This window comes from Rhamphochromis longiceps, linkage group LG6, assembly GCF_057381845.1.
Source record: "Rhamphochromis longiceps isolate RC_006_pf linkage group LG6, R_longiceps_female_GT1.1, whole genome shotgun sequence".
NCBI lineage: Eukaryota > Metazoa > Chordata > Actinopteri > Cichliformes > Cichlidae > Rhamphochromis > Rhamphochromis longiceps.
In genome coordinates, this window is record NC_140562.1 from 32,886,249 (window position 1) to 32,947,196 (window position 60,948).

Below are 60,948 nucleotides of genomic sequence, written 5' to 3' on the forward strand. Positions count from 1 at the left end.
TTAATTTCGGTTGTAAATGATGTCACGCTGTGCAATCACACAATATGCAAGTGGCAAACTAATAGAGTGATGGAGCTGCACTATATTTTCAGATTATGAGCACGGACTTTAGCTGATGTTTACTTGCAGTTTATAAACAGCGTAACAGTCCACATTAAGGAGTGAAAGTTGGTCAGTGACCATTCTATTTGGTGGGGGATTTGAACTAAATTAGGTCACCTGGGTTTAAAAAGCAAAAATGTACAGGACATTATTAGAATAAACCTTTTCTGTGTAGCCTGTATTGCGCAACACCAACCAAGGGGATATAAAAGAGAAAAAGAAGCATGAAGTTCGCAGCCAGACACTTACAGAACTTCTCCTCTACTGGGCTTTTTTTTTTTTTTTTTTTTAAATACAACATTATAAAAAGAAGTCAGGTTATATAGCTGCTGACGTTATGTGACACACCGAAAGGCTCTTAAATATTTGTTTTTACTTTTCTCAAAGTCACTCACGAAATGGCTGCTGTTCTGTGCAAACAGACTCGAGCACCAAGGAGTTCATATTTCAGACCGTTTTGTGCTGACATGTGGTGTATCTGAAGAACCACACTGTCATTGTTGTGTCAGCCTTGCATCCATCTTTGCACGGAGGAGGAAAGAATCCAGTTGTTTATTTACTTTTAAAATAAGTTTTCTTTGACTTGACTTTAAAGTTGTATTGTCACTCAAAAAAAAAAAAAAGATCCAGTGGTTTAAAATAGAGGCAGCTGTTGATGTGAACCTCCTGTACTTCTAGTGTTTTTTTCACTGAATGAGGCATGCAGTAACAACGTTTGGAATGCGTTAGATTTTGAGTGTGTTTGTTATATACTGCTTTATAGGTTTGTAATAAAAATTCAATCTTGAAATGCTGTGGAAAACTTATCTGGGACTGCGTTATTTAATGCAGTAAAGGTCCATCTGGACCCAGGTGGCACAACTACACAACAATTCAGAAGACAGAGAAACAGAACTCAAACAGTTTCAATAAAAACACTTTAATAGAGAAACAAATAAAAAGAAAACAAAAGAAAATAAACCTTTAAAACACAGTCAAAAATCCTTGAATCATAACCACCACCAACTGAAATGAAGAAGAGCAAAACAGATCTATCCATTGTTTTGTACCCACGAGTAAGGAACCAATGGGACTGAGAAGCTGGGAGGACCGGTGAGCCATTGATTCACTGCAGTGAGGGAAGAACAGAGGAGAGCCAACAGATAACGGGAAAAGATGGCGCTTATAGAAAGCTGAACACAGTGCTCTCTGCTGGCTGGGCAAAAAGTTGCTCCCATTCAGTGTGCCCCACACACACACACACACACACACACACACACACACACGATGGTTTCACTTTGTCCCCCCCCACTTAAATACACACCTCAGACTGTGATTTCTGGAAGGTGAAATCAAACTGTTAACCACACACACACACACACACACACACACACACACACACACACACACACACACACACACACACACACACACACACACAAGACAGTGCTTTTATTGTCTCCTTTCAAAAGAAAGACTCCTGACAGGGAGCTGTGAAAAAAGAAAAAGAAAAAAAAAGAAGAAATGAGCATTTCTTTAAAAAAAACAAACAAACAAACAAAAAGGCTTGATCTCCTCTGCTTCAAGACCAAAACTGTATCAATAGAAGTGGTGAAATATTAGTATTGCACAACTTCAGAGACCAGCCAGCGACTATTGTGTGGAAAACAGATCACCTAAACACAGTATTTTAAATTTAATACACACGAGGGAGCAACCTCAGCTTCACATCTGCCAACTAACTGCAGAAAGAAAAAAAAACAAACTAAACCAAAAAACCTAACATGACCATTACATATTTGATTCACACATTAGTAAAATAGTATAATAGATTTGTTGATAATGTCACAAGTTATTGTACACATCAAATAATATACCAAAATCTGACTCTGTAGGTTAAACAAAAAGCTTTTTTTTTTTTCTCTTCTTTTTTTTCCTCCATCGATAAATCAATACAAACTGGTAAAAACAGGGATAAAAACCAGCCAGATCATCTCAACATGCAAGAAAAGAAAAAGACTTCACATTTAAAAACAAATCCATTTTGATTGTTGTACAGCTTGGGAAGTGGTGAGAAAACAGGGAAGGACTAATCCAGCAACATGTACTTAAAAATACACATTGTACAGTGAAAGAAGTTGTAACAGCTGCAACACAATGTTTCCTCTGCCTAATAAGCCAGACACCATCTTTAAGAGAAAAACAAAAACAAACAAAACAACAACAAAAAAAACCAAACAAACAAAAAAAAAAGTTCCAAGATGTTGCAACTACCAACCGGGTTGTTGTTGTCCATTTCTAGAATTCTTTGTTTTGTGAATTTGCATAATTAAAAAGGGCATACCTCTTCTTTGAACAGCTTCTACAAAATTGAGGCGTTCCCAAAGTTCTTGTTTGTAAATACCTAGAAAATGCATATTTACAAGTATGTGTTCTCTGCAAAGTCAAAAAATCTGGACCTTTGAGCTAGAATGTGACAAAAATGAAACCATACCGTGTATGAAGCTCTCTGCTGAAAACAAAGTTATTAGCAGTGGGGTTCTGAGGAAGTGACCTTTAGAGAGATTTATGAGGGATTAACTACCATGTGGAAGCCAAGAAACAGCAGAACGATTTATTATTTTTAGCAAATTGCAGATGGGGCAGTGATGTGTTAACAATTCATGAATTACATGACAGGACTGAGCACTGGACCACTGTTGTCACTATTGCTTTGTCGCTTTTTTTTTTTTTTTTTTTGTTAAATAAAATAGGCAGATACAGTGTGCGAGCATCTTTTTATACTTCATTTCCACATGTCTCAAATCAGCTGGGTTTCAAGTAAAATTCATGTGCACGTACGTGTGTCTTCCTGTTGTGTGTCAACTCCTTTTGAGTAACTCAGCGGCATGATTCATCCTGTAATTTATTAAGGTGTTACAAATATAGAAAAATGTTGTCGTAGTGAAATGCAAAGCACGAGCAGAGCAATTTCAGTTAGATTAAAGAGAATGAAACGTGTCTACTGCAGTAGCGTTAATATATCTAATCTGAATAAAAAGGTTCTGTGAACCACGAGGAGCAAACCCAATATTTCCGATTCATTCTTTATATTCACACCCTACAAGCAAAACAGTCAAAGGTTTCTGAACAGCGAGTTCTATGTTACTCTTCATTCAGCAGTTTTAAAAGGTTGATATTACATACTCTGAATTTCCAAAATACCCAGCTCATGGAAAAGCTGCTGACTTTGAGCAGGACTGGAAATGATCAATGACCAATGTTTGCGACAAAACAACAAAAGATGTAAGTAATATTTATTCCTAAGGACTTCAAAACCTTTGGACATTCTGGCCTAAAACTAAGTGGCAAGAAACTGGCAAATCATCTGAGATCAGGTTAACATAACGGGTCTATCATCAACTTTGGGCAATTTTCTATTCATTGTTATTATAAAGAAAATAAAGAAGCATATATATATATATATATTAAAAAAAAGTTGTCACACCTACAACATTTCAGGGTGTTTACTCTTAAGTTCCAACATACGTAAGACCAATAATTTAGTGTGTTCAAAAACATCTGACTGCAATTCTAGATCTTCTCAGTTTGCCTGTTAGACACACTACTCTGACCTCACTGTCCTTTCTTCACTTACACAAGCCTTCAGAGTACTGCAACCTTTTCAAACAAAACAACACAATAAAAACAGAACTCTGCCCAATAGCAAAACACAAACAAACAAACCATTTCACTCCAGTAATTATACTGAAACAATGTCATACTGTTGGACAAGAGTTGCAAAGTAAGTCCACGATGCAATGACGGTCTTAAACAAAGAATAAAATAAAATAAAACCAACAACAACAAAGAATTCATGTAACTGCGTGTCAGCCACAAGCAAAGCAGTCTAGGATAATCTTATCACTGAAAAGGATGGTGTTCTCTGATCTTTAACGCAAAGAGAGGAGGAATGAAACAGTTGTTGCTGCTTTGATGTTGAAGCTGGTAAAAGCTAAAATATGCAATCGATATTTGTAATTTTCCCCCCATAAATAATCACATTTTCTACTAAAAATGACTGAAGATGATTCCCAGGTAAGGATGTCTAAGAATTAAAGATCAGAAGCTAAAAACAGGAAAAACAAAACGTTAAAACTCATATTGCAAATCTAGCATGATGCAGGAATTTAAGGACATGTCTGTGGCATACGATTCAGTCTTTTATTTTTTCTTTATATGTACATATTAGAGCAAAATTTATCTACTTCTATACACTGTTCCATGTAGTTTCTGTGTCAGTTGACCACTTAGCTTATGTCCATTACATCTACAGTAGTATGAAAATCAATAAGTAATGTCCACTCGAAACTGAGGAATAAAAAAATAATAAAAACATACTTATTTCGCAAAACAACTTCAATAAGGAAAAATACAAGCGGGAGCTAAGTGGTCAACCAACAGACACCATTGTTTTTGAGCTTTTTTTGTTTTTTTATGTTTGTTTTTTGCTTTTTTTTTTTTTTTTAGCATTACGTACATATACAAGTGTAGATAATATAAGTATATATTCATATATACATAATGAGTATGTATATATACCAGTAATGCATTCATTATATATACTTATTTTCTTCACAGATATGTGAAATAGGAGGGAAAAAATGACTGTTAAAAATAAAAAGTTTAAATGAAACAAAATGCATAAAACCAACCTACTGATAGAAACAACTTGTAAATGCACTTTGCACAATTTTTGTGTTTTTAGAAATGATTTTACCTTTTTTATAATTTTCTTTTTTATTTGTTTTTTTTTTGTTTGTTTTTTTAAATTATTACTTATTCACTTATGTGGGAGAAGTGACACTCATTTAAAATAGGAATAGTACCCATTGCTACCATTTGAACTTCCTATACTCAGCTCTTGTAGGAGGGAGAGGGGGTCGCTATTCTTCTTGACCTGTTCAGGCCGAACTGCCCGGGGCTTAGGTGGAGCGCGAAGAGCGCTCGCGTAGGACATGGTAGGCTGTTTGCCTAAATTTGGAGCCCCCTCGCTGGGCTCGGTGGGAGGCTGAGGCTGCTGCTGCTGCTTGTTGTTGGGCATGAGAGGAGGAAACTGATGCTGAAGGGAGTTGAGGGAGTGTGGATGTGTCTGCTGTGTTCCTGTGGCTTCTGCCTTTGCATGCTCCTCTGCCTGACGAAGGGCCTTGGAAGCTGTCATATGGGAAGGCAGCCAAAGGTTATGAGAGGTGAATGAGACACGGACACAGAATTTAGCATATATAATAAACAACTATCTCAAAACAATCCAAATAATCAAGTGAAGAGGAAATTGGGCTTGAAAACAGAAAGATTTACCTAGAAGGTCCCGATGCTGAGCGAGCGTGCCGGCTCCGTTACATGGAATGTTCTGAAACGGACCCGGACCGCCTCCATTACTTGGCCAGAGGTGGTCATGTGAAGGATAGCTGTAGGGGGCGTGTGGGTGTTGATGATGCTGTATGTGAGGATGAGGGTGGTCCTGGGTATCTGATGCACAAGGCTGGGATTGCTGTGACAGGGTATTGTGGGTGTTGGCTGGAGATGATTCATCTGGGTAGGTGGACGAGATACGGCGCTGATAAAGAGGCCGCCCTGGACCTCTGGGTTCATACTGTAAACACAGATACAAAAACAAGGTCAGAAGGTGATATATAGTGACTACAAAGAGTATTCAATTGGTTTAAATTCCCAGTGACTGACAACAAAGTGAATGTATGCTCTCAGTGTTGTAATAAGAGAGAACAACCTTTTCCAGACCTTGCTTAGTTTAGCTACTTCTTGTAGAACAGCATTACAGTAACACATCTTCCATATTGATTTTTATTTTAATTTGTTTGTAAGTTAAAATTTGGGTGACTTAAAAACAAAACTTTAAGCCCACAATTATCCACCATTGTCTGTTGGTGTATTATAATCCGGGGCTGTTTGAAATCCCTACTTTAAGAAAGCAGCGAGCAGTAAGAGTGAAACAGCGTTTCAGTTAATAACTTGATTTGGCTGAATACTGGCTTACCATTAATATGACCATATGGTTAATTAGCATTACATAATGTTCTTACTAATTAATTTCCCAAATAGTGTTATTTATGATATTTACACCAAGCAACAACCTCTGGTACTTCAAGTTTGAGTGTATCCTTAAAGACTCCCATGTTAAAATGCTTAGAGCCTGAGGCAATACAATTTTTTTTCTTCTCTAGGCATTAACTCATTCACTGCCATTGACGTCTATAGCCGTCAATTGCAGTGAATGAGTCAATGGGTTTAACTCATTCACTGCCAATGGCTGGCAGTGAATGAGTTAATTTCCAACATTAAAACAACTGCACAGATTTTCGTTTAATAAGTCATCTATCTGGATACTAGAAGTTGGAGTAGGACTGATCTGATGACAAGTGATCTGACAGAAGCAGCTGTAGCCCCACAGCTGTCTGCTGGGCATCACTGCCCATAATTGGAGTAACTGGATGAACGGGATCTTTGTGCCTTCACTTTTAGCTGTGCCCCCTTAACTTTGTTGCTTTGGACGAATAACCTTAGCATAGAGATGCTACTTCAGGCAGTTCAGACTCATTGCTAATTTCACTGAAATATTATTGAATACCACATTAATGAAGAGCCCTTACCTCATCTACATTGTGATGTGCTGTGGCTGCTGATGTTCTGGGGGATAATGGGTGGTAGGGCTCCTGATCTGGACCTTGATTTTGTTGTTGTTGTTGCTGCTGTTGTTGCTGCTGCTGCTGTTGTTGTTGCTGCTGCTGCTGCTGGTGGTGCTGATGGTGAAGCTGCATCAGGTGAACCTGCTCCTGCCTGCTAGGGTGAGCCATGATGGGCAGTCCATAAGGAAGGCCGTGGCCCTGATTCCCCATCAGAGGGTTCTGCTGTGGTGGGCTCACTGATGTAGCTCCACCATGGGGCCACTGGGCCTCTTGCAGAAGGTATTTGACCTGGGCAGGAGGGGGGCTGGCAGATTGAGCTGGTGGCTGATGTGGAAAGCTACCAGTATTGTACAGGGGATTCCCTGGGTGCTGCTGCAGACCTTGGCTGTTAAGAAGGTTTTCATTCAGTAGATCCCGACCTGTGTCATGGGGGTAGAGTCCTGATGGAAAAGGGCCAGCTTGATTGGAAATGGCACCTAAAGAGGATGAAGGGTCACCCGAGCCACGGGGCTGGGACTGGCGATACTGGAGGAGGCGAGACTGAGGTGGGGGCTGCATCTCAACTGCTTCCCTGGGCTCTGGCTGTTCCTGTGGAGCCATCTCTCTCAAGAGACCTGGATACCTAGAAATGAAAATTGTTTACTTTTTTTTTATTTTTTTGAACTATGTATTTTGTTTTAAAACAAAAGAAAAAAAAAACTAAATTGTGCTTAACATATGATATAAAAAAAAAAGTACAAGTCCAATATTTAACCTATAATATTTCTATGAGATCAAGTTAGTAGACCATTACAGATGACTATAAAACATACTAGTGCCCAGTCTAACCTGCTGAAAGTTGGCCCGGTCGAGGCAGAAGGAACAGCTTCATCATCCAGATTGGAACTAAGGCCCCAGTTACCTGCCCGAAGCAGCTGATGGGGAAAGCGAGCCATGTTGGATTGAGCAAGGTGGGCAAGCTGTTGGGGCAGAGGAAAGGCAACACTGGCCTGGATGAAAGGGCTTGCTGCCTCCCCCCACTGGCCCAGCCTAGCTGCCTGCTGCTGCTGCTGGCTAAGGGCCTCTAGAGCCAAGGGTCCCTGAAGATCTGAAAGGGCAATGGTCTGGTTAGTTTTTGGAGTCATTCATGTATTCTGCATAATTATATGAGCTGCAGGGTTAGTATACACAGCATGGTTAAGAATACCTTTAAGTAGATTCTCTATGAATAAATATTCAATATATTAAATGTACTGCAAAATCAAATATTTACCCTTTCATATTTTTAAACATATGAAAGCTGCACATTCTAATCCAAAAAAGGAATGTGAAATTTGACTATTTGACAAACAATCTCCTAACATCTCAACCATGGAGATTGTTGCTTTAAAAGTTCAGAGAAAGTTTTCTTTGAGGAGAACAGAACCAGTCTGATTGAACGTGCAAGCACCTTTCAATCCTGAGCAGGATACTATACAAACTTCAACATCTGCATAAGCAGAACAATCTCTGAATACATGACTACCAAGTTCAGAATCTCTTGAAAAAATGTCTATATGAAAATAAAGAGATGAATTAAATCCCCCAGACTCAAATTAAATGAAAATTCTAAGTAGAAATAATAAGATGCTAATTTTCCATCATCATCAGATTCAGCTCCCTCCTTTGTAACACAATTCATTAGCTAACTAAAATTAAATTACTAGTAAATATAGTGTTTACTCACCCAAACCATCTCCTGGGTTTCCATCCTGTCCCTCATCCCCAAAGCTGCTGACCCTGTTATGCTGTGACAGGCCTGAGTGGTGGCCTCCTGGGTGGCCCATTGGAGTCCTAACAGAGCTACTCATCTCCTCTACTCCTCCAGAGTCTGGCCCATTCAAAGTCGGGGACTGGACAGGTCTGTGAGTTGGTATAGGGCCACTGAAAAAAGACGCATTATGGCTTCCACCAGTGTAGGCAGGACTGAGCTGCTGTTGCTGCTGCTGATTTTGCTGGGCCATCCCTGGGTGTTGAGGCTGGCTAACCCGATAAGGAAGCCTAGTGACTGAATACTGCTGGGGGAAGGTTCTTCCACTGATTGGATTTGAAGGAAAGGGTGTACTAGGTGGCGCAAGTTGGAAATTAAGAGGTCTTTGGGCAGCTGAGGGGTCTTTTCGGTGGAGCAGAGGATTGGGAAATCCAACTAGGCTTTCTGTCTGTGAATCCAGACTTCGACTTTGGCCTGAGTCTAAATCTCCCTAGACAAAAAAAAGGATAAACACTGGTATAAAAACACCATAAGTTGTACAAGGAATTTATCACTGCTTTTGCAAAATATGTTTTGGGTTTGGGTACAAATAAAACGGACAAATTACTTTTAACCCAAAAAAGAAACATTTAAATGTCAACAACTTGCCTGTTTTTCCTTCATGTCTGTGTTTTTTCTTTCTGGTGTCTGAAGATGATTCTGCTCTGACTTTGAACATCCTTCTAATTTACCTAAGACGTCAAAAACAAAACAAATTAAAAAGACTTACACTGCCATTTCCACATTGCTAGATGAAGGCATAAAATTGGATTAGAGTTTTTAACTGATCTCTTGATTTAGAAATAGAAAGTCAAGGCAAACCATTTCTGATGGGGTCAGAAGGCTCTTTGTCTGGGCTCGGCTGGGCTAGTCCTAGAGGAGAGGGGTGTGCTACCCCACTATAAGGAATGGGGGAGCCTCTATTTGGTGGCTGCAGCAGATTAAAGTTGTAAGCCATGGCTGCTGGATGACCCATGATGCGAGGGTCCACAGCAAAGCGATTCTGGTAACCTGGCCAGGGCAACTTAGGGAGAAGGAAAATAAATACATTTCAATAAAATGTTTTCCTGTGGTACACAGAAATCAGGCAGGGGAGCTATTGTTATTTTTAATACTATCATTGTGACCATAATAACTGATCAACTTATTTGAAATAGTAAGGACATACATTTACAGATATCTGCAGTGTGTTTTTTTGACACTTTTCTAAAAGAAGCAAACAGTTTTATAGGTTCCTTTTTAAAATACAATATTACACACACACACCACACCAGTGAACTTACATGCAGGGGCATGGGCATGACCATGTTTCCACCATATACAGCTGGAACGTAGAGGATACTGGCACCTGTATGCGGATCTATCCTCTGCACAGGACTAGGTGACTTGCCCATACCAGCTGGTGTGCCACCCAAAGGTGGTGTGAATGCCCGAATAGGGTTCCCCATCAACACTGCTGGGTTTGGTTGGACTGCAAAGAAGTAAAATTGGTAAATTACTTTACTCTTATGACATTATTGTTGTCAGATTCAAAAGTAAATCTGTAGTAATAATAATAATAATATTAAGTAAATCTGTGGGAGCATTTCTTAAATAATATTCATTTTCTAGATTCTGGTTCTAAATTATAGCTATTTAGGCTTAAACAAAGACAGTGCTTAACAAGTTTATTATATCACCTGTCACTATAACAGAAAAAATGATTTAGAAAGCTGTCAAATATGGGTTTACAATTCACATTTATATTGTTATTTAGTAGGCAAATAACAAGCATTGTTATACTTAAACTTGTGCCAGCCTTTTTTCTTTTGCGGTCCTTTGTCCCTTCACTAACCACAACTGACACAGTTAGTTTTGTGTTATTGTCTTTCTGTTTCCTTGCTGTTCTGGTAAGATAATATTTAGAAAATCAAGAGCAGAAAGGCTATACTCACCATATCCTTCAGGTGGGAGATGCTCTGTGTGGTTTGCATGTTTACCCTGCAAGACAATCAGTAACAAAGGTTAAGAGTCTGAATGTGCCAAAAGAAAATTATTCTCACATCACATTGGTAGAAAACAAACAGAATGGAGAATGAGAATTATTATTGCTATTAATGTAATCAGTAATGCAACAGAAATAGTAGATGACTGTGGGTTAGCTTACTTAAAGGAGGAAGATGCTAACAGCAATTCAGTGTGATTTGCTATGATGGTCTTAGATAGACATGATATACAAGGGAAATGACTAGTCATCATAATACAAGGAAAACACTAAAGCGAAGCACAAGCAATTTTGACAGTTATAATAAAAATAAATGTATAATTCAGAACATTACAGAAGCTACGCTGAAATAACATTGTGAAAAGAGCAAAAGTGCCAACTGAAATATGGAGTTTAGCGCACACACAGTCTGCCAAAGCCTTTTTCATTCAGTCTTGCTGTGTTAACCACAGCAAAGCCAATGTTTATGGGTATTTATGGATCTCTAAAATATGTCCACACTTGTGTTGTAGCTAGGCTGCCAGCTTGCGCAGAGAAGCAGCTAAACCAAACCATAATAAACTACAGGAGAGATATCTAATATATTTATTCCACTCAAATGGTTTAACGCGGCAATGGAATGTAAAATGCAGACTTGGCAGAACTGAGTCATATTACAACAGCACAGCAAATGTGAAAATTCTGTATAGCGTAAGCAGGATCCCTTTCTTAAAACAGACTAGAGTCTGACATGTGATAGCAAAGCAGCTTCCCCTGTCACGGTTTCATTGTGCAACATCAACTGAGCAATGCCAGACACTGGATTGAAACTGGTGCCTATAGTCTAGCAGGGCAGTTATTTGATCCAATCACAGATTCACTGCTGCAAAATGTTCTCTGGAACTAGGTGTTAAACATGATATCTTGTACAATAATTTTCCCAGATTGCAGGAGTCTGCTGAGAATGAAAAGGGACCACTGATGAACATTTACTGGCTTCATCCAGAAGACTGAAATTAGATCATGTAACCTAATGTTCTCTTAGTTCTGACAAAAGGTAAACAAAAAGTTTGTTAGCTTAAAGCTTCATTAGTGACAATAGCACAATCCATCTGTCAGTACAGGGGCAGTGTGCTGTACTGTGAAATCCTAGGTATACCGGCGGGGCATGCAAGAAAGACTGAAAAGGAGGAATTTTCCAAGAAATGTCCGACATAAACATATTTTTAGTAAGGGAATTAACATGGGGCAAATTTGAGCACAACTATCAGTCTTGCACACTTGCAGAAAAACACCATCTGCATCAGAAAACAGCAATCTGAAGTTCAGTGAAGCATACAGTATGTCTCTGGCAAAATGGATGCCCAACAATGCTTCAGTTTTAAATGATTTTAACCACAATGTACTTTACAGTTTTCTGTGTTCATTGATGCATGCTGATAAACATCAACCAAGAGTGGATTTTTTTTCCCCACACAATAATCAAACTGTGGAAATGTGCTCTGTAGCTTTCAGACTTGAATCCTAACAACACTACAACAGTCAGGAGGTTAAGTTTTAGAAAAATACTGATCATCAGCAACGGATGTTAAAATGATGCACTGAAGCAGTCGAATACAAGCCAACATCAGAATCCACTGCAGGGCATACTGTCATTATGAAATAAATTAGAACGATATGTGTAGCGTCTACACTGTGTACAAAGACACCAGAAAAAAAGATTTGACCTTTTAATGAAACTCAAACTGTGCATAAATACATATAGAATATTTAGCACATTCTGCATAATGGTGTAATTGCAAATGTTTATCTGCATATTTAGCATAGTTGTAAGTATGACTGTGCAAATAGAAGTGTGCGAGTCTGTAAAGCTGGCTGCTACTGCGGAGCTCCAGCTCATTAGGCCCAGTGGGTGATGGCAGCAGGTTGTCAGCAGTGGTGATTTCGTTAACCTTTACCTCAGTGCAGACACAGAGGCGAGGCAGACATTTCATCCTGACCTAAACAATTAACAGATCTTCTGCCAAACAGGTTATGCTAATATTCTGTTTGGAATAAAAGGACTGGTCATAAAATTATTTCCTGTGGTGAAAATGAAACTGAGTCATCTGTTCAGATATTTGATTTGCATCCACATATGGAAAGCTTTTATAAGTTTTATTCTATAAAAGTAGGTAGCACTCAATTTATTTCTGATAATTTGCTTTCTATTTTGATAAACCAGTGTGTTCTTACCTAACATGAATATTGGATTAGCATTAAAAAAAAAAAAATTCTACACCATTTAAGATTCTTCTTACGCAAATGGGTCCTAAAAACCTGTCAACACCCTAGGCCCTCTGAGACAAACAATAACACATATATAGTATAAACAATTAGCTTTCAAATATCACTATACAGTGTATTATTAATATGACAACAAATAACATAATATAAAAAATATAAATAAATAAATAAATGTGACAAAATAATAATTATTTCTGCATGCATATTAGGTTAAAAAATAGTCAGTGGAAGAAAAATCCAACTGAGCCAATTTTTTTTTTTGTAATTTTGTATTTAATTTTGTATGAGTGTTTAACTGTCTTTGTCAAAGGGTAGCTGCTTGTGGGGTCTCGCTTTAGGGCTTCGTAGGTATTGTTGTCACTGAGGAGAGTAGTGATCTTTGTATGGTAATCTGTAGTGTTTAGGACCACGGTGCATCTTCCCTTATCAGCTGGTAAAACAGTGATGTTGTGGTCTTTGCTCAGGGAAGCGACGGCCTTCTTTTCCTGTATTGTGAGGTTGGATGGAGGGACTTTGGCACTGGAGAGCGTGGCTGAGACTTTCATCCTGATTTGCTCTGCTTCTGTCTGTGATAATTTATTAATCCGTATGGCAGATTCTGTGGCTGTGATGAGGTCCACTATGGGCAACTGTTGTGGAGAAATGGCAAAATTGAGTCCTTTGGCTAATACTCTCTTTTCAGGTTCAGTGAGAATCCTGTCTGAAAAGTTCTTAACCCATTTCTCCTGACTGGCATCAGGTGTGTTTTCTTCTCTGGGTTGTGTAGGTTCGGGATGAGGAGTGTGTATTTTTGAAAGCAAGGTGTGAAATTTCCTGCGTTGTCTTTCTTTTCCTTTAGAGTGTTGGGCCCGCTGAGCCTTGTCCACAAACTTGTAAACCTCTTCTAAGATTGGAGAGGGTAGAAGGATTTCCAGTTCCTGCAGGGTCTGACTGATCTTGATCTGGAGGGCATCTATGGTGAAATGGACTTGTCTTATCCTTTCACTTAAAAGGTGATTTTGTGCTCTCTGTAGAATCAAGTCTGCTCTGTAACAACTCTGCTTTGTCTACATCTTAGGTTGAAACGGAGATGGTTCCTATAATCCGCTAGTTTCCTTGATTCCCTTTCATACTCCCGCACCAGTTGAAGGGTGTTCCTCCCAAAATGTATGGCAATATGTCTGTGAAGGTTCTCAGTCAATGACTACGATGACCTGGATGACTGAGAACCTTCACAGACATATTTAACTGTCTTTATTGCATTTTTTTTTAATCATCTTGAAGCCTACTTATGTTAAAGGTAGAGAGCCATAAATATGACAATGGGAATACACAGCAATATGCAGACAGTGATGGATGTCAATTTTCCACAAGCAAGGAAAAAAAACAAACAAAAAAACCCAAACAAACAAATTATGCTTCTCAGCTCAAATTCAGTCCTCTTAGACTTTGCTCTGTTTACCATGTCAAATGGTCACTGTGTTTCCAATGGTTGAGTTCAAAATCACTTCCAAGCAGGGAAGCGGGTTGTGTTACTATGACAATCAGCAGCTGCAGCACAAAAGTTTTATATCTCACCTCTCATCCAATGAGAGGATGACAGCAGAAACATCTTCAGGAAACTTCACAGACTACCACAGGTTTAGTTAATGTGAATTCTGACTATTTCTTTATTGATAAAGTAACTAAATTATGAACTTATTTAATTGACATGACACATTGGTGAAATTTGATAGGTGTCTGCATTTTCCTAAAGTGTTACCATTTCAGCTCTGTTTATAACAACCATCAGCATTATCATTATTATTCAAACTACTTATGAAAAAAATAGAAATGCAGTATTTTTTCTTTCCATTTTGCCCTCCACACTGAAAAACACCTTACCTTAGGAGGTGACTGTTGCTGCTGCTGGGGGCCCTGCTTGTTGGAGGCTGGCTGTGCATGCTGAGAATGTGGATGATGGTGGGGATGGAGGGCCTGTGAAGACGAATGGTGTCCTTGCATGGGCCTAAGGGCACGAGGGATGAACTCTGGAGCCAATGGGTTGAGGACATAGGTCTTTTTGAGCTCCAGGGCCTCCAGCTGAGCCTTAATCTGCTCGAAGGTGATGCCATGTAGGCTCGAGTTTTCATGGCAAATGGAAATAAAGTGCTCCCAGAATTTTCTGGAAGTGGGCAAAAACAAAAACAAAAAATGTTGAAGATTTTCTTCTAGTCTCTGGTATTGTTTCTTATTTGAATTGAGTGTTTAATGGATTATCATTTGAATTTTTTTGCCTGCCAGTGTTACAAATGACTTGGGGGATAAACATAAAATATCACAACTATTTATAGCAAAGAGGCATGTGCACAGTGCAGAAAAACTAGAGGGAAGAAGGAAAACGAGGAAAAGGAAAAATCTTTCTAAAGCATTGTGTACTTTATTTAGAACACAATGCTTTCCATTGGTATGATTAAAACAAACAACAGCTGTCTATAAAAGATGGCTAACAAACTAATAGAAAAACCCTAAACCCTTGAACTGTGAGGAACCTGGTGGCGCTGTTATACTGTCGTTGGCATTTTGCTGGCACGGCTTGAGGCAACTTCTCACTTAATGTTAAGAGTCATTGTAAACCCCCTAAAAACCTACTAAAAGCATTTTGAGCCGTTTTCTCCTTTAATTTGTCATCTGACTTTAGTTCTCTTCTGTCCTGAAATGTGCAGTCAAAAGAATGTGGCGATATAAGACATTTACATTTCAAAAACAAACTTTTGTGCTGTAGGAGTAGCTGTATCATTAGCAGTCAAGTAGGTGTCAACATTAGGATAAAATGGGAACTGCTATGAGGGAAATGTTGGGCAGGCTATCGATTGTGTCCTAATCTGATTAAATGATGAGTAAGTAACCCTTTAAAAGAAAAAATAGAAAAGGAAAATGGTACTTATTCTGCCAACTGTGCAGACTGTATTTTTTCAGCTCTCATTAGGAAGAAAGAAGTGCAGAGTTTTTGTTGCCGTTTGTGAACTGAGTGGCAATCAGAAAATATTTTTAAAACTACAACACCTTGCAGGTAGAGGCAATCATTTAACCTGTTCAGTTAATAAAAATATATAAATATTGAATAACAGCTTGGCTGGCTACTACACTGACTTAGACATTTTGTTTGCATAATAGCATAAACAAAACATAAGCAAAGACAAACTACAGCTGCTATGGAGACAGCTGCGGAGGTGGGTTAAAAAGATTCAAATAGTACAGAGAGGATCTGGCAGCTAGTAGTGACCCAATTATGGTTTATCAGAGTACGCCATTGCTCTCTCTGTGGTGAAAAATAAGCAGATATTCAAACGTGAACAAACTCGACACTTAACAACTTTTATGCACTTAATTTATCTGACTATCAAACTATCTACCAAATGATCAACTCCTAAACCATTAATATAGTAGTTTTAATTAAACCTGAAACTTTGCATTTCAATCAAACCTTGGCAGTCTGATTTAAAATGCACTGTGCTGGTGTATACAGACAAAATTATTAGTAACCAACAATATGAAAATATTAATTAGGCTATATTTACCTGCAACGCCCAACAGAACATAGCGCGATGGGATCTCCCACAACTGCAACCAAGGACTGGGCTCTGGTGATGGCTGTATTCAACAGCTTGTAGTTGGACAGGAAACCATAGTCAAGGTCCTCTGTTGAGTCCTCAACCAGCTGCTCTTTGCGCTTGATGGCCGTTTGCTTGTGCTTGCAGGTATGCCGTGTACGCACCGTACTAAGGAACAGCACCCGGAACTGTTTGCCTGCAAATATTTTTTTAAATAAAACATTTTTAAGCCCTCTTAAAAAAAAAAAAAAAAAAAAAAAAAAATGCTAAACTCAGAAATCTTAAGAACAGAGATCTTTGGAAAATTCTAAAAAGATTTATTTAAAAAGATATGTTAGCAAGACATAACAGTATGACAACAGAAAATATTACAAACAAAAAAAGTAACCCATTTGAAATCAAAATAATTATTAGAAGAAGATTTTAGGAACTTGCTATTCTCCATTTCAATTTAACTTTTCTCTTTCACTATCAAAAAAACAAAACAAAAAACCCCAACAAAACACAGAAAAGGAGAAAAAAGGCAAAACTTCATAGCTTACAAGACCTTGCCGAAGACAACCAACTATCAACAATCAACTAAAGTTGTGGCCGAATAAATTTCTCCAGTAGCTTATGTGACATTTATTATATTACTGGAACCTGAATGAATGGTAATTACCGTGTTTATAAATGTTTATTAATAAGTATACCTGTATTGCCTGTTGAAAGAAACTATTGAAAAACATTACGTAAATCTGTTAAATTCAACTACTAACCACTAACTCGAGTTTTTTTCCGTGTCCATGTGTTTCATGTATGATTAATGAGGGAGCTAATGACCTGTGGAAAGCAGCTGAATGTGATACAAATGAAAGCTGCGTGAGACCGACACAGAAAAGAGACTTGGGGAAAAAAAGACTTATTGTACAAATCATATTATGAAATCTTCTTGATTTCATAATGTGAGACACAATATGAATACATTCGAGCTACACCCAAGATTGAAGGCATTTGTTTAGTTTGTCTCCTTCATTTTAAGCAACATTTCAAAGAGAAAAATAGGAGACAACCTTCACAGAATCAAGCATTTCTGCTTAGGGATTTATGCTCTGAACTTGTTTATATTGTTTGTCTTTTCGAATGCCTTACCATAGATATCTTTAATTACGATGATGTTTTAACACTTGCTAACATAGAATACTACCAAAGCCATCCTAAAATATCAGCTCATTAATTTAAGATATTTTCTTTTTACTCATAGAGATGTATCACCTTAACACATGACACACAAAGCACAGGATGTGCTAGTAAATATTTGTTCCTCACCTTGGACATTGAGCACTCTTTCCACGCTGACCTCAGGCATTCTCTTCTTCCGTAGCTCAGCACGAATGCGGAACACCTGGTCAGCATATGGTGACACCACCCCAATGCTGCCTTCATCCAGCTTCCCCCAGGCCACTGGCCACTTTTTGCGCAACTCCTCCACCCGTTCCACGATCTCAAATACCTTTGGAGAGACAATCAAGACATTTGGATTTAGGGTCTTCTTTAAACAACTTTTTAAATAAAAATGTATCCCACTTACAAAATAAACATACATAAGTGTTATAACATAGCTGTAACTGTAAAAACTAAACACAGGCTTGCAAAACAATTAATATTCATTTAAAAATACAATTTTAACATGAAGCATCAGTCCTGACAAATAAATAAATAATAAAAAGTAAAATGTTAAATAACTGGACTGAGCTATATTCTCCAACACCTTCACGACTGATCTTTTCTACAACCACTCTAAGGTGATGCTACCTGACAATACTGATCTGGACTCATGCCTAATGAAATGCTTAAAAATCTCCTTTTTTAAGTTAGCCCAACTACCATGGCTGAGGTGTGCCTTCTTGGTAAAACTGTGATTCAGTTATATACAATCCAAACTTAAATTTTAAGGAAATGAGACTCCAAAGCAACAGAAAAGAAACCAAACATTCACGATAAAACCATAACTGTGACAGTTTGCTGTGTCTGCAGCATTTTGAAGACCCCATGAAATGTGTATTTAAAAATGTTGTTTAAAAAAAATAAACTATTGGATAGATATTGCCACATCTTTAAGTTTAAAAATTCCTACAACTGGCAAACTTTGATGGAAATAATTTTCAAGTTACAATTTTAGAATTAAGAATTCTGTTATTAAAGTTGAAGTGGTTGATTTTTCAATTTTCACTGAGCTTAGCCCTAAGGGTAGAGGCTTTGAACAGACTCTTGCACAACAGACATAAGATGTATGAGCGTGTTTTACTCAATGTATACTATTTCACCATGGGTACTATATCAAACAAACAGGAGGTAATTAATGTGGCATTGAGAACAAGAACGATCATTGCTTTAATTGCTTGGAGCATGACAATAAAGGCTTAGGGTCCACTGAAAACCTAAATAAGAACCCATCCAAAATTCGGACTCAGTAATTTATGCTTCATGTGTTTTAATGTAGTTCTAAGTTGGTATCACATTTGAGTTTATGGGTTTCATCTCAGGAATAAAAGGCAATGTGCGTGACAAATTGCAATGATTTGCCAAGGCAAAGACTGGTAACAACTTTAATTTCTATGTAATTCAAATACAGAATGTTGAGTGTATAGGTCCACATCTAACAATCATGCATAATTATGTCTCTGTAAAAATCAGACACTAGGCTAAAGTGCATTTTTTACTGCCAAAGATTACTCGACTTTTAGTTATTTTTGTATTGTATTATATTACTCTAACCAGCTAATGTGTGAAGTTGGCAACTATACTGGTAAGAAACCATTTCTTGATCTTTTATTTTAACTAATTTTTTTTTATCTCTGAATCTTAGAGTTTTTACAAAGCATCCTTTTTTGTAAACATGCTTTTGCACAAAGCTCAGTTACGGCACTCTGAGTTTAAATAGGTGGAGTTCAGGGGCCATAGTGAGTAGCAGTTTATATGTTTTAGAAGTGCATAGAGGCCAATACACAGCGAGTATAATTATACACATAAAACACAGGAAACTGGTTTAAATATGCTTTGGGTTGCATTTAGTACCAGTCCAGAGGGGGTCATTATGCCACTTATTTAACACCTTGAATTATTTAAACTGAACCACATTATTTCCATAAGATGTTAATAAGACCAAAAATATTTCTTGAAGGCTTTAGATGTACAAGTGCCCCGGCCATACCTCAGCATTGTTGTAGTAGGCAGTGCTATTCTTCTCCTGGACATCTTCTCCTCTTGCTGTGAAGAAGGTCAGAGGGTAGAAGTCCTTATGGGAGGGCTGCTTCCCACTTGCCATTAGCTTCCCATCATAGAACAATTCTGAAGTGTAGCTTTACGAAGGGAAGAAGAAAAGGAAAAATAAAAGAGTGACATGAATTTGGAGGACAATTGCTTGATCTTGGTAATTGTTTTTAATTTTTCAAATATATGTTCACAAAAACTGATATTAACGTGAACCACATGTCCCGCATATATGATTCATGCATTCCTTGAAATTAAGCTTTACTATAAGGATGGGTATTTGTTCACTTTTGTCATGATCGTCAAAACGTGTTTGGATCAAAATGGAGCAGTATTGAAACTCTACTGTGCCCAATGACAATACAAACTTGCCTTATGTACAGAGTATGCATGTTCATGGGTACAATGTGTATACTACCAGTACTAGTGACAACTTAAAGTATAAGTACCCTGAGGTACCCCTGAGCAAGGTACCGTCCCTACACACTGCTCCCCGGGCGCCTGCTTAGTGGGCTGCCCACTGCTTCACTGAGTGAATGGGTCAAATGCAGAGAAAAACAAGTAATTTCCCCATGGGGATCAATAAAGTATCCATTATTATTATTATTATTATTATTATTATTATTATTATAAAAATTAAACAAACATTTTGATGAGAGGTGATCCTTTAAGCTTCAAAGATGTACAATGAAGACAACTTAGTACTTGCTCTCTAATTGTCTGCCACTAGTATTGATTTCTAAAGTGATCCAGGGAGCATGAAGTTGGCATGAGGCTGTTTGTGATTTTATAGCAGCAACAGAGTTAAGCCCAATAGAAAGATGCCACTGCAGTGGAAACCCAAGCTCTCTATGATCAAAGAAGGATCACTGGCAGGCAAACCATGGTTAAACCAAGATTAAATTTATGTAAATGTGATCATCTACACATGTAGCTGTTTATGAGGTCCAATTTGAACAGTGAAGGAAAGCCATAATGGATGAAGACTGCTAGACCAAAGATCTGTAACTGAAAAAGGGTGGTAAAATGGACCAGGCCCAGAACATGGGAACGTGTAACTATGCTGCCCAAAATTGAGTCTCAAAAAGTGCAGGTGCAGTCTCTGTCAGTAGTTATGACTGTGTTGTAGAGCAGAAACTGACCAGTAGATCAGCTAACATAAATCTTAAGTTAAACTATTTTGGGATAATAAACAAGTACAACAAGAAGAAGTAAAGAGCTAAGTGGTCTGAAACCCAGATACACATATGTGGGCACAAGTTGGTCCTAGAATTCTTTCTACTGAATCGCTTTCAGATAAATGACGCTACCCCACTGTGCACCTGTGGAGTGATGTGACTGTGTATAGACACAGCCAAAGGGCATGGCTTAGACAGTTATTCCTTTTTTCCTTCAAACTATAATATCATGGATATCATGCTGTATTATGCTTAATAAGATGAATGAGGCACTATTCTGGCAACATACAACACTAAGCAGCAGACTTACCAATGGTAGCAAATGGTAGCAGAGCAGGTTTATTTTTCTGTAATGATGTCAGGCAGCAAGCCAATAATAAATAAATAACTGTGTACCTGTGTTGAGATGGGGGGTAGCAGTTCATTTTTAAGGTGTTACAGTAACACAACAGCAAGAAAAGACTGCAAGAATTTTGGTTATGGAGTTCCAGAAATGAGTTATTTTTCCATTTTGATGGCAGCCAAGAGTAATTAAAGTTGCAAAGGACAAATCCTTTTTACTGCAAGATGGAGCCACAGCAGGAGGACACAGCAATGGAGACAGATCACCAGCATGGCTGTGGAGAGCTTAACACTGAGCCAGCTAGCAGGTGAGTTGGTTCCCTGAGCAGCAACACAGTTAACTGTCTAGTTATCCACCTGCTGTCTAACATGGTCCCTTTGGATTGAGGAACAAACTTTTCGACTGGCCAAAGCCTTAATGTCTCAGTAATTAGCAAAAATCACCAGGTCAGTTTAACTGAGAAATTGCAGCACAAGTCAGCTTGTGTCTGACATATATTCACTCAGTAAAGCTTAAGACCCCATCCCTCTCAGCCTCTTCAGACAGTACTCAAGACAAGGTAGCAAGGGAAAGCAGGCACTTACTTGATGATAGCTTCATGAGAGCGGTAGTTCTCACAAAGGAGAATACGACAGGGGAATTCAGGGGGGTAGTGCTCATACAGTCGATCCAGCAGGGACACGTGCAGGTTGCGCTCCCGTGCAAACTCGCTGTACACAAATGGACTGAGCTGGAAATTGAAGGAGAGGACAAAAAGGAAAAAAAAAGATGTAGTAGTAGTGAAGGAAAGCTATGGTAGTTATAAAATTACACCCAAGATATTTCACACTTCCCCTTCATTATTTTTCCTCTTTAATGAAGTCCATCAAAGCTTTTCCGTGTTGACCAAATATCTAAATAAATCTTTTGTTATTGGCAAGTGACATTTTACTGCTGACAGTCAGTGAAATTGTATACAGTGTTTGATTGTAATGTAAATTAATGATGATGATAACTTTCTGTAGTGATCTATACAGGACAGGAAAGTCGACAGAAGAAAGCTGAGTGTGACTGGGAAAGAAACATATGGATGCATTGGTGGACACTGCGTCTTAATACTGTTTTTCTTTCCTCCAAGAAATAGAGAGATCAAGTAATTTAAGCACAACTCATGCTGCATCTTCATCCACTTCACTACCGGTAATCCTGTGCACCGTCTTAAAACCAGCAGACGAGGAAATTAGGTTTTAATTCCTTGTGTTGGCTTAGAAAGCTTGACTGACATGAGTTTATATTTTGTTTTTTGTGGTTGAAGTGGTCTCTAAAACCACAGAGCCACAGTAGCTGCTGCCTGTTCCTTTGTTTTCTGAAGTAGGTCAGATAAGAACCTAATAATAAGCAAAGTGCAAAATGGTATTACTATTCCTTGATGTCCCAGCTACCATCTGTAGTTTGTTCCATCTCCTTAAGTGTTTTGACTTTGGGCTAAAGAAAAACCTCTTCAAGCATTTGAGACCCCAAGACACTATAATGTAGTTGTTGTTATTATATAGCAATTCACAAAGCAGTATAGATACAGTTAGTCTTTAAAAAGGGCCACTTTTGAGGCTTCTACAAGCTCAAAGTTGAATTCTTACTGTCTTTGTTTACCTGCATGTGGTCTCCGGCCAGCACGATGCGGGTTGTCTTGCTAGCTAGAGCAAAAGGCATGATGGTTTCACACTCCATGGCCTGGGCCGCTTCATCCAATAGGATATGAGTGAACAAACCTATCAAAACAGACAAGACACAAATATCTATTCACCTGTACATATATTACAATTTCACTGCTTCAAAATTGCTCTTTATTCCCACTTATTACGATATACTTTTCTAATAAGAGCATAAAGGTGAAGAACTTGCAGCATTGACCTTTCTCGTTGAGTGGAAAAGTGGACACACATCAAGTCAACACTGTCAACAGTTCTAGGCTAATGTTGATCTTAAATAAAATGTTTATCTTTGGTTTTCTGTTGACTCCATTACTTATTAATTTAAAAAAATCTTACATCAATAAAATCTTACAAATTTGTCACACAGAAACAACAAACATTCATGCTCTACGACCAAACAGTTTTTTTGTTTGTTTGTTTTTTAAATCTCTCTCACACACTCTTCATTGGTGTCCTTTATATTTTTTTTCTCCCATTGTTTTAACCAGTCTTACAACTTAAAGGCAGGGTTCCGTGCACATACAAATGACTGAACTTTTAGTCTAACCCTGCCTTAAAAAGCTCTAACAGAGGTCGGCAGAATGAGGGGAGAGGGATAAAACAGCATGGCAAATGAGTGCTAGAACAAGGAGCAAGGAAGAGAGGCTGAAAAACAACCAGCAAACATCCTCTAAAGCTACACTATTTCCACAGAAAAGGACATGCAGATATGAAATTTGACAGTGGGAAATAAAAAAAACTGACAAAAAAGTAAACAAACAACAACAAAGAAAAAGGGCCTGGCAAGAAAAGAAGTGGAGCAGTTTAATTTGAAGCAACATTCAATCCTTAGTATCAGCCTTTGAAAATGCAAAAAGCCTGCAAAATATTTTTTGCAGGCTTTTTCCCCCCCCAACTACAAAGCCTGAAACCAGTGTTATCGCCTTTAACGCTGTATGCACTTCACTGAAGCATAGGCTGGCACTGTTCCCTGCAGTGATCCTGATAAAATGGTAAACATTTTGATACAACAGTCCATGCACTGCACACAGAAATTGAATAAGTAGGTTTATACAAAGTATAACTGAGAAATGTCCCATCAGAATTATAAAGTCTATATCTTGTAATGTTTCCCTTATTTTCAGTTAATAAAGGGAAAAATGCTTGTTGCAGAGGTTACAAATATTCTAAATAACTACATGTAACTGTGCGTTAAACAATACACATAAATAGTCTCTGGCTTGGCTTTTCAATAATTAATTTAAAATATGAATTTGGATGCATCATAGCAAAGTTTCAGTGTTTCACTATGCAGAGAGCAAAATGTTAGTGAAAACAACTTTAGAAAGTGTTGCTAAATTTTCATTTTTCCTTGAAATTTTCCTCTTATTTGCTATAAACTGACCGTGCGAGTCCTACAACATCATCTGTACATGCACTTAGAGTTTATTAAGCAGTGGAGGGAAATTTAATTATCATGGAGTGCTGATTACCATAACATGTGAAATTAAAAGCATGTATAAGACAAAAAACATTGGCTGTTTGTCCCGTTATAAAACCAAAAAAGGGACGAAAAGGCCTTAAGATGAATAATTTCCTTATTATACACTCAATATTTTGCTATGCAAAGAGCAAACATGTTAGAATAACAAATATAAAGTTATGTGCATGTCAATTGACTTATAATACTCAAAAATGAGAACATTTTCTCAGGCAGATGAGTAGAGATTAGTTGCGGTGTGAGAGGGAAGAAAAGATAGTCTTTATGAGCATCAGATGGTCAGAAGCACAAATGAATTTATATGGTGCTTACCACTGCACTTTGGAAATGCCTCAGAGAAATTATTCACAAATTCATTTGTTGCAGCCATCAGTCTCTGGGCTAATAATTGAAGTTTTTGAATTTGCACAAAACCGTAGTAAGGGAAAGAAGGAGAGTAGGGTAATAAGGAGAGGTGAAAGAGATCAGAGGCACAGAACTGCAGAAATTATTTGGTAGAGAGATTACTCTTCAATAATAAATGACAATTTCTTCTACTCACACGCCCAGTCTCGCACACTCCCCCTTTTAGTCTTTTTTTTTTTTTTTGGCTCTTTTCACACTGTAAAAGTGATTTGAAAAGTGTGCAAGTGTGAAAGGGTCTTGGAGTGCGTAACTAAACCTACAACACAAGCTTTGTAACGAAGCTCTGAAAGCTGTGTGGAACTCCCCCATCAGAAGGACAGTTTCTGATCATCTACTTGAATGTGATCTCAAGGAAGGGGAAACAGCATTTCCTGACATCCATGAACTTCAGTCAGTCATTGACTGCAAAGGCTTTTGCCACCAATTACTAAAATACCCCCTATATTTAAAATTATGCTAGATTGTCCATCGTTTCTTTGCATCTGAAACTTGAGGAATGTGTATAAATAATAGTTGTAATTGCTGAATGGTTAATGCAATACTTTTGTTGAATGTCTGCCCTTCAAGCACATCAGTGGTTTGATTTACAATCCACTTGGGTGGTGGATTTTAAATCACAGAAGGAAAGTTGCAAGAAAAAGAAATACAAATCCAACTTCAGTTAGTTATGGGCCTAACTGTATATAGAACTTTGCACAGTAGAGAAAAGTAATGCATCCAGGCAAAAACATGCTGTGAGGGCTGCACAAATTAGTAGAAGCAAAGAATGTCTGTTTTCGCTGGGAATGGGATTTTTGCATATCATAATAACAAAAATTTGTTAAGATATATAAAGGCATGCTAAACAATACATGCACAATGTCTACATGCCAAATCCCATACCTAGACCATGAAAAAAAAAGCAAAGTCATCAAGCCAAACATAAAAGCCTAAACATCATCTTTCGGGGGACCTGTGTTTTGGGTGCGAGATTTGTTATCGCTACTTAGAAGACTTGCTGGCTCCCAAGTGTCTCGTTTCCTGGAGATTTTCATCACCATCAACCAACAGGAGAACAGGACAGATGAAACGTGGGGAGGAGGGCTAATGATGTAAAGTACATTAGAAACAGGCAGATGGTGTTTCCAAGCAACCGACAAAGCCCCCTCCGCTGACACATTAGTGTCGGTTATTAGCCTGCACTGACAAATTGGTTTGTTTTCCATGTCTTTTACATAACTTAAATGAGTTCCAACCCTCTATAAATGGTGGGCCCCTACCAGCAATGGTTGTCAGAGTCAGTGGGGATGACCAAAGAACAGGAAATGAGAGTGACTGTGTTCTGTTTGCATACATTTACAAGCCTTTAAAAAAGTGTGCACACGCATGCTCACGTGCTGCAAGACATTTTAGAACATACTAGAAAACTCATTTATTAAATTGCTGAAATTATGGTTTAACCATTCTGGGAATTCGAGCAATTTTTTGTTGTTGTCGTTTTTTACCGTTTCTCAATGATGGGTTTGTATCTTGAACCCATCCGCTGGAACGTTAAGACAATATAATTACACTGCAAGCAAGACGCAAGTAGGCAAACTTCTTCATGGTACTCGTGCACGGGAGAGAACCGGACAAACGCCGTTCCTTCGCTTGGCCCCAGTTGCTCTCGTCCGTTCTCCCGATACAAATCTAACACTCAGCCTCAATTATTTAATCAGCAATGCAAAAAACAAGAACAATCCTGAGTTAAATTAAGCCCCATCTCACACACAAACCACACTTCAGCATTCATTCAGCATGTATGTCTGATATATAATGTGTCAGCTACTCTGGCTGGCAAGTTTAATCCAAGTGCAAATACTGGTATGCCAAATAAAAGCTGCTGAGAACAATGGCTGCCTCAACCAATAGGTCAGCGTGACTTAATGGTTTTTTTTGTTTGTTTGTTTTCATACGACTTACCAGGCTCCAAGTCAAGCTGGCAGAGGTACTGGGAGGTGCTGAGGGTGACCACCACCACGCGGTGCCTGAGGATGTCCTCCCTTGTGGGCATCTGGAAAGTGATGTGTGTGCTGGAGATGAGACAGTACTGCTGGACCACTGGGTGGACCGTCTTCACCCAGCGGTTCCTGAAGTATACCCTGGAGTGAGCAAAGAAAGCAGAAAGATCAAGAGTTACAATCACAAAAAGCAAATACTCAAGTCTCAGTGTGAATGAAACTGTTAATTTTCATTTAATTTTATATGTTTTGTCTCACTTAAAAGCAGATAGACTGGAAATGCTTGTAAAAATGCATGACTGCACATGATATCTGATGTGCACCTCAGACTGAGCGCAATCTTATCCACACAGAAGGCTGCCAAGAGCAGACCCTTTGGACATACTTTCTGCAGTGGTGCACTTTCAACTCTGCCCCTAAATATTCAAATAACTTCTGTATTGACTGAGTTCACTCAAAGCAGACAAGTGGACCCAAGAGGAGGAGGCTCCAATGCTTATGGAGGAATTACACTGGAAGCTCTAGAAATCAGACCGACTGCTCATGTGAAACAAGTCATTTGATTGCCCATATGGTCTCCAGGCTTGTGTGTGAAAACACAAACACACAGCCTAACCCCAGCCTGGTCAAGGAACACACTGATTCCATGTCTTTGGTGACTTCTGGCACTGCTGAAATGTGATTAGAAGTCAATGATGCAGTATAAGGAAGCTGTCAGTATCTTTGAGTGTATATCTGCTGTCTTAAGGAGTAGTTCGAAAAGCCGGAATGTTCATGAGGTCAAATCCCTCAAGTCAACAAACGTCTGCTTGTTACCACTGCAGGGCAGAAAAAAACAAAACAACCCACGTACATGGATGTATAACTCTGACTATGTGCCCAATAACATTCATCTAGTTAATGTCTAGTTGAGTTTTTATTGATGCTATCCAGCTAGAATGGTCTTTGCTGACATATAGGGCAAAAGGTAGAAATACCAGTCATTTTAGAAACACTTATCACTTCTGTAAAAAACACCCAACCCAAAGTATGTAAACTACAGAGATGTGTAATACATTACTAAAACTGTTTTTATTTATTTACCAAGAAGATGAACACCTGTACCTGACAGGTTTTTCTCAGCATCTACAAACACTAGCTTATGTGGTATTATTTTACAACATAAAATTGCAAAGAGACTTAAACACTTTAAAATCCAATATATAATGCTCCCCCCGGGGCACTACAGCACGTTTTATCTACTGTACATACTACATGCTACAAAACAAAACGAGAAGCTTGTTTTGCCCCTCAGCCATCTCTTGTTCCGTAGGCGTGTTTCTTTACCTGAGAGGTCTGGCATGCTGATTGCCTGCTTCAAAATAAGGATGAAGGTAGTCCTTAATGTAAAGGTCAGCCGCACTGTTGGAGTGGGTGCAGATCAGGACCCTGTAGAGACAAAAGACAAACAACTGTAGGCATGAATCATCATACGCAGTTGCTGAAACACTGTATCGATATCTTCCAAAACCAGCAGCAAGAATAAATTATTACCAGGGTACAGTGGCACATAAACTACCTTAAGAAATGGTTTCACTTCATAAGTTTTTTAATAAAAAGTTTATAATGAAGTTGCATGGGTTTTTTTTTTTTTTAAATAACAAAACAGTGGTTGTGAATCCTATCAGTTCATTTTGATTAATAGCACTTGGCTTTCCCAAAAACATAGTATAACATTATTTTTGTATATCTATACCTTATCTATAATATTTCATGATTAAACTGCATTCACTAATGCTATACAAATACAGAAATATAAGGAATAAAGAAAAGGGATTTATTTCATCTCTATACCATTCTATTTTCAGTAGAAACCTTAAAAAGTAAACTGATATTAGTATCCGGGACAGCAAACCCAGAGCTGTTCACCCTGACAGCAGTAACAACTCCTGTTCATAATTACACTTTTAAACATTCATGCAGCATCACAGCTAAAGATGTACAGAGAAAGCTTCCAATATTAAATACGGTAATTCACATCTTGAGCACACCTGACCAGGGTCGATATACGGTCTTGTTAACGTTTTTAAAAATATGGTGAGCCAGAAGCACTAATCCATGGGCTCACCTCCCCTTGTCATAGCTTTTAAAATATCTATAATTCATCTTAACCACAGAATATTAAATGTATTCAGAGTGAATTGAGGAATGAATATTATATTGCTACACATTTTCCAAGGCTGTTTTCTCTCTTGCATTACACATACACATCCTGGTCTTTCTTATTAAAAACCAAAATGGTAACTTTTGTTAGGGGACACTGTCCGAGATATTACATTCATTTTTTATAAAGACCAGGGAACCATTTATGTGCTTGTGCTACATCGGTTTGCTTCTAACACGGGAAATTGCAAAGTTTCCTGTGGGTATCTACACAGGGAGGGAGCTTACTAATGATGAAAAATGCCAATGGAAGAAAATCATACACTGTTTTGTTGTTATACAACACTGTGTGGGCCACTGAAGTGACATAGCTTGATTGATCACAATATAGTTGGCACGCACTTCCATTCTGGCCCTGAAAATGTGTTGCAATCAGACTAACCATGTGCATCAACCACACATTGACACAAATTCGTCCAAATGACCAGCAGAGTTTGTCTTCAAGTGATATGGCCTAGACAATACAAACCATAGACAACTACACAGCACAACACAGGCTCCAACACACGCACAGACACACACCACAGTTTGACACTTTATAGCACTGTGATTTCTCAACTTTAAGATCAAGGTTGCTGACTATATTTATATGATGGTGATTGAAACCATTTATTTGTACTATTTCACTAATGTTTATCAAGTTTGTCTTTTAACCAGTGATGAAGCAGAGGAAACTTACTCAATGACAAAAAAACAAAACAAAGATTAAACGTAAGATGTAGGGAAAAAAAGTTCTCATATTTCATTGTTAAAACATCATTTAGTTTGCAATTTTGTAAATTACACCAGTGCCTGCTTTTATAAATTGCTCTGCTGTACCGAATACAAAAAAAGATATTTTATTCATTTGTATATTCATTTAGCTGTGCCTTTAATTATGCACCATTCGTCTTAGGTTAATTTTACTGACAGATGTGATAGTATTTCTATAATTTCACAGTGAAAGTGGAGTAAAAATACAGTCCTGCTGTGTTATTCAAATTATAGCCTCCTTATCTTAGCTTTAAGTATTACAAAACTTGACTTTATATGTAAAATGCAGTACTTGGGCTTTTTACAGTTTACTACTCAATCATCAGGCGGTTACTGCTGGTATGGCAACCAATGTAATACCTTATGTTATTAGTTATGAATCATTTAGTTAATGTAAGTCAAATGTTATTGAAAACTAGCGACTATCTACTTGGCACTTCACAACTACAGTTTGAAACAAAAAAAAGTGCTCCATCTATCATTGTAAACATTACATTTAGAACTTCATAAACATTCATTCACAAATACAAAAGAAGCTGAGAGTATATCAGGGATCTGGGGTGGGCGGAATCCTATCTGTTAAAAATAATTCAATGTATCTTAAAAAATTAACATGCAAACAAACAGAGAAGAAGATCAAACGATCACAAACCACAAACAGAAAAGAAAAGAAAATGATCGCAAACCTGCTGTGGTCTTGGCGGAGGATGTGCTTTACAGCCTGTGCCAGGGTGAAGGTCTTGCCGGTACCATAGGGCCCAATGATAAGAATGGGGGGCAAAGGGATAGAGATGGGTGTGGTGATGGCCAGGATGGCCTCTTTCTGTTTGGCATTCAGACGAGGATCCAACTGCTCATCCCACTGCCTGAGGGCGGAAAGAGGATGGAGGCATTTTTTGATGACCAAATCAACTGTTATTATAAAACATTTCAAACTCAAGCATTCAAGTAAAATACTGCACTATAAACAAAGATTACTTTTGAATATAAAAAGGCAGTATGCCCATGTAATTATTTTGTCTATGTCCCACTAAAAATAATATAAAAAGATCGAATGGAAGATGAGGGGCAGATGAGAAAGGGGGTAAGAAATGTGGGTTTAAATGTTTTCAGTCTCACTGCTACAGCTGTGTCAAAACAAAAAATGAAACACCAGGCCTGCCTTTACAAACATTTGGGAAAGTATGGGTCATTCCAAAGAGCACAATGAATTTTGAGTGTGGTATTGTAATTGGATACCAGAACCTTCATGATATTTTCATGGACAAGCAGCTGCATTCAAGTCTTACATCACCAAGAACAATACAAAGCACCAAAAAGTGTAAAGCACTCCATCGCAACTTCAGCTAGCAGTCTGGGACTGTTATCTCCACATCACCTTCACCAAACTAGAAAGTTTGGCAGAGAGGGGATAATTCTATGTGGTTATGTTTTGTTGGGGGGGGGGGGGGGGGGGGGGGGCCTGGGCCCATCAGTTCCATTGAAGGGAATTGATAATGATTCATTTTATTGAAGGGTCTTTTACGTTTCATCATGACTGTGCCCTAGTGCACAAATTAAGGTCCATAAGGCACGGCTAGACCAGTCTGGTGTGAAGGAGCTTGACTGACTTGTGCAAAAAGTGCAGAACTCAACCCTACCAAACACTGTTAGGGTAAACTAGGAACAAAATTGTGAGCCTGGGCTTCTTGTCAAGCATTAGTGTCTGACTTCACAAAGGGGTTTCTGGATGAATGGTCAATAATTCACACAGACAAATTCCAAAATTTTGAGAGCCAACTCAGAAGCAGTTATTGCTGCAAATGGAGATAAATTCCATGCTAATATCTATGGATTAAGAATGGGATATCATAAAACCTCATCTAGTTGTTATGTGCAGGTGACCCAATGTTTGCCCATATCCTACTGAGAATGGAGGGAGAGAAAAAAAGTAGTATCTTTCAGTTTAACTGTTTTTGTCCACTACAGACGACATAATGAATAGGCTGGGTCTCAGGAGGACAGTTACAAGTTTAAAAAGGAAAAACTAAACACCCTGCACATTTCTCTTTTTGATCAATTTGTGTTGTGTTATGAAGTTGACTCATTAGACAAACTAAGACATGCCAATGGCCAGGTCAAATTAAGTCATATATCATGCAAGTTTCACAACTGCATGAAACTAGCTCTCCAGAGGAAACATGGTACGGAACGTGTCTGAATGCATTTCTATGAATGTGCAACAAACATAACTTTTCAAATTCCATGTAGTTTTAGGATGACCAGTAAATATTCACAACTAAGCAGTTGTAATTTGTGTGCTAAACAAGACAGAAAGGTAGGAGAAAATGATTCACATCTGATTTGATACTTGTGAATTACTGTAAATGTAGCATGCGTGCATGTCTCCATGCATCACTATCATCATTATGGTGACTGCATCGTCAAAAGCTGTGAATCCCCCAGAGTCAATTGATTGAACTCCAGCTGAGAGATGCTGTAATTGGGGGAATGAGAGAAATCTCAGCATTTGCACAAGTGTGTGTGCGTAACAAAAAGGGATGCATAACATTAAGGAATATTCTACAAGTTACAAACAGCTTCAACTCTTGAATCCCAACAAGACTTTCTATACAAGCATTTTGTTTTGTTTCCTTCATACCTTACCTTGATATAAATAATTAGGACATGCCAATCGCTGACAGTCAAAGCAGACCATTTATTATAAACCAAAACATCTGACTTATTAAAGGTAAGCAATTTGTAATGGAAAGAAATTTTAAGACCAAGTCAAGGCTCTTTCACTGAAATTCTTTGATTTGGTTCTTAAGCTCAACTGTGCAGAGAGCTTCATGGAATGGCTGATGAGCAGTGACCCTAAAATAATCAAGCACAAAGCAAAGTTTTGATGTGGTTTTATAAAACACAGCGCCATTGGACTCTAGAGAAGTGAAGACATTTTCTGGAGTGAAGAATCACACTCAACGTCTGGTAATCTAGTAAACGGGTCTGGGTTTGGCGGTTGCCAGAAGAACAGTACTTGTCTGATCGCACTTTGCCAAGTGTAAAATATGGTGTAGGGCGGTTTATGGTGTGGAGTTGTTATCAGGAATCGGGCTTAACCCCAATAGTTCCAGTAAAAGAAAGTCCTTATGCTTCAAGAATACAAAGACATTTTGGATAATTTCATGCTTCCAACTTTGTGGGATTAGTTCTAGGATGGCCCTTTCCTAGGGCTGTGCGATATGACCAAAATCTCATATCCCGATATAAGACATCTATCGTCCCGATAACGATATAAATCACAAAAATTTAACATTTTCTGTAAATTCTGTGAATCTCGGGCAGCTCGACTTGCGTGAAGTGTTTCCAGCTGGGCGTCATGTACCTGGAGTCGAATGTTTTAACCGATGCATGACACTATACATTTTTAGACATAAGTTGTACCGTTTTCTTTGAGTATTTATTACACGGCGTGCTGCGGGGAAAAGCCTGTCCTAATGTTTTAGTCTAAGGTTTAATTTTAGCTCCTGACGGCTCTTTTTGCTTCACATCCGTAAACTTATTGCCTATCATCATTTATTGGACTGATGAATGTCGGTTGGAAAAATTTTAGATATCACCCAACCTTTACTACACACCAAAGTCTGCATTTAGTCCTATAAACTCTTACCAAAACTAACTAAAGTTAGCAAGAGGTTAGGGTAAGATGCACAAACAAAAAACAAACAAACAAAAAAAACAACAAAAAAATCAGGTTTAAATGCACCACTAATACACTATTATGGGTTTATTGACACTTTGAGTTAAAAGATAAGAATCAGAACCACTTTACTTGAATGAATTTCTGGACAGATTTTTTTTTAAAAAAAACCCCCAAAAAACCAATTTGTCTAAACTGATAATACACAGTTGTATGTATCAAAATCTAAAATGAATACACCAAGTAATCCCTGTAAGTAACTGACTGAGTGAAGCCTTAAACTATCCGACTTGCAGAACCTTCTCTAGCACCTCCATTAGATGTTTTTAATAACTACTCAGAAATAAACTGTTATAGTTTCATCTTGATTGAACAGTTTGATCATGCTATAGCATCCTGTGAAGTTTCTTTGAAAGTTGTTTTTCTTGAAGGCATGGCTCACACCAATAAATCTTTTTGAATATAGTAGACTTCACCAAAATTCATACGATGCCTTCCTTAAATAAGGAAAGAGCTGCCACATCAACACATCAACGTCTAATATGAGCTCGTTAACTTAAATGCCTGGCTGCAAGTAGTGCTTAATGAACTCATTAGTACAGAGACTTCTAAATTCTAAATTACTGTTAGTTATTAGTTAAGCCAGATTGTGACTGTCTATAACGGGACTCACATAAACGTCAGGCCATACGTTTGAGTAATCAATGCAAAAATCCCGGTAATTCCACAGTTTAGGCAAATGTTTAAAACACAAATACCTACCATAAAGAAAGTGTGCTTTTAAACTAAAGCCAAATTCACCTCTTGCTCCTTCTTTAATCAAAAACCCACGTTTATCCAAATTCCAATTAAAACAAAAATCCACACGAATCCTATTATGGAGCTCAGATAAAGCAGCAGCTATGACAACCACAGGGATTATATTTGACTTTTGCTCTTGTCAATAAAGATTACTGTCTCACTTCCCTCACCTGTCACCAGAGAAATTTAAAGCTTAGGCAGCTGTGAGCATTTCCAAATTGCTAAAAGTAGGAGAAGTCTTCATTTAACTTTTGATTTGGTGTGGTGACCCCTCTGTGAGAGTATCTGTCAAACTATAAGGATGTGGACGTATTAAAAGAGTTATAATAAATGTGTTTAGGATTAGTTGCATCTGAAAGCAAAAGCTGCATGCAAATATCTTCCCTCACTTTTAAACGTAAACGTTTAAACATCTACTTTTAAAAGTAGATGCAGCCTTTACTATATCAAATATCTGCCAGTCATATCCTCAGTATAAAAGCAACATAAAGCAGCATGCCATGTGTACAAAGTAAAATTTCCTTTGATCCCAATTATTTATTATTTATATGTAACTTTTGTGTCTCTGAGTTCCCACTGATTTAATTTTAGTGCCTTAACAATCAATGCATTATCATAAAAATGAATGCATCAAGTGTGTTCTTATGTGTGTGACATTGTGTACATGGTGGAGTACACACCTGTTGGGACTCCAGGGGATAGTAGGGACAAGGCTAACATCAGGGAAAAGGATAGTATTATCTTTGATGCGATCCAGGGCATAATGCATCTCACAGAGTGGCAGTCTGTTCAGCTGGAACTGGAGCTCCACCTGGCAGACACAACACAGAGAGCTTGTTTATCAACACAATTGTCTATATCCATCCATGCCAAGAAATCATACAAAATTTTAAAACAAAAATAAAGATAATTCCATTCAATTCATTCATTCATTAAGGTATTTGTGTGCATCTTTTGGTTTAAAGCTTGTGCTCATGATTCTCTTTCATGATGTGAATTTACTTTTTTTTTTACTAAAATAATTTATTTTATGCAAGCAATGAATTGCATCACATTGCAAAGTCTGCATCTGTGAGAACATTTTAAATATTAATATACACAAGTGCTCAGATAAAATGACCATCTAAACCAACAAATCAAGCCCACAAGCTGTGCAGTTGCTATGGAGCTGGATATTCTTGTCCATTCAAAACTAAGATTTAACTAAAATTCGCTGTATCCCATTCTCTTAATCCTCTCAAAAATTGCTAAACCTTGGAAGAAAGCCACCTGCAACACTTATGACTGAGCAAGTCTAATTAACAGTCTGAAAAGACATGCTTGCGCTGCACTATATATCCACTTTTTATTAGCCAAATGAAAACATCTAAAACCATTTACAAAAAAAACAACAACCAAAAAACCCCCCAAAAAAACATGAAAGCTTAAGCATGAAATAAACAATGAGTACAAGAGTACAGAAAGTCAGAGACATTCAAGAGCTCAAAGGCTGTGTGGAATAAGAACCCACAGAGGAGACAGGGTAATAGAATTGTAGCACATGAAGGCAGGAGAAGCATATGCAGAAGAAAAGAAGATTATGCTCCCACAGTGATAGAATGAGGAGTTGTTTTGATAACCATTAACACAGTGTCTTGTTTCCCCTGACTACATTCAGGCTTGGGGGGAACAAGCAAAATAACAAGCTGAGGCTGGTGAAGATAGCATTATTGCAAAAATAAATTTCCAAAACAATTCCATCAGTGTTGACATGGATGCACAACACAGACACATTTTTCCTTGAAACCTCTGCAATCATTTGCGAAAACTATAATTAAGCAGTGAACCTTTCATTCAAATTTTCAAGGTTAGAAAATCCACATGACAAGAATGATGTTCTCAGGCTGCATGTGGGAAAAAAGTATGCTTTATAAGAGAGCATTTACCAGCCCTCACCAAACCTTATTTAATGTAGGTGATGCCACATGTCTAAGCACATGAAGTGTGGTTCACCATACCTGTAGTTCTCTGTCAGGCTGCAGCCCGAGTTCCTCACAGCAGTGCTTGCAGATCCTTAGGAAGATGTAATCCTTAGTCTTCTCCTCAATCACAGCCTCATAAACACGCTCTTTAACTCCAGGAGGCGGCTGGCTGTTGATCGCTTCACGGCCCAAAGGTAGCAGCAGAACTGAATTTACCTTGGTCATCACTAGCCGCCCAGCCAGTGTGTCCTGGTGTTCAAAACAGAAATCACTGTTCAAGATAGCTAGCTTACAGATGTTCTTGGTATATAGTGCCACTAAGTAGTACTCTGAGTGAAACGGCAAAAAAACAAGGTGGAAAGCAGTATGGTAGCTGAAATTAGAGTTAGACAACTTACCTCAGAAAGTGTTTCGTTGAGTTTGAAACGTGCAAAAAGCTGTCCATTCTGAGCATACTTTGCTCCAACAGAAATGCCAGTCAGCATAAAGCTAGTGACGAGCTGCAGGTTCACCTTGATGTTAAACCTGTGGGACAAACATAGACATGGGTTGCACACTTTTATCCTGAATAGTCCATTTAAAAAGCAAAAACAAAATAAACCCCCCAAAATGACAAAAGCCATTATACTGAAAAACATATTAATCAAATATATCATTGTCATAATGAATGCTGTGGTGAATTTAACATTTAGAGAAAACAAAACTGGAACTGTTTTGTTTCACCCGTTTTGTTTTATGAATATACAATTTTGCAATATATTCACATAATTATGTGATGTTTAAAACCATCTAAACATCAGAGTACAAGGCCAACTAAATACATCACCAAAAAACATTCAAGAAGGTTCTTGAACGAAAAACATTGGCACAAAATGTATCCATGCACATGTTTATTGAAATTCAAGGTCTTTTGGGAAAAAGAAAAAGGAAAAGAAAAAAAGTTCAGTTCTGGATTGTTTATGAGTGACTCTGACATGATGAAACAAGAACTAATATTATGTGATGAACTTGTGACAGATAATTGACACATAGTGTATTAGCAAAACAGTGATGTTACACAACCAAACGGAGTCTTAGAAGGTTATTTTTATGATTTTTACATTAGTTATTTTGCTGGATAATCAAACAGGGCAAAAACTCTGCACTGGTTCTATTTGCTCAATTTTTATTTCTAGATAATCAGCTGATGTCTTTTGCCTCCCAGGTACAAGGAATGTGCCTCTCTCAAAACTGAAGAAATGTCTCCAGATAAAACTGAATGACCCAAGCATGTGAACCTGGCAAAAAAACCCAGATTACTTCAAAGAGATTATTCATATGGAGTTTGAAAATACTGGAGATTAAAAGCCCTTTGAATATGAGCCATAACAACAGAAAGGCACCCACTATTCAAACGACACAGTCTTGAAACTCAGTGTTTTAAATGGCTATTATGTCCTGTGTGCTATGGATGGTCTACTGTACTTGTTTCACTGAATGAGGGTTTACACTGCGTTTCAACTTACCAGCAGTGTGCTTATTTCAGCTGGCAAACAAAGGGTAAACCAGTTTCTTTTCAGCTACCTCAAAGCCGTTATTAAACGGCACTAGCACTTTTAGTAAAGCTGTCTGTGAGAAACACACCCTCCCTCTCACACATGCATAGAGCAAGCATATAGTAAAGGTTAAGTCTGACACCTTGTGGTGGTTTGCCATTTAATAGCAAAAGACTTGATAGTGCCCAGAATTTAGAAAAAAGAATCTATATTGGTATATACATTTCTTTTTAATATATTTTGTACATTTAGGCAGTGCATTTGTAATATATATGGGAACATTAGTGCATAATATGGTATAAAACTTGCTGTTCTGTACTTTTAGATACTGTGTCGCATTTGATTTTATTCATGTGTAAAATAAACTTTCCAATCAAAGTTTTATGTTCAAATTTCATATAAATGTTTTTTTATTTGCACTGTACAGCAGAATTAAGAAACCTTCAATATGTATGTACTCACTTGCTAACTTCTTTGTACTGTGCAATCTCTTCTATGTAGAGCAGATCGTGCAGTCGGGCCTGGTAGTTGTCTTTGGTCAGAGTCTTGTCAAGGACTGACTGGGTGAAGAGCTGGTCAGCTGATAGAGGTATCTGATAGCGGGAAAGGAGGCTGCGCTCCAGTTCAGCCATCGTCTCATTGGGACTGAATTCAACAATGGTTTTACAGGATGAGTCCCAGCGTTTCGCAGTCATCAAGAGTTGCTGTCTGGCTGCCAACAGGTGCTCCAAGTCTAGAGAACAAAGAACAGCAAAATGGGTCAAAGCATTAATTGCTACTTTTTTGCGACTTAAAAAAAAAAAAAAAAAAAAAAAAAATCTGGAAATTTTTTATCCAGGTATCATCTTTAAACACAAAACTATCTGAAGTAAAACTTTATCAGATATACACACTAATAAGAGGCAACAGACTTTTCTATGCATTGATGCTCGTTTTAAAGCATACCTTCAATAGAGGCAGCATCCACCATGATCCGCTGCATTAGCACAGGTTCTGAACCAAAGTCAAAAACAATGGTCTGTCGGAAGGTACCAAAGATCTCTGTGCTGAAACCCACTGCAACCTTGTAGACACAGTGGTCCAGGCCATTGTCTGCTGCCACTGTGAGAAGAGGAAACGTTTAAGTACATTTGAACTAGCACTCCACTGTGCTGTAAAAAGAAAGAGCTAACCACATAAATTTAATATATACATTTAACACGAGGAATACATATTATGCACCACTGATATACAGTCTCTACCAATGTTTTAAAATATAGATATTTTTGGAGGTCAAAGCCCCCACAACAACTACATAAGTAGAACAGCATGGTAAAAGTTGCCTAAGGAGGCAGACTGAGAATCCAAGGAGTACACAAACACAGCAAAGTGATCACGCTAACAAGAACAACCAGACTTTTTGAATATTTGAATCTTCACTGTCAGAGATATCCCCCACACAATACACACAATTTTACCCGAGGTTGTCAGCTAGCAAGCCTCTGGTCTATGAAAAAAAACAACAACAAGCAAACACAAAAAACAACTCAGAGCCATACAGACCTAGGGGTGCAACCTGGCTAGTCAGCTAATGGAATTTAGCAATGCTGGGAACTTTGTTTACAATTTCTTGTACATGTACTCTTCTGATTAAGAACTTCACTATTTGTCCATTTGCACTGTTACTAAACCACAATAATTAAAAGAACAGACAGTTTGGCATATTCAAGTTTAGAAGTCAATAAAAATAAACAAAGATAAATGAAATGATTTTTGCTTGTTAATTTAGAAGTTTTGAAATATTAGAAAATCTAAATGAAACTTTTTGGACTTCTCCATGTTTAAGCTTGTCAATACCTATAAAAGGACTAATAGTTTATATAATATGGAAATCTTGTGGTAGCTCTGTCACACAAGGCATTGACTAATGTATGTACAGTGCTAGTATTTGCCCCCTTCCTTATCCTTCTATTTTTGCATATTTGTCAGAGGTTTCAGACTAAACAAATTTTGTATTGCATCCAAAAAAAAAAAAAAAAAAAAAAAAAAAAAAAAAAATGCAATTAATGACTATGTGGAAAAGTAATTGGGATCTAAAGCTAATAACTGGCTGTTGGCAATCAAGCTCTTGCGGTAACTGCAAATGAGTCTTTTATATCACACTGGAGGAATTCTGGCCCACTCAAAGATCCTTCATTAATCCTTTACAAGAAATTACATTGCCATGGCAGCTTCAACACAGCCATAAGACCACAAATCACAAACAGCAAAACAATAGTAATAATTCCTATAAGTTGACATTATACAAATAAATAAAACAGCCAATAAGTAATGCGCAAATATGCAAACGTGGATAAAAATCATATCATCATTATGCATCAAACTGCTTCATAGCAGCTGGTATAAAGGACCTCCTGAGGTGCTCAGACTTGCACTTAGGTGCAGTCAGTTTTTGAAGGTTCTACTATTGATAACCTGCAGGGCATGGAGTAAGTATGCAGGCTTGATCTTAACTGATTCCAACTTCAAAAGTCTTTTTCTCTCCACCACCTGCTGGACTGCCTAAAGTTTACACCCAACTATAGAGTCACCCTTCTTTACAGGTTTGTCAACTCTGCTCCCCAGCAGACCGCATCAAAAAAAACAGAGCACTGGCCACCACTGTAGAGTAGACACTGCGCAAGAAGGGCTGGCAGATGTTGAATGCCCTTAGCATCTTTAGGGAATAAAGCCATCTTTGTCCCTGATTACTGTACACTGCCTCCATGTAGCTCTTCCAGTCCAACTTACTGTTGAGCTGCACACCACGGTATCTGTAGCTGCACACCACTGGAGACACTGTTCTGCAGACGCATAAATTATAGTCTTCAAGACAGATAGTCCAATCACCATAAAACCACTAAGGGATTCCCCTGCACTACCTTCTCCTTCTCACCTAATAGCCAAGATTGGATTTATCCAAGACAATCCAAAAATGTGATGTCAAAAGTCTGCATGCCACTGAATGGCTGGTCAGTGTTGTCACTTGGCGATTCATGAGACTGCATCGTTCACGAAAATTACAAGCAGCATTTTTGAAACATGTCAATGAGGAAAATATATTTTTTTAAAACAACAACAGGAAAAAAAAAACCAAAAAACCCACAACATCGTTTTTTTTTTTTTTTTTGCCCTTTTCCCTGGATTCAGTCGACATGACTCGAGACTGTTGGAAAGTCATAGATGGAGCAACTGGTAGAAGAGGAGGGGGAAGAGGCAACTGAGGAAATTATATTGGTGGTTTGGTGAGAGGAGGGAGTGGGGGGGAAAAAAACAAAAAACAAAAAAAAAAAACGCAACGGGGGGTTTGGTCAGCAGTGATTTTCGCCTTGGAACTTTTCCACACAGGACCAGGTGAGTTTGGTTGGCCATTTTTACCTTAATAATTGAAACCATCATTTAAAATAATTAAAATCATCATTTAAAAAGAAAAGAAAAAAAAAAAATCAGCATTTTGTATTTACTTGGGTTATCCTTGTCTAACATTAACATTTTTTGATTATATGAAACATACAAGTTTGACACATATAATTTATACAGACAAAATGGAATCAGAAACCTTATGAAGCTGGAAAAATACATTTGAAAATAAAAATCCCCTGATAGCTCATGTTTGACCATAACACAACACAACACAACACAACATAACATAACATAACATAACATAAAATTTATGACCCACCTGCTGTCTCCTCCCCTGGAGTCCACTCTTGGCAGCCTTTGGGAACACCTTGGAGCCGCTCTCCAGCTGACACGCCTGTGATGAAGAAGTGTGGTCGGTGGGCATCATAGAGGAGAGCAATCCGGTACAGCTTTCTAGGCGGCTGTACAGAGCAATGGGAAGATAATCAGGACTTTCACAAAATTAACAGATGGTTAATATACCAAGTATCCAAGGAGCACAGACTATGGGTTTTGGGATAATTGTAACAACACAATGTGATTCTTTTGTCCTTTTAAACACACACAGAGTGAAAAAAAGAGCAGAGAGTAACCAGTGCAACTGTTAATGACATCAAATGGTGGAAGAACTGTCACATTCAACTGAAAATGAATTAATGTTGATAAATAAACAAAATGTAACTTAACATTGTGCTTAACACATCACCACATACGGCCCTCATGTTCCTCCTCCACAATGACAAATGATCAAACACTCAATGCTTCATCCTACCTTGCACAACAAGGAGAAGACCCAGGAGTGGGAGGATTTTTTGGTGGTGACGGTGACAGACAGGCTAGAGGTGGTCTCTACATTCACTCCTTCTAAACAGTCACTTAGCTAGAAGAAATAAAATACCATGGTTAGTTACATACCATCACAGCTTATTTATTCATAAACCATTTACAGGTCAACGGTTAGCCAATATTTTTGCAAGCCAAGTTAATTTACGCATCAAATATTAATGAAAGCAAAAGTTAGGTATCCCTGACTGTAAGCACACATTAATTAAGAGCTAGATACAGAGTGCCAAATAATATTAAAGGCTTGTGAGTATGTGCTCAGCACTGACACTCCTAAAGAAAACATAATCTTTGATGCATTGTTCTTCTAAAATATCTTAAATGTAGTGGAGGTATTTGAGTGTTTTCCGTAATAAAACAGACTTAAGAAGTGAACTAGAGGGTCACATATCTGTTAATAGCTGTGTTTATACCCAATGGGGGCAAAAAAAAAAAAAAAAAAAAAAAAAAAAAAACCAAACAAACAAAAAAAAAAAAACAACCCTCCATTAGGATATTCAAAGCTTTTGTGTGGATGCATATGTAAATAAGGACCTATGCTGGAAATGTGTAGTAAATTTGAGAGATTTATATTTGAGAGATTTATATAGTAGATATATATAGAAATTGCAGAGGCTTTTAATCAGAACACATGTTAGAATGGTTTCAAATAGCAGTGAACACATTCATGTTCGCACAGTGTTTTCACTTTTATCTCACTGTGCCACTTTTGAGTTTGCATGAACTACAATGTCACTTACCACTTTCTCTGGAGAAAGGGAGTTCATCCACTTCTCTATTAAGGTCTCCATGTAGTTTTCGGTGAAGTGTTTACTCTCCTGCTGTTGTTTGAGGCGGATGAGGCGTGAAGCATAGCGCTTCTGCCACTCCATAAGCTCCTCCTGCGAATGAGCTGATGTACACTGGGCCCCATACCGACACAGGCCCTGCTCCAAGTACCTAAAGGGAAATAAAAAGTATGCTCAGGTGGGTCCATGTTAGTTCAAGCAACTGTTTTACTTCATAAAATGTTTCAGAATACTCAACGGTTCTTGTTCCCAATTTATATTATGCTTTCTCGGTGTGTTTTGTGATGCTGGTTGTTTAAAAGTATAACATTTAAAAATAGTTGGTACATTGACTGTGACACAATGTAGTTAAAAATTTCATGTGCCCATCTCCTCTACCTTTTAAGTTGTGCAGACTCAAAAAGGCACATCCCATCTCATCCCACCCCTCCTGTACTTCAATGTACAATTTTGGTTAATTTTATACAAACCATTATCAACCACAAAAATCTAAAATATATTATTGTTTGTAAAGGAGACCCCTTTGGTGTAAAGGAGTTCAAAAATGAAAATTCACAGAACTAACTACAATCACAAATTCTGAAGTCTCAGTGTGATGACAGCAAATGCCCGTTAGTTGCATAAACATAAGCGTAAGTCATGGCATATTTTTCCTTGCAACATTTAGTGTGAGATACATTTGTATTTGTACTGTATCTTTATTTTGAACATGTTAAAATAGTATAACACTAAAGAGAAAAAAGAAAGCAAAATAAAATTAGAACAAAACAGTAATAATTATAAATAACTTACAACTGACGCTCAAAAAGGAGTAGGAAGAAGCATATATAATCTTATATAATCCCACCTCATTTCCACTATTTAGTAACTAATAGTCAGTACTTTTTCTTCCCATTTATGCCCTACCAATCATAAATTCTTCCTTACAATTTGTTACATGCATTTGCTTTTATAACCCCAGTAACACATCAAAAGATATACAAATTTACAGATATTCCTCACTTCTTACAAATAACCATACAATTTGCATTACCTTTTACAAAGGGTGTACTCCTCACTGCTCGTGACTCCTCTTGGAGGTGGTCGGAACCGCCAGCCATCTTGGACCTCTGTCAATATATGAGCAGGGTGGTCAATGTAAGACTGAGAAAAGTGTAACCATTAATGCTAACTAGATTATACAATTTCTAGAGAAATGATGCTGGGATTGTTGCTACTGCTGGATGTCGCCTTGTTGGCTGTTGCAGTTTAGCTTTTAAAATTTTCAATTTTTAAAAACAAGCTGGTCTTCTATTAAGAGACATTTATGTTTAATTTTAAACACTGCCAGTTCTTTTTATTTTTAAGTTTGTCTGTTGTCCTTCAGTATGTATGAGAGAGACGGACAGCTACAAATCACAGCCTACATACTTAAAACTGTGAAGAAGATCTGCCTTTAAACTCAAGCATAATCGGAGCTGGAATTTCATAATCTAAATGAAGATGTGCGTTCATATTTTCCATACAGTATTTTCATCCTTAAAAACACACTCAGGCATTTACAGTGCCACACAGGTCCATTTCAGCCAGAAGCTTATAATCATATTGCACCACCAGTCAAGATAAGCAGAGGGGAAAAAACAAAACAACATTAATGTGATTTTTTTTGTCATGGTACACATTTGCTTACCTTCATCCTGGTCATCTGTGTATTCTGGTGCCATCTCTCCTTTTACAGCCTGACAGAGAGGGGGGCAGAATGAGGAGCTTGGAGGTGGTGCGTAGATTATTTCTAATATGTCAACTAGTAACTTGAGATACATGCATGCCCTTAACTTTTCCAGGCATTACCCAATGGAGGTGCACATTTGCATGCAAATGTCACAGATTGTTGGATCCATCATTAAATGTGAGAAAGGGCAACTTTGGACAATGTTCCGATCTGACTTTCCTGAGGTTATCCTCTGTTCATGTGTAAAAACAGCTCGAGCTCCATGCAATCAGCTTAGGCATTAAACATATTGCACGGGAACAAATAAACAACAGATACTTTGGCTATAACCAAATCTTAATTATTTCCATCTACAAGCATTGAAGAATTCCCTGTAAAACCAAACACCACATGACTGGAACAAAGGAGCATGACGAACAATAGGCACGTACCTCTATTTCAGAGAAGAGCATTTTTAATCTGCTCAGGTCTTTTGCAACAATACCATTCTGTTGAGAAAGAAAACAACTACTTTAGTCCTTTTTATTAGTAGTCATTTTTTAACAATAACATGCAAAATTGATCTTCATCATCATTACAGTATGCACTACAAAGGTTTCCATATTAGATCAGTGAAATGTGAAATGTATGTGCGATGTAACCTGGAGTTTGCTGGCAACAAGTCACAAATTATAGTATCGAAAAGCGCAAATAAGCCTTTGGCTCATGCATTTATGGCTTCCTTACAGCTAGGGTACTTAGCAATTCACTTTCTTAGTGAATTATTTGCCAAATAAAACTCTTGTTTGATTCATCGCTTATTTGCACTTCCTGGTAGTGACTTTATCCACCGCTATATGAAGATTTTCCTGAATGTTTAAGGTCTCAGAAAATTTTACAGTTTAACTGCCTTTCTGCTTAACACTGCTCTATATAGACCATGAACCCCTCACAATTTCATTACACATAGAAAGTGCCTATTACATTCCTAATCCAAAATATACGGTAACATTTAAAATCCCACACCAGATCTAAATGAATATTCAAGTTTAAAATCTGTACTAACATACATGTAATTTGTTGAGAAAAAAAAATTAAACAATGTATGATCTAACAATGGCCAGTGGAAACCAAAACCATCTAACTTTTGACAGCTGCTTCAAAAACCACAATAAAAACATTGCCTGTATTATTATTATTATTATTATTATTATTATTATTATTCTAAAACTGTAGAACATTGGCAATGTTAGACACTGCACTTTAAATACCCTTCTAGCTACCAATGTGTAGTCTGACAGTACTTTTGAATGCGATTTATAGATACATTAATCATACCATTGGCTCTCCATACAAGGCTTTAGACAGGATGCTGGCCACCTCCTGCAGGCTGCCATCCAACAGCATGGAGCGCAAGTTCACCTGTAGTGAACCATCTCCCCTGGCAATTTCTTCTGCCAGGACTATCACAAGATGAAGAGGAAAGAGGAGTGGGTATGGAAAGAATAAATTCAGTTCAGTCAATTAGATATTTTTCAATGTTCTGTATGTGATAAGTCTGCATGCCTGCTCTCTAGAAAAAGAGTGAAAGGGACTGATTTGATTTTCTGAAAAGTTCAATGAAAACATGACATTTTAGGATTATCAGGGCTTGTATTTTCATACAGGCTGAAAGAGGCTACATTGTACCATATACTTTTCTATGCCGCAAGCTTCAGCAATGCCCCAGGTTTACTGCAGTAAACGACTCACTTGACAACACTGGGACACTATCTTTGACCCCAGGCATCACCTGAGTGCAGACCTAAACATTTATTTTCTTCTGTTTTTCAGCTATAACACTTACAGTAGATGCAAAATTAACATGTCAGGACATGGTGAAACTTCTACCACAGGTACAAAATTACCTATTACACTACACGAACTTACAGTATCAGTACTGTTTACAATTTGAGTTGCCACTCACCATGTTTGCAGTCTTCATCTGCTTCATCATAATTTTTCTGTTGGCAGAAATGGGGGAGAAAATTTATGACCTTTACAAATGAGAATACTTGGTGATACTTCCTCACATTATCAGACTTATAAGACTTAAGTAGTTTCCATAATCTTCAGCCTCAAGCAACAGGTCTAATTTTAGTCTTCAGCAAAGATGACCTAACAGTACCCTGGAAGAAACTTCTGTTTCCTCATTTTTAATCTTCTCTTCATTTCACAAAGGTTGATTCAAAGGACAATGGTCAGTTATTTCAATGTAATGTAATAATTTCAAGATGAGTATTAGATGATAATTTTATATTTCACATTATTATTGTTAATGAGTTCTGTCTCTACATTGTGATTTTGGGGGATGTTAAATAGTTGTAAAAATCAGCCGTGTCCTCACCAGCTGCAAGAAGGCAGCAATTCGGTAGAGCAGGGCACGGCTGCGGAGGGGTCCGGCGGCGACGACAAGAGATGGAGGGCTCAGCGGGATGGGGTTGCTGGAGGATGGGGGTTGGGGTGCAAGGACCACCAGGGCATCCGTGCTATGGCTGACTGCCGCCTCGTACTCCCGCCTGGCTAACGATCTACTGGCTTCTTCACATGACTTCTCCGCTCTCCTGTCCGCCATGACTTAGGGACAAACCGTCTACAAATAAAACACAAACGGCACAAAAATAAGAACACTTAAAAAAAAGAAAAGAAAAAAAAAAAAAAACAGGGCTAGACAAAAGATAACAATTTTCTTTTTCTCCAACCTCTCGGAAATTGTCATCCTGATTATTGTCAAACAATATGTAAAACGCAGCCAACATCAGCTGCCTAACTTTCCACTGAAAACTGAATTCAGCTATTTGGGTAAGATATAGTCTGTTGCTTCCAATGAACTCCCGATTTGATAGGTCATTTTTATTTGCTTTTACTTGTACATGTAGTTGACACAGAACATTATTTTTAAATAAAGTAAATGTTTTTTTTCCCCTCCACATAACGTCACAGTCATAAATTATTAAATTATGTTCACTTTAATAATAAATTATATATTGTGGCTTTTGATTTGGAACAAGTTTGTTTTTGTTTTGTTTTTTTAAAAACGTTTTCTACAGTAAAATGTCATTTTACAGTGGCAACAAGCAAGAGTCAAGTTCTCATGTAACTGATGTTTGCCATAAATCAACAAGAACAGAGGATAAGACTCCTTGGAGTGTTTCTAACATACCTCAACCTCTGCCTGTGCTTACACAGTGTAAATTGAAATACATGTGCAAAGAGCAGAGAAAGATGTAGTCATGTGAGATGTCTTAAGCAATATAAGAGACATTCTTCTTTATGATCAAGCTCTGAAGTCAGTAGTAGAGTCAGCTGTCTGGTGTCAACTGACTCATAATGGGCATAACTGATCATCCAGAATAAAGGGGCATTGCTGAGACAAGATAGTGGACATGCTGGACAGTATGCAGAGGAAAAGTCAATATAACCTTTATGTTGAATTTCTAGCAGTACTTTTATTTTTACAATGTTTCAGATAAAACCTCATCACAATCTGTCCTGATGAGACTTGCGTATTTTGGGACTAGGAGTGTAATGGTACTTGCCCTCAACCCATCAGTACACAGCGTTCAGTTCGATATTGCCCCGTGACAAAAAAACAGTACTGTGAGAAGTTTGCACTTATGTCTACACACTTGGATTCCCGGAACAAAAATTCCAGGCTGGGAGCCACTGGGAAAAGCACAGCAGTGCACCTTGAAAGCAGGTAAGGCATTATACGTGTACTTTATCTGACAACTCATACAATCCGCTGAGTTTTTAAATTTAACTTACTCTACCGCTGGAATCTACAACTTCCCTGCTCACATTGTGGGGTTCACTAAGGATGGATCTTGATAAAATTACAATATCACTGCCAATACAGGTTCTGGTTAGGGGTACGATCATTTCACTTTGTATATTCCTAATCAACTTTTGGAGAGAAAAAAAAAATAGGAATAGGAAGTTTTCTACATTTTCTAAATCAATGTGGATTTATTATCAATAAATATAAACATAGTATAGAATAAGGAGTTCAAAAAGCCTCATATGTGATTCCGAAGTACAAAGGCCCCTGTGTTAACTGTGAGAAAACATAATAGCACAGATAACGGAAATTCATAGGTTCAGAGACACATGATTCAAATGATCTAGACAATTTGGTAACCATCCAAAACCAATTATCAATTCCAAATCCTAAAGGTCACACTGAATGTAAAGACCAACATTGCTTTTATCTAGTGGTAATCACTGTTTCCTCAGTGTGGACAAAAAGACCAACTGTGCTTTGTACAAATATTCAAACTCAAGTGGCACCACTAGCGTTTAATTTTTAACACGATATTTTTACAAACATACATAAAAATATGTTGCAATCATATTAGCTTCATTTACTAAACCTTTTTTCACAGTATGCAAAACTTGAACAAAAGGTTAAAGTTTCAAAGTATATCTTTTGTTTAGTTTCATCTGCTGTAATGAAAATGTACTGAGCCATGAATGTACTCGTGTTCTGGGTGTTGTTTTTTTTTTGTCTTTTGGAGTGGGGGGGGGGCTGTTACCAGTAGCTTTTCTAGCAACTTCTAATTAATATCTTATACAACAACATGTAAGAAACAAGAAAGTGGCTTTTTTTTTCCAGGATAGGGAGGGTACACTGTGAACTCCTGTCAAACGCCAAAACCTCAAATGCTTAGCCTTGGATAACAGCCTAGCAACTTCTGGCCCGGTTTCCAACCACGCTGGTTTCAACACCAGAACTGCAACTTATCTCAGGAGGGCAGATAAAGAGCTTTTGTCACAAAAATACTACACTAAAAGCCCCTATTATAGCTATGTGCAAAGCAAACGGAGTTTCAACAGTTAGCTGATGCTCAATTTCAATCCAAGCACTCACCACAGTATGGAATTTAGATTTTGATTCTGACTACCTCAGAGGAACAGGGAAGCTGTCACCTACAGCACAGTAATTTTAGGCATATTTGGAACAGGGTGTCCTTGAAAGAGAGAGAGGAGGCACCAAATTACTATATGCTAGCTGTGAAATTGCAATTTATACCTGCATCGCATGATGAAGACATTAAACAAAAGGATTTGACATTTCACACATTGTTAAAAAAATATTTTCAAAATCAAAATCAATCATGCAAGAGGCGGTGGGTGCAGTGGGGGAGTCTGTTAACCCTGTAACAGTGTTTGAGACACTTCTTCAACATCTACTAACATACAGCTACGTTAGTAATAGCTGCTCTGGCTCAACATGTCTCTTAGGACCATAGAGAGACAAGTCTTTCAGCTTATGTGCAGTACATGGTAATACACATGACACACAATAATGTATTTGAAGGATTTTTTTCACTGTCGCAAAAAGCACATGTGAAGCAAATAATGCAGTCATTGCACTTATATTAATTTTAACGCTAAAAATACCACAATCGTCACCATTGGCCTGGACAGATATTCCATGAGTCAGAAAAAAATAAGCTAACCAAGCAGGGAGGGGACCATAAGCAGCTAATTCTTTGCCTTTTCATTTAGGAATATGACACATTATAGGTCTGCTGATCTTCAAAAAGTGAACTCATGGTGTGAACGCTTCCTTTAAAAATAAAAAAAAATAAAAAAAATACAGATGCATTTTTGATTAGTATAACTAGTTTTTTGTCATCATGCAGACATGAAACTAACCAATTTTGCCACACCTCGTCATCACACATTGTCTGGAGCATTTTGCATAAAAATGGTTCATCCACAATGTCAGAAAATCTTAAAATAACTTCTAGGATTTGAATTTAAAGTAGCTGTTTGTATTTGTAAAACAACTTTCTGCAAATATAATAATTAAAATAGTCTTAAGACTAAGGAAAAAACATGTAATCATCCAAAAGTAGTTGAGAGTTAAAAGTTGCTTGACCAGAGAATGATGGCTTATGGGAAGATGAACAACAGAATTGTAGACAAAAAAACAAAAGAGATGCACGACTGATATTAACACAGTGCTTGCTACGATCAAGTAGGGTTAGTTTAAAACCAATGTAGCGATTCACAGCCCTATTTGTTACTGTGGGGATAGCCGTTACCTAATATTAGTGCTTGGCACTTCACTGGTGCAACGAAAAATAGTTTGGCGGGATGCAGCGGGTGGGCAGCTGTCTTATTTTTCGTGTTCAGTCGTGGGACTCCACGATTACAATATACAGTGGAAGAAAACGCTAATATTTATAACGGAAAATAGTTGTAGAGCAACCGCGACTGTCTCCGTTGTCCTCAGATAACGTTATTTGGCTTGACAGTATCGTCAGCAGCAACGTGTGCAAAATACGGCTGTAAAAACTTATTTCCCTGAGCTTAACTGGCAGGAGGCAGCAAGAGTGCATACACTAAATACCAAATACACTGGAGTGGACATGATCTGCCTTTCAGTAGTTAGTTATAGCTATTGTTTGTCCAGCAAACTTGTCATGACTGCTGCAAGTAAGAGCGATGACGGCAGCGTCACAAAGCCTTGCAAAAAAACAAAAAAACAAAAAAAAATGTCCCCACTCAAAGTGTTGGTCAACTTATCGCTCGCCTTTGCACAGGGCACACAGTGTTGCCACTAAATAGAGTATGCGTAGCTAGCAGTTAGCCTGCTAGCCAAAACACGGCCTTTCTTGGAACCAAACTGGGAAGCTCACAACAAGAATGGCTGTCTGGTTTGTTAATGTTAGCGGGCTAGCTAGCTAGGTTCGCCGAAACAAAACGGGTTCGGGCCTGTGATTTTGCCACGGTGTTTGGACGCATATAACTGGTATGACATCGTGTTGTTATTCGTGCATAAACTCAAAGCATTCGCCATTATCCTAATGATTTATGGTGGGGTTTCGTGGCAGTGCCTTTGAGATGAAAAAGACAACTGAAAGGGCTGAAAATGGGAAGTCAACACTTACCTAGCTTTACTTTCTACGCCATCTTGGATCCACTTGTCAGACCGTCATCGCAAAGCATAGTGGGATGTACAGATCTGAAGGTTGAGGGGACCGAAACGTGTGTTTGCGTGCGCGTCTATATGGCCCGTGATGACAAGCATCCTTTTTGTCATAGTAGTTCGTTTTATTCCTTGTAAGCACACACGTGGGACTAAAATTCAAGTAAAGTTAGTCTACGGGTCATTCTGCAGTTAGAGCACAATTTAGGAATCGTTTTTTAAAACTGGTCTTTTATTTCATAATTCTCTGTTATGTTTCTAAGAAAAACACATTTAAAAAAAACATCAAAAATATAGATTTGTCCACCTCAGGTATCAAAAGTACACTTTTATGTGACATTTAAGTTGCTGTGTGCTATGCTTGGTACAGCTCACACCAATACTCTGGAATATGAAAAAGCATATTTTATAGCATATAATATACATTCTTAAGACTTAATTTATATTCATTTAAGCAACTTTTGAAATCTACGTTCCCCAACGTTTTCATTTAATTTCAGTATTTATCTCAAATACACTGTTCACACATTTAATAATAATAATAATGAGAATATTTTATATACTTTTAATATATTTAGAAAGTTTATTACACACACACACACACACACACACACACACACACACACACACACACACACACACACACACACACATATATATATAGAGATATATTCTCTATATATATTGAGTATATATTGAATTGAGTAACATAATGGACTGCAACAGTCATGAATGATTGTGAATATATATATTTAAAAAAGGAAGGAAACACCAAAATTAATTTATCTTCTTTTTGTAATACAGGTAACAGTGCTGCATTGGTTAGAGTGACACAGTCTAGTCAGAAAAGATTGGAAAAATACAAAATTTGCCAAAGAGAACTGACCTTTGGACTATCCATAATATTATCACAGGACTTGTTCATATTACTTTATTACTTCTTTTTTGTCGCCTTCTAACTACTTTATCTTTTCCTTTTCCAGGCTAAATGGGCATAGTTGAACAAATGACCTGGGATACAATCACTCTTCTTTAAAGTATGCTGGTGTTTTAAAAAGTTGTTTAACAATTGTAACACACATGCCAACAAAATGAAAACAAAAAAGTGCGTTTATAACATTTTAATTGTTGTATTTGACATGCAATTCGGTTATTAAGAAGTTGTGATAAGAGAAAAATGCCATTTTCTTTTGGGGGAGGGGTTTCTCAAGAGTTATTTTATATTTTAAATAATAATTTTGGAACCACTTTATCAACAACTAGGTTTACATTTTGTCCCAGGACAGATATAATTAACCCCCAAATGCATGTTTTAATATCTTATAGATATTTTCAAATTCATGAGTGGGACAGACAATGTTCTACAACTGTAGGATTGACTCCTATATGTCTGAAAATAGCTGGGATAGGCTCCAGCGCCCCCCGCGACCCTGAAAAGGATAAGCGGAAGCGAATGGATGGATGGATGGATGTCTGAAAATATAAAATCTGAAATGTAGCATTACGGTTTAAAAAAGAAATCTGCATCAAATTATGTTTATTAAACTAAAAAATTTAGTATAAAACTAAAAAGCATTTTGAGTTTATGACATTTTAGGAACGTCACTTATCTTCCCTTAACCTAAAGGTATTTTTCCTCATCCATCCAGTCAAGCCTTTTATAACTCTCAGGGATGTACAATGATATGAGCCGATTTTGTGACACAGATGAGGTGTTTCTAATAAATCCAATCAAGTCCTCGAGGTGACCAAAATTAATCCATTTGCTTCATAGAACATATTTAAAAAACCCGAAATGACCACACACACAACAATAAGTGGTGTGTGTAAGATTAAACTGTGATGTATTGAAAATATCCACAATAATAACATTTGAATCTTTATGTTGACTTTCCACATTACATTGTGGACATAAAAGAGGGAAAATATAATTGAGCTAGTTAAAATTGTATTTTCCGCACTCATAAGCCAAGAAATGAGGGCACATACACATAGTAAGTAAAGCACAGAGGTAATTGCTATGATTAAAAGCAGTTTTCCATTCAAATAAGAAGTTCCAGTATTCTGCTATTATGCATGCTAGCTCATTGTTATGGCACCCCTGACATTTTATTATCCCGAGCCACATTTAATGTCATTAGTTCTACCTGTGCTTTTGTGCTATTACCACTCAAAATGCCTACTGTGGTGTTTACTGGTGCACAACTGGATGCCAACAATTTCTTTGTCAATATATCTGCTGGTGGAAAAAATCTTTTTATGTGGTGTATGAATGTGTCAAACATTTCATTTTGGGCCCCGTGGAGATTAAAATCAAAGTGAAGAGAGGGATCTGCAATCTGGATAACCCATTGTAATTAAAGCATCGGCACATATTATTCATTGAACTTTGTGCGCTGTACGCCCTTGGTGTTTTTCACATTAATCCTTTTATCACCTACTATGCACTCATGTTTTCATGGTTTGTCATAATAGAATCAATGTAAGTCAGGCTACAATAACACCTACATATATAACTGTTAACCAAATGTCAGAAGTTTATTGTTTACATTGCTAGATGTACATTGAAAACCAGGTTTTTATAAAGAAACAGAGGCTAAACTACTGTATATATTACATCAAATGGCAATGTGTAACACTTTGAATATCCAGTCCAGAGTGAGATGCAAAGGATAAGTGTTTGCATGTTCATGTGTGTTGAAGACTTTTTTTTGCTAATTCTATCACATTGGAATTAGATTGCTTTCACAGGCTGCCATTATACTGTGTAGTCAAAAACATTTCCACAGAGGGAAAAACAAAATATGAATCAAAACAAACATTTCACTGCAGATTATGAATCATTTCCTCCTTGGCAATGAGATGTGTGGTCTTGTTGACCAGAGACATAAGTGAGTTGAGTTTGTGTGACCAGTCGTTGAGCAGGTCATTGGGGTCTTTGGGCCGCTGAAAGTTGATGATGCCAGCCAGCCGGTCAACCTTGGCGTAGATGGTCTTGTTTACAACTAGGCTGGAGAGGAACTCCTCCGACTCCTGATAAAGTATTTAACGAGAGAGAGAGACCTGGGTTAGTGCCTCTTATTTATAGTTTTTGAGTGTAACTCGGCAGTTCCGAGTTACACTCAAAAACTACATTTAAATGAGTTATTTAGCTATATTGTTTTACTTACATCAACAGAGAGGTCAAGAAGGTTAGCCATCCTTTTCATTGTGATTCTCGTGTAATATTTGGCCATTATTCGGATGTTCTGGGGACAGCAGAAAACACGTGAAAATCATATCATGGTTATCAGTGCACATACAATGTACCTAAATATAAGAGCCAGACAGTTTATCCACTCAATCTGCATAAAGCTTCAGATTCATCTTTATCTCAGTTGCCTCCATCGTATTTCTATTGTATGTCCAATTGTGTTCCATTTAGTCCTATTACATATTAATGATCAAGGAACTGACCTCACAGCCCATTGTTCATTCAGTGGGTTAAATTCAGTCATTGTGCAAATGTAGTGTTTATAAGGCTGGGGAAACCTGCAGTCAGCTGAGACTGAAGAAGTCACTTGGATGACTGACAAAATGTTTCTCCCACTGAAAACGCTACGTCCAGATGAAGAGAATCAACCTTCTGGGATTAGTCCTTGTATCTATTTAAATTGAACTCAGTCTCTTGCTCATTATAAGAAAAAAAGGTTTTGAATGGTCCCGCCAACTACTTTACTTTAGTAAAAAACGAGGGGAAAACATGTCACCCACTGACAAGTTTAAAACTAAGAAAGCACTCAGAAAACCGTCAAAACTAAAACAAGTCTAACAAAGTGTCACAGTTGTGTGTTCAAACTCCAAGTGAGAAGCCCCTGCTCTCGACAATAGGACTTACATGCTCGACCACTCTATTCTTCAGGTCCTTCCACCTTTTCTCCCCTTCCTCTGTATAAGAGAAGACATCTGTTGCAGGGCTGTTGGGTGATCCGTCTCTCAGCTCTTTCCCATAATCCTCCACCAAGGAGGCCCAGCGCATTAACTCCATGGTAGTGAACTGTTTCAGAAGGTCCCTGGGACAAGAAGAATATTTATTAACAACCCCTCCCAATAAAACTTGTATCTACACCTTGCTACGGAGAGTACACACCCAGTATCAACATATGTGAACATTGCTGTGGTTAGCTCTCCCAAGTAGCTTAGGAAAAAGTACTGCCTTGAATTGTTTTGTTGATTTGTTTGGATTGTTTGATTACGTAATTATGTAGGAAAACAACGGCAAAAGAAGAAAAATGAAGCAAAACACAGTACAATACTGCTCCTCTTTTTTTGACTCAGTTTACTTATCTGAAATAAGTGGGAAGAAGTGCACACTTATTTAATCACATTCTTCCTTCATAAGATACTATTTAACCAACTTAATTATTGTTATAAACCTCAACAACAACAACAACAACAACATTATAAACACTTCCAATAACACAGAATATAAACAAAATGAAATACACAAAATAATAATCTGATCATCTTATATTTACAACTCCATAAGTTCACATCTGCACATGAAAGCCAAGTAACTCCACTTAGGGAATGTTAATTACAAAATCCAAATAAGCACAAAGTAACAACCAGAGACATTCACTGAAATTCAACATTGTCCCCTTCTTTACATCTCTTGAGGACCATATCCATACCATACCTCTCTTTTTGACCTGCTTCATGTTTGGACACTGATTCAACCTTTAACTGTCTGACTCCACACACTCAAACTAGAACTTTTCCTGGTAGTATACACCTTCCGTTTTGAAGTTGCAAAAACCCCTTAAATTATAACTTCATTCTCTCAGAAAAAAATGCTTTGAATATTTCCTGGTAGCTGATTATGTTTTGCTCTTAAAAAAAAAAAAAAAAAAAAGTGCTGTCCAGAATTTCACAAGATCTACAAATTTTAATCATTTAATCTTTAAAAATAGTCAATTTATAAAGTCCTTGTAACCTGAATTGTAAATGATCATTACTGCCTTTAAAATAAATAAATAAATAAATAAATAAACAATAACAGTGGATGTGATGTACTTTTGTAGTTATTGCCCCAGACCTCTGCACAATAGCTTAAATAAGGTGAAGCCAGCAAATCATCACCAGAGCAGAAAATATTACCATCATCAGCAAACAGCAACATTTTTAAATAGTTTTTAGCATTTTCTTGAGATAAAAACATTTAGCAACTTCGCTAAAATAGCAAATACCCACTGTGTGTGGGACTGTCCACAAAGATTCATATAGTAATTGAGAAAAGGTAGCAAGCTACATTATACTGTAACATATATTGTGTTTTCTTTGTATTTTTCTATTATCTAGCCACAACACATCTGTAGCTTACTTTTTTAGAGTACAGCAGCACCAAAAGAAGCAAAAATTATTTCTCACTTGTATTTCGGGATTTCTTCCAGTTTCTTGTCTCCACTGATTCTGTGCACAAGGTCTGACTGCTCGTTCTCATAGGGTGAAAGAATCACATAGAGCACCACACTCTTCAGGGCCTGAAAGACAAAAAAGTAGCTGCAGCACTCAACAAGCAACGAGCAAACTAGACATACAGGAAGAAAAAAAAAAAAAAAAGGAAAAACAAAAAAGACCTAATTAACTGTTACACATAAATACAGATTTCAGTAACAGGACTAAGAGAACGTCTCCCTCCAATACTTTAGGACACATTTAGTCAGGTTAATCAAATACACTTGATTAACTGATCATCAGCAAGCACGATCACCTCTTTAATGGTGGATGGTTTGCTGGACAATGATTCCAAGGACACCAGCAAATCTATAACAGATTGACGCTTTTTTTTTTTCAGCCAAAGTGTTGCAATGGCCCAGTCAAAGTCCAGTCCAGATTAAAATGCTGCAGGGTGACCTTAAGAGAGCTGTGCATAAACAAATGCCCACAAAGCTTAGTGATCTGAAGCAGTTTTGGGGGCTGAGATTCCTCCACAACACTGTGAGAGACTGAGTTATACAGAAACTATTACTTCAAGTTATTCCTGTCAAAAGTAGTTCTACTACCCATTGAATCTTAGGGCGTACTGGGGTGCGTGTACTGGGTTTTGTGCCCCCTCCCCAGACACACACACACTAACTTTTGTTAAATAATTACATGATGCAATACGTCATCTGTTATTGCTCATCTGAGGTTGTATTTATCTCACTTTAAGACCTGCAAATATTACAAAAAACAACAAAACCACAAAAAAACCCAGTATCATTTTCTACAGGAAACCCCTGTCATTATTTGCAAACAAGTCAGCAAGCTGAATTTGCTAATCACAAAGTTAAACATCCGTTAAAACAACCTTTATACTCTTGACAGTAAATATATATATATATATATATATATATATATATAAATATATACACACACACATACATACATATACACACCTGTTGCCACTTGCTGCTGTCCTCCAAGATGCAAGGGGTATCATAAATGGCCCTGTAGTGTTTGCAGATGGACAGGTAGGAGCCCTCATGCTGGTCCACCTGAATCATCAGGTTGTAGTACTTCAACTTCTGCTCCTGAGTTGTTCATGAGAAAAAAGTTTGATTAGGTCAGCCCTTGAAGCTAAAACCTACCAAACTGATACAAGAGGGTACAGATGCCACCCATGAAAATACATTAAAATATATTTCATTGCCATCTTTAATTAATTAATTCCCAGTTCCTGGTCTGTTTCATACCTCTGTGCCCTCCTCTTGGAAAAACTTGGTGTTTATCTTCTTGCTGATGATCTGGGTACGAATGTAATCCTTGACAGCAATGCAAAGCCTCATCTGTTCCAATATAAACTCCACCTTCTCCTTTTTCTCCATTGAGCCATATGTCTCCACCTGATCAGAACATGCGTGAGTAATGAATGGGAATATTTATTTAATCTTAATCTATGTATTTTTAAACTATAGTCATACAAATTATAAAATCTCCCCCATACACCCAACAGCAATAAGGAAACAACAACTACTGCACAGACCTCGTCATCTTGAAGGTATAAAATTGAAACCATCTGTTCCTTACCTGTAATTCTTGAAGAATGGCAGCTGCCTCTTTGACCTCTCCATTTTGCTCCTTGATATTAGCTAAGGTCTTTGTTAGCCTGGCACGCTCGATCTCCACATAGATCTGTGACGTGGACAAATTTAGAGTGTTAGTTAAGCAAATAGTTACTATGACCTGCCTTCAACAGACAACAGACATTTGCAAAATAGTTGTGTGTAAACCAGACCACATTAATTTGTGATTGGAAGTTTAGGCATGTGAAAAAAAAAAAAAGAATTTTTCATTCTGTTTTTCACTGAAGTGAATTTTTCAAGAATTTCATTGATTACAAAAAAAATTCACCTTTCAGATTTTAGGTAACTGTGACCGTATTCAACCTGCAATGCTTAAGCTAGCCTAATCTCTCATTATTTAGCTGTAACTTCTTTGATAGCTTTCCAAATCTATACAAATTTTCAGATATCAACATTAAATCACATATATTCCAGACCTTTCCAGCTGTCACAGTGCGAAGTGTGTCGATTAGCCTCAGCTTGATGGTGAGATCAGTCACAGCATCCACATACTTGTAGCATTCTTGGACCATTTTGGCAACAGCCTAATAGAGGAAAAACAAACAAATAAACAAAAACAACTAACAGATTCAGGTTGTATTAACTTTCAAAGAATGGTTGTGGGTTATTAAGTTAAGCTTATTAAAAGAGCTCTGAATTTAAGGACTTGTCATGACTAAATTTTGTCGGAGTGGTACTTTCCAAAAAAGTGTATTTAGCATTTTACCCCTCAGAGGAAATCATTTCAAAACAGATCCTGATCTTACACTATAGATAACATTGCAGCATGTTTTCATTAAAAACAGTTACATGACCAGTAATTATGATTGCTCATGTAACTGAGCAATATATTTATACATTGTAATACAATTTGAAAAAAGGCTTTAGAAGCATGATAAAATGTTTCTGTATTAAGACTGTAGATTCAGAAGAATGTTTTAGGACAGAATTGATACAAAACAGGAATCAAGACAAAAGAGGTATGTAACCTGTTTGAGCTGACTCCTCCGTTTGGTGAGTAGCATGATGTTTTCATTGAGTGCATCCCAGTCCTTGGCTTCATAACACATCTGAACCACAGCCACAAGGATTCTGGAGGTTGATACCATGTCTGATGCCTGCACAAAGGTTAAAGGCAGATTAAAAAACAAACAAACAAGCAAACAAACCAAAAACAACAATAAAAAAAATACATGTTAACCAATATACATTGCAATCATGAAAAATTAATTTCTTATTTCATCAACACATCTTTCAGTTTTACTGTTTTACAAAAAAGACTTTGCAAAGAGAATTATGCGACACTGTTCTCTGGTTAACCGTGTCCATTCGTTTACACTCCTATGATCAGCTGCACCTATTAAAGACTGGGTCTGAATCTGACATCTACAAATAGTTTGAGAATGGAAAAACAACTTTAACTTAAGAATGTGTTTTAATCTCAATTTATATTATTTATGTTACTGTCACATCGGACCCGAGTTCTTAGATGTATTTCTGCAGCTAAATGGTCAAGAACACAAATTGCAACAGTGTACATCGACTTACTGTTCTGGTTTGCTTCTCCAATGATAACAAGCTCTCGATAGCTTCCTGCAACTTGCCCTCCTGCGACAGAAGAATGCACAAATACAGTGTCAGATATATTTATTGCTGTAAGCTGACAACAGGTAAGTCCTGCTTTTGTACCAGCAAAATGTTTAAGTCACTTTTCCAGGTTGGCAAACTAGCTAAAGTTTTAGCTAACGCTAAGAATACTAGCATGCTAGCGAGTATAATAACAAATAAATACCTGCGTGTGTGTGTAAACAGAGTACACTGGAAGTTTATGGAAGTAAAAAAATCCTCAAATTACAAAGTAAAGTATATTTACTGTATATTTGGTCATAAGAGCTATCCAGACAAAGCCAGTAACGCTAGATGCTAGTCTGAATGCTAACACTGATCTCGCTGCACCATGACTCAGCCGGCGCTGGCCTCTTTTACAACCCGCTTACTTTAGCCATTTTTTCACATTCCGGGAGACGCTGGTCTACAGTTGAACTGTAGTCGATCTCCATCTTGACAATCCTCCCATCGGATCTTTCAGATCGCTCCTCAGACATCTTTGCAGTGTACAAATGAAGATAGCGCACGGAGCTTTCTTTTCCTGCGGACCACTGTTTTACTTGTCAAACGAACGATGCTGCGAAAGCGACCAATCAAAGTCGAGAACTAAACTTCTGTCCGAGGCGCCTGAAGGACCGACTATGGACCCCGGTATTTGTCAGGCAGACCTGGTAAAATCCTGATTTTCCTTGATCGTTGGTCAGTAAGTTTATAGTTAAATAATTTAAAGAGTCTGACGTTGAGTGGAATCTTTTAGTCTTTGACTAAAGTTCAGAAGAATGGATACGAATCTATTTATGTTAGTTACAGAGACAGAATACAATAAATAAATGAATAAAAGTTTCCTTAATAATAGATTTTAGGGACTCGTGGACAGGTGACCAGTCTGCCCCAGTGTTAATATTATATATAGAGCCAGA

At 37.6% G+C, this 60,948-nt stretch overlaps 3 protein-coding genes across 4 annotated transcripts in view; 1 reads left to right on the top strand and 2 right to left on the bottom strand.

The window, feature by feature from the left end:
• Window positions 1-686, top strand: part of LOC146668392 (voltage-dependent calcium channel gamma-1 subunit-like) — an 11,070-nt gene extending 10,384 nt beyond the window's left edge. Inside the window, exon 4 of the mRNA XM_085410299.1 lies at window positions 1-686. This exon is cut by the window's left edge and continues 1,184 nt beyond it. The gene's annotated coding sequence lies outside the window, so the exon portion shown is untranslated.
• A 1,291-nt stretch (window positions 687-1,977) lies between these two features.
• On the bottom strand, window positions 1,978-51,383 carry helz (helicase with zinc finger). Of its 2 annotated transcripts, none has more exons than XM_085410297.1 (33): window positions 51,298-51,383; window positions 46,743-46,988; window positions 46,323-46,359; window positions 45,695-45,819; window positions 44,809-44,865; window positions 44,336-44,384; window positions 43,700-43,775; window positions 42,619-42,817; window positions 41,808-41,915; window positions 41,316-41,457; window positions 38,561-38,716; window positions 38,078-38,348; window positions 36,479-36,605; window positions 36,117-36,329; window positions 34,800-34,930; window positions 30,323-30,502; window positions 28,008-28,109; window positions 26,644-26,822; window positions 22,756-22,874; window positions 21,711-21,856; window positions 19,547-19,694; window positions 17,662-17,845; window positions 16,321-16,549; window positions 14,645-14,924; window positions 10,467-10,512; window positions 9,816-10,003; window positions 9,355-9,556; window positions 9,142-9,224; window positions 8,470-8,983; window positions 7,593-7,851; window positions 6,729-7,386; window positions 5,419-5,713; window positions 1,978-5,274 (listed from the first exon to the last, which is right to left on the bottom strand). In XM_085410297.1, exons 2-33 carry the CDS (start codon window positions 46,968-46,970, stop codon window positions 4,928-4,930), a joined length of 6,078 nt encoding a protein of 2,025 aa, XP_085266423.1. In that variant the 5' UTR covers window positions 46,971-46,988; window positions 51,298-51,383; the 3' UTR covers window positions 1,978-4,927. The 2 variants fall into 2 exon arrangements, with proteins under 2 accessions (XP_085266423.1, XP_085266424.1); XM_085410298.1 differs by having other exon boundaries at window positions 8,470-8,979; window positions 9,138-9,224.
• Window positions 51,384-53,848: 2,465 nt separating this feature from the next.
• psmd12 (proteasome 26S subunit, non-ATPase 12) lies at window positions 53,849-60,621 on the bottom strand. Its single transcript, XM_085410300.1, has 11 exons — window positions 60,418-60,621; window positions 59,969-60,028; window positions 59,410-59,538; window positions 58,858-58,965; window positions 58,386-58,490; window positions 58,052-58,201; window positions 57,755-57,889; window positions 56,745-56,857; window positions 55,213-55,387; window positions 54,506-54,583; window positions 53,849-54,368 (listed from the first exon to the last, which is right to left on the bottom strand). Exons 1-11 carry the CDS (start codon window positions 60,523-60,525, stop codon window positions 54,159-54,161), a joined length of 1,371 nt encoding a protein of 456 aa, XP_085266426.1. The 5' UTR covers window positions 60,526-60,621; the 3' UTR covers window positions 53,849-54,158.
• Window positions 60,622-60,948: the final 327 nt, after the last annotated feature.

Coding starts and splice junctions, on each gene's coding strand:
- helz (XM_085410297.1), bottom strand. CDS start 46,970: ATGGCGGACAGGAGAGCGGAGAAGTCATGTGAAGAAGCCAGTAGATCG. Junction 44,385..44,808: donor TGCTCTTCTCTGAAATAGAG/GTACGTGCCTAT, acceptor CCTCTCTGTCAG/GCTGTAAAAGGAGAGATGGC. Junction 10,513..14,644: donor AGCAACAGTCACCTCCTAAG/GTAAGGTGTTTT, acceptor ATTGTCTTGCAG/GGTAAACATGCAAACCACAC.
- psmd12 (XM_085410300.1), bottom strand. CDS start 60,525: ATGTCTGAGGAGCGATCTGAAAGATCCGATGGGAGGATTGTCAAGATG. Junction 56,858..57,754: donor ACAGCAGCAAGTGGCAACAG/GTGTGTATATGT, acceptor TTTGTCTTTCAG/GCCCTGAAGAGTGTGGTGCT. Junction 54,584..55,212: donor AGAATAGAGTGGTCGAGCAT/GTAAGTCCTATT, acceptor TGCTGTCCCCAG/AACATCCGAATAATGGCCAA.